The 72,089-nt window shown below is 37.9% G+C and overlaps 1 long non-coding RNA gene across 2 annotated transcripts; it reads left to right on the top strand.

The window, feature by feature from the left end:
• Positions 1-19,443: 19,443 nt before the first annotated feature.
• LOC109729867 (uncharacterized) lies at positions 19,444-57,288 on the top strand. Of its 2 annotated transcripts, XR_002222344.2 has the most exons (4): positions 19,444-19,602; positions 49,554-49,650; positions 56,927-57,084; positions 57,172-57,288. It is a non-coding gene; the product is annotated as an uncharacterized LOC109729867 (long non-coding RNA). The 2 variants fall into 2 exon arrangements; XR_012921337.1 differs by lacking the exon at positions 49,554-49,650.
• Positions 57,289-72,089: the final 14,801 nt, after the last annotated feature.

Raw genomic sequence — 72,089 nt, 5'->3', positions numbered from 1 at the left:
CATATATCCCCAACACTGGAGCATCCAATTATACAAGGGTTGTCTGGAAAGTATCCAATTATTAATATAATAAGAGCACTTACCTGGCTGGATACTTTCTGGACAGCCCTTATACAAAGCAAATATCATTAGAGCTAAAGGGAGAGATAGATACCAATACAATAAAAGTTGGGGACTTCAACAAGCCACTCTTGCCATTGGATAGATCATCTAGACAGAAAATTAACAAAGAAACATCAGACTTAAACTCTACTGTAGACTAAATAAACCTAACAGATATTTATAGAACATTTAGAACATACAGAATATTTATTTTATACATATATTTTATAGAACATATATATGATATTTATACATTATGCATATATATGATATATATACATTTATACAGATATTTATAGAACATATAGAACATACAGAATATTTATAGAATATCCTATCCACTAAACAAGGGACAAAAACTATATGATCAGCTCAATAGATGCAGCAGAAAAAGCATCTGATAAAATCCAACATGGCTTCATGATAAAAACTCTCAAAAAATTAGGTATAGAATGAATGTACCAGAACACAATAAAGGCCATATGTGATAAACCCACAATTAATATCACAGTTGATCAATGAAAAGTTGAAAGTTTTCCTCTAAGAACAGGAAAAAGACTAGGATACCCATTTTCACCACTCTTATTCCACATAGAACTTTAAGTCCTAGCCAGAGTGATTAGGCAAGAGAAAAAAAATAAGAGGCATCCACATTGGAAAAGAGGAAGTCAAATTATTCCTATTTGTTGATGATGTGATCATATATAAAGAAAAATCTAAAGGCCCCACCAAAAAATTGTTATAAGTCATAAGTGAATTCAGTAATGTTGCAGGATACAAAATCAACATACAAAAATCAATAGTGTTTCTATAACCTGATAACAAATTAGCTACAAAAGAAATCAAGAAAGCAATCCAATTTATAATTTCTACAAAAAAATACCTAGGATTAATTTAGTCAAAAAGGTGCAAGATCTCAAAATGAAAACTACAAAACACTGTTGAAATAAAGTGAAGATGACAAACAAAAATGTAGAAAGACATCCCATGAACATGGACTGGAAAAATTAGTTTTGCCAAATGACCATATTACCCAAAATGGTCTATAGATTCAATGAAATCTGTGTCAATATACCAATGACATTCTTCACAGAAATACAGAAAACAAAATTAAAATTTGTGTGGAACCACAAAAGACCACAGATAGCCAAGTCAATCATGAGCAAAAAGAACAAAGTTGTAGATATCACACTACCTATCTTTAAAATATATAATACTGTAAAGCTATAGTAATCAAAACACAGCATGGTACTGATATAAAAACAGATACATAGATGAATGGAACACAATTGAGAATCCAGAAATAAATCCACATATGTACAACCAACTGATTATAGACAAAGAAGTTAAGAACATACATTTCAAAAAGGTCAACCTCTTTAATAAATGGTTCTGGGAAAGATATATATCCATATGAAGAAGAATGAAACTAGACCTCCATCTCTCACCATACATAAAAATTAACTCAAAGTGGATTAAAGACTTAAATGTAAGACCCAAACTACAAAACTACTAGAAGAAAGCATGGGAGGTACTTCCGGATAATTGGTCCGGGCAAAGATTTTTAGATAAGACTTAAAAACACAAGCAACAAAAGCAAAATTAGACAAATGGGATTACATCAAACTCAACATTTTCTTCCAGCAAAGGAAACACTCAACAGAATGAAGAGACAACCCACAGAATGAGAGAAAATATTTGCAGACCATACATCTGATAAGTGGTTAATATCTAAAATATACAAGGAATTCAAACAACTCGACAGCAAAGGAAAACACAAATAATATGGTTAAAAACGGGTGAATGAGCTGAATACACACTTCTCAGAAGAAGACATACACATGGCCCACATGTATATGAAAAAAATACTCAGCATCATTCATCATCAGGGAAATGCAAATTAAAACCACAGTGAGACATTAATATCATCTCACCTTGGCTAGAATGACTTTTATTAAAAAGACAAAAAATAGCAAATGCTGGCAAGGAATCAGAGAAAAAGGAACTCTTATACACTGTCGGGGGGATGTAAAGTAATACAGCCATTATGGAAAAGAGTACGGAATTTCCTCCAAAAAGTAAAAAGCAGATGACCATATGTTTCAGCTATCCCACTGCTGGATTTATATCTAAAAGAAAGGAAATCAGTGTAGCAATGAGTTATCTGCACTCACATATTTATTGCAGCATTGTTCACAGTAGTCAAGATATGGAATCACCCTAAGTGCCACCAATGAATGAATAAAGAAAATGTAGTATATATACACAATGGAATAGTATTCAGTCATAGAAAAGAAGAAATTCTGTTACTTGTTGCAACATGAATGAGCCTAAATGACTGTATGTTAAGTGAAGTAAGTGAGGCACAGAAAGATAAATCACTCATGTACTCAATCACATGGGGGCACTTAAAAAAGTTCATCTCATAGAAATAGGGAGTAGAGTTATAGTTATCAGCAGATGATAAGGGTCGGGGAGGAAAAGGTTAGAAACAGATTGGTTAACGGATACAAAATTACATCTAGATTTGAAGAATAAGTTCTAGTGCTATATAGCACTGTATGGTGACTATAGTTAACAATAATCATTGTGTATTTTCAGGTAGCTAGAAGAGAATATTATGAATGTTTCCAACGTAAAGAAAATAAATGTTTGAGATGATTTGATCATTACACATTATATACATGTATCAAAATATCACTCTTTATTCTGTAAATATTTACAATTATCTATCAATTAAAAATAAAGACATTCTAAAAATCCATCAAATTAGTTTACTAATATACAAAATATATGCCTGATTTAGGGGGAAAAATTCATTTTTAAACTTATTGTTTTATGCATATTTGTTGTAACTAAATGACTAAATAACTATTGCTTTATACATATTTGCTATAACTAAATGACTAAATGATTAAGCTAATTAAGTAATAAAGAGTACTTCTTGGATCTCATGATATTTTTGGCATTCTCATGTGCTCTTTTATGGCATATATTCAGTTGCTGATTGAGTTTTGAGCATATTTTCTATTTTCAAATTTAAAGTGAGGGGAAAAAGAAGAATTAAAACATTTTGCTCTAGTATCTCTAATAAAATACTTTGGCATTAAGCACGAATATCTATAGTCTTTTTACTCATAACAGAAAAGATGAGTCTGAACAAGACAAGAGGCTTATAACATTTCATCAACAGTAATGAGAAAAGACTTTTAGAATTAAAAAAATTTCACTGAAATCACTTTACTGAAAAAAGTAATTAAAGTTCTTACAACGTCTTCAAGTGAGAATGTAGTGGATGCTTGTCCTTCATAATGAGAATTTACTATGTATTCTTAGTAATCTTTTTGTGTAAGAAAAGTAAAAACAAATTAGGAAAAGAGAACCTCAGAAACTTTAATACTCTGGGTACTGGTAAACTAAAGAAATGCAACTTGCTAGAAAGAATAGTCTATCTCTACAGGGTAAAGTCTTGGCAAATGTTTCCAAACATTCATGAGTTTCGTAAAAGTCATCTCTGTGGGACCACCTAACACCAAGAGAACTGAAGTATTAGGAAAATGCAAATGATGACTTAAAAGGAATTCCAAAATATTTTGCATCAAAGACATATAACGCCAATGGAAGGGTGGCCGGCATTGTGCTGGGCTGAATGAAACGCTGCCTTTATTAATACACATTGACACATTATGTCATTCAGCCTCCACACCGAGCCTGTGGGACAAGCAGCGCTGGGTGGCACATTTTCAGCGAGAGAGGGATTAGCAGTGACCTCCCACCCTCGGAAACTCTGCCTAGTGTCCTGGGAATGTTCTTGGCCTGCTTGGGGAAGGTGATCCGAGGCTGCTCTTAGGCCACAAGCATCGCAGTTAGCAGTAATTACCTGTAAACTCAGCAGCACGGTAGAGTTTAAAGAAGCCTCCCCAAATGACTAAGTCTTTCCTAGAGAATCTCTCAAGTACTGGAAAAAGGTAGCTTATGATATGTAAACATTGCTAAGGGTGTTTTTGTGTGAGGGTGAAGAGTGAAATGTTTCAGTGGTGGCGACATGAAGGGAACATTTAGGGACCTGCAAGACAAGACCCAAACAGGAGTGACATGATGAAAGAATGGCCAGCACTGGTGGGCCGACACAGTTAATTGAGAGGAGTCTGGGGACCCTTAAGCAAAGTCGCATAAATAGAACTCCTCAAAAAAAAAAAGTGTTAGGGAATAAAGAGCAAGGCGAGAGCCTCAGAGAAACATCCAGAAATTTCAGCAGGGAGTTAGGTTACAACCCAAAAATAGATGTCAGAAAGGTGGAGATGCCAGAAGGAGAAGGTCAGCTCTAAGGGGGGAAAAATCATTGCTTGATGGTGATGACCCCCCAAAGTCAAAAGACATTCTTTTCTGTAAACAGCTGCTGTCCAGATGTCCCAATGCACATGGCAAATGATCGCATGTCACTCTCCTTCTCCAGGCACTCCCCAGCCAAGGAGCCCAGTCAGAACTGACATTCTCTGTCTATAGAAGGCTCCTCAAACCTCAAGTTTCAGCTCCTCTGATCCTGCCAGTTTTTCACTGGGGAATTTGTTATTCGTTCTCAGTGAAGAGTTTCCTAAAAGATCAACAAACTCTATCCTCGTGAAGGTGACTCAGCCTGGGAATGGTGAGAGAGCCAGGTCCCCCCAGGGTGCATGTTATTTGGGGCTTCCAATGGTGGCCTTGGACTCTCTCCCAGGGTGGTGCCAGTGGGCAGCCTGCACACAACCTCCAGAGAGGAATTGGTTCTCAGCGGAGGCAGCAGCTCTTGCTAGGGACAGATTCCTGGGCATGTCTCATCACCAAGTCACAATGCTGATGGCTCTTGTTGACATGGCCTCCTGTTGGCAGAGGCAGCAGATTCTCCTGTCAGCGGCATTCCTAGGGGTCACACTATTTATCCGAGTCTCTTGCTGACAGGAGGGGACAGTTAAGCACCATCTTGGACTGCTGCCCACGGCACGGGTTCTCCTGAGAATTTTAGTAGGAATAACTTTACACCAGTCTGCAACTGAACTTATTTAACAGCCTTTATAGGTGCAATGAGGGACAACCCTAAATAACACTGCATACCTCATTTCCCTCATTTTAAGGCCATTTAAGCTCACAGCCACTGATTCTCTCTTGGTGGAGGATGAGTGCCTGCACTCACAAGGATGCGCCACAAGGAGATAGAGTCCCTCACTCCCTTAGACCAATATCCATACTTATTAAAGACTCTCACCAGATATGGAGGGAGCCATATGTGAATTTTAACCCAGCCTGCACAACTCATTAAATGTGTAACTTCTGGCCAGGCATGGTGGCTCACGCCTGTAATCCTAGCACTCTGGGAGGCTGAGGTGGGCGGATTGCTCAAGGTCAGGAGTTCAAAACCAGCCTGATCAAGAGTGAGATCCTGTCTCTACTATAAATAGAAAGAAATTAATTGGCCAACTAATATATATATATATATATATATATATATATATATATATATATATATAAATTAGCCGGGCATGGTGGCTCATGCCTGTAGTCCCAGCTACTTGGGAGGCTGGATCGCTTGAGCCCAGGAGTTTGAGGTTGCTATGAGCTAGGCTGACGCCATGACACTCACTCTAATCTGGGCAACAAAGCGAGACTCTGTCTCAAAATAAATAAATAAATAAGTAACTTCTTAGCTACCTAATGGATTAACCTACCTAGCTCATTCTCAGTTTCCTCACCTAAAAATATTTTATCTCACAAAGTGGCCGTCAGGATTAAATTAATGCCATAATTAATTTTATAGCATTTAGTCTCCGGTTATATATTCCTTTTCCTAATAGAAAGAAATGAATCCAGGCTGGGCGTGGTGGCTCATGCCTGTAATCCTAGCACTCTGGGAGGCCGAGGCAGGCGGATCATTTGAGCTTAGGAGTTCGAGACCAGCCTGAGCAAGAGCAAGACCCTGTCTCTACTAAAAATAGAAAGAAATTAGCTGGAAAACTAAAAATATATCGAAAAAATTAGCCGGGCATGGTGGTGCATGCCTGTAGTCCCAGCTACTTGTGAGGCTGAGGCAGGAGGATCACTTGAGCCCAGGAGTTTGAGGTTGCTGTGAGCTAGGCTGATGCCATGGCACTCTAGCCCAGGGGACAGAGTGAGACTCTGTCAAAAAAAAGGAAGAAAAGAAGAAAGGAAGGAAGGAAGGAAGGAAGGAAGGAAGGAAGGAAGGAAGGAAGGAAGGAAGGAAGGAAGGAAGGAAGGAAGGAAGGGGAAAAGGAAAAGGAGGAGAGAGGGAGGGGAGGGAAAGAAAGAAAGAAAGAAAGAAAGAAAGAAAGAAAGAAAGAAAGAAAGAAAGAAAGAAAGAAAGAAAGAAAGAAAGAAAGAAAGAAAGAAAGAAATCCAAACAGATAAGAATTCACTGGTATCTTAATTCACATATTCCATAAGACTAGAGATTTCTAGACAAAGGTGACACTGAGTGAGTTTTCCTGGGAGAAGTCCCATCTTCTTGGCATGGGGGCAGCTGCAGCTGTAATAAGGAGGCAGCTAAGACGCTGCAGGGACAGGGTTCCACTGAGGAGCAGGCAGCCTTGATAACTCCCATTTGACCACATCATCAGGAAGCCAGGGAAGCCGGGTCTAGGCTTTCCTTTCATATTTGACAGCCTAGGTGAAGTATCTCAGGAGAGGTTGAAGCCTCCTACAATGAGGCCAAGGAACTGCAGGTTATAAGGCCTGCAGGTGAGAGAGGAAGAGAATGCCTCATGTCACACAGGTATTCAGAAAGAGGAAAGACCACAGCTGTGCCTCCTAATTTTTAAAAGCATCAATCTTTTCAGAATCCATCCTCCTTGTTCACAAAATGGAGCCCCAGTGAAAGCCTAAGCTGTCTCCACTGAAGTGCTGAGCATGTTGGATGACAGGGTGGCCAGGCCTGCCAGAAATTGAATGAGGAGCTAAGGGGAGGAATTAATCATTCATTCAAAGAAATAAATATCTATTGAGCATGTATTATGTACTAGGTGCTATGGAAAGCCCCCATATACAGCTATGGAGACAAAGGGTTTAATACAGAAATAGAGAATCAGACCCGAGGAGGCTGGTCTAGTAGTGAAGACTTAGCAGAGGGCTGAGAGAGCTGTCAGTTGGTCACATGGATTGGACTTTGCTATGAGTTCCCAAGAGATATGGCAAGGAGGATCCTGAAAGGTCAGTGCCTTTCTTCCCACAGGCTGCACAAGTTATAGCATCCTTTAGCTCCAAAGCACTTCCAGGACCTCTGTGTTGGCTGCTGCCTGGTGGCCAAAGACATTTTCAGGGGAAGCCACAGCTGTGACTGCCTGAAAAACAGTGTCTTTGGATATAATAAAGGGGGTTGGAAATGGAAAAATTGTGGTAGGGACAAAAAGAGAGGGTATCAAGCGGTAGCTGACAGGGCTTACCTGTGAACACGTGTGAGCTATCCAAGATGGGGGGGCGGGGGGGACTTTGCCTTTGCAATGGGTTGGAGAACTACAAGAGATGTCTTTAGTCATCAGGGAATCTCACAAGGGGTGCTGTTCTATAGGGGGATCACTATAGGAGCATGAGCTAACTAACACCTGGGCTAGAGAACAGTTGGAGGTAGCAAGGACAGCCACAGCAAGGGGAAAGTGGAGCATTTCCTTCTCTGACCCCATCCCAGATAATGACCTCTTGCCTGTGTGTGGAGTGGAGAGGGAATAGAAACTTTGAGGAGTGGGCACTTTGGGTAGTTGGAGAAGCTGATACAACATATTCTCCAAGTCAAGGCAGAAGAGCACCCTTGCTGTGAAAGCAGAGGAAATCTTCTCCCACTCACACCTGTAGGGCACACAGCCCTAGTTATCCTCCTTCATTCTAGGTTGACCCATGTGTGCTCTGAATGACACCCATTTTGACAACCTTACCTTTATTATTTCATGCATAAAAAGTAGTACACATCATTTACTTCCTAGGATACTATTTTAGAGCATGCTTTCCATCAGCATTGACTGAACCAAGTGCTGGCTCAGCTAGCTGCAGGACCTTGGGCAACTTCCTTAAACCAGCTGCTCCCACAGTAAGAATCACCTGTTCTCTTCACGCTGCTGATGCTGATTCAGCCTGGGGAAAAGCCTATCATTCTTCATGTCTTACAGGCTCCCAAGTGATGCTGCTGCTGCTGCTTCTGTTCCTGGACCACATTTTGAATAGTGAGGACCTAAACTCTTTGGGGTTCAGTTTCTCCATCTGTGAAACAGAGATTAATCATGGTTAGGCTATTGTGAGGATTGAATGAGATGGTGCACTTAACACAGTGCCTAGCAACAACTGGGTGCTCTATAATAGCATCAAATATTTTAGTACTATATGTTAGTTGCATTTTATCAGAAAACCCACAAAGATACGCCATATATCTTTTACGTGAATTTATATGCGTGTTCTGGAACAAATACCCTATTGCAAATTTTCTATTTTCTATTTCCAAACATTGCAGTAATTCCCCTAAGTGGTTATTTTTGGTTCTTTACACAGTCTCTTCCAGTGCAATAAATAAATTTATTATTATTGGTAATAATAAAAATAATAATGTATTTACTTTTGACATAATTGTATATTAATCCTCTTTGTATTCTGACCTCTGGATGAGCTACAAAATAAATCAGACCTTTACTCTCCCCCGGTGGCCTTACCCCTATTCTGATTTTGTTTGCATGTTAAAATGTTTGTTCTGACTTACTTTCTAGAGTTACCTTTTAAGTATGGAATAACTTAATTATGGATCCCCCAGTACTAGTAACAAACTGCTATGCAATTTATGAGGTTTTTTTTTTTAGACCTAAACCAAAAACCATTATTGTGCAGATTTTTCCAAATAAGATTATATAGAAAACTTTTGACTTTCGTTTACCTCTAAATAACCTAGAACTTTCTTTTAGTGTCCATACTAAAGCTTTCCTAATTCATTTCCCTTTTATAGTTTTACAAATAAATGAATATCAAAATTTAAAAATTTTCTTTATCTGTAATTTATATGTAATAATTTTTTGTAGTCATTTTTAAGGGATTTTTCCCCTTCATATAAAATTTCATATTAAACTATAGTAGAGTATCTCTGAATCACAACTACTTAAAAATCTGCCTTTTAAAAAAGCTTTTGCTGGTTTTAAGAATATTGGTCTCTACTGTCTCCACAGAACCTATGAAACCACACTCAAGGGTCTTTGTAGCTGCAGAGGAAAGAAGGAAAGCCACAAGCACGTGACTCCCTTTCCTCTAGCACTGCAAACCAAGAGGGCAGGTGAGGATAAACTGATTATTTTTGTAGTCCATAGATTCTCATCTTCCCCATGGTGGCTTAAGAATTGTTACCATTTTATGTTTCCTGAGAAGAAGTTATTCATCATCACCCTAGAATGATGATTGCTAACATTCACTGAGTTCTCATCCTGTAGTTTTCAACACTGGTTGCACATTAGAATCACCTGGGGAGCTTTAAAAACCTAGTGTCCAGGCCCTACGCCAGACCGATAGAGTCAGAATCTCTGAGGCTCGCGCATTTATATGTCTTTTAAGTGTCCCAGGTGATTTTTGTGTACAATGAGGGTTGAAAAACACCTAACCTAATTAATAGACTCATAGCATTCAAAATTACACATTCTGGTTACATTAGTAGTAAGATGAGGCTTATTTTATTATATAATCCTTATAACAATTCTGTGAAATCGGTATATTGGGTCATACCTTAGATTTAAACTTGGGGAGACTAATTAACTCAATAAAGGTCACAGAGCCAGGACAAGTGATAGATTCATGAGTTGAATCTATCTATGTCTGTTTGCCTCTCAAGTCCATGCTAGTTCACCAAGCCATACTACAAGAAGACAAAAAAATGATAAAGGAATGAAAATGAAATGAAATGAAAACATAAATGATAAGGCTGGTTGGCATTGTAGCAATAATACACATTTCCTGATTTCTAGAGAGTTTTATTGCAATTTAGGTCCAAGGTGACCTAAAATGAGCAATATTTAGGAAGAAACAAACAAGACATCCAGAGAAGATGGTTTTATGCATGATAATAATCATGAATGATAGGTTACAAAAAGAGTGATAAAATATTAACAGCAATTTCTGATGTATAAGCAAATATAGTCAAGCCCATCTAGTGGTTTAATATCCCAAGGTTTCCCAAGACGACATGAAGATAGTGAGTGCTTAAAGGCAAACCCTAACCTAGGCTGTGAGGAATGTGATATATGAGGAATGTAAAGTCTGTACCGGAGGTAAAAATGTCAAGAAGATGAAATTAAATCATGCTTAGTACTATGTTGTGAAGTCAACAACACTAATCATATGTATTTCGGATTCCACGTTTCAAATCCATGAATTCCAAATTTTCCAATATTCAAAGAGCAGACCTAGCTATCTATGTTGGAAGCAAAATGTTTAAAGCTTCTGTTTAGTTGAATTCACTGTGGTCTAATTTCTGACTACCATTCTAGTCCAAAGAAGCCTCATTCAATAAGCCAAGGGTTGTATATGCAAAGAGTGACCAAGTCAAAAACATAAAAGTTTGTATATAACACCACTAGGATCAATCTAAGCATGGCCTTGACACTGAATTTGTCTCTACCCAGTTACCAGAAAACCAATTTAAGAGTGAGATTACACCCAGACAAACTTTAGCGAGAGAATTACTATGGAAATGACCTCACCAAGATAATGAAGGCATATGTTCTTTTTCAATCTTTCTCTCCAACATCAATTTTCCAGCTTAAAAAAAAATTCAAGCAAATAATTTGATGCATTATAGATACACATGACTAAAGCTGAATTAGGGGTAACTCTTGTTGGACAACTACCCATTCCATGTTCAATGTGCTGATGAGAAGAATGCACTTAGGTTGATTTCACATCTTCATGATTGTGAATTGTGCTTCAATAAACATTCTAGTGCAAGTGTCTTTTTGATAAAATGACTTTTCTTCCTTTGGGTAAATACCAAGTAGTGAGATTGCAGGATCAAATGGTAGATCTACTTTTAGTACTTTGAGGAATCTCCAGAGTATTTTCCATAGAGTTTGCACTAGTTTACAGTCCCAACAACAGTGTGTAAGTGTTCCTTTCTCTCTGCATCCATGCCAGCGTCTATTATTTTGGGATTTTTTGATAAAAGCCATTCTCATTAGGGTTTGGTGATATCACATTGTGGTTTTGGTTTGAATTTCTCTGATGATTAGTGACATTGAGCATCTTTTCATATGTTTATTGGGCATTAGTCTTTGAAAAAGCTTCCGTTCATGTCTTTTGCCCACTTTTTAATGGGGTTGATTTTCTTGAGTTCTTTGTAATACTGGTTATTAGCCCTTTATCATATATATAGCATATGAATATTTTCTCCCATTCTGTAGGGTGTCTATTTGCTCTGTTGATTGTATCCTTGGCTGTATAGAAGCTTTTTAATTTAATCAAGTCCCATTTGTTTATTTTTGTTGTTGCTGTGCTTGCCACCAGGATCTTCTTCATAAATGCACTACCTAAGCTGATATCTAGAAGAGTTTTCCAACATTTTCTTCTAAAATTCTTATGGTCTCATGTCTTAGATTTAAGTCTGTTAAATACCTTGAATTATTTTTTGTGAATGGTGAGGGTTATGCATCCTGTTTCAATCTACATGTGGCTATCCAATTTTCCCAGCACCATTTATTAAATAGGAATTATTTTCCCCAGTGTACATTGCTGTCTACTGGGTCAAAAGTCAGATGGCAAAATATGGATGGTTTTATATCTGGGTTCTCTGTTCTCTTCTATTGCCCCATGTCTCTATTTTTGTGCCAGTAAAATGCTGTTTTATATGCTATAGCCTTGCAGTATAGCTTAAAGTCTGACAACGTGATGCCTCCGGATTCATTCCTTCTCCTTTTCCTTAAAGTTGCTTTGGCTATTTGGGCCTGTTTTGGTTACAAAGTGCAGAATTATTTTTTCTAGGTCTGTGAAAAATGACTTGGTATTTTGATGAGGATTGCATTGAATCTGTGAAATGCTTTGAGTAGTATGGACATTTAATATGTTAATTCCATTGATCTGTGAGCATATTTTTTTCCATTCATTTACATCATCTGCAACTTCCTTCCTCAGTGATTTGTCATTCTGTTTGTAGAGATTTTTCACCTCCTTGGTTAAATATATTCCTAGATATTTTATTTTCTTTGTAGCTATTGTGAAAGGTATTGATTCTTTGATTCAATTTTCAGTTTTACTATTGTGGGTGTATAGGAATTCTATAGATTTATGTACATTGATTTTTGCAGCCTGAGCCTTTGCTGAATTTATTTATCAATTCCAGAAGTCTCTTGGTGGAACATTTGGGGTTTTCTAGATATCATATCATATCATATCATATCATATCATATCATATCATCAACAAAGAGAGATAGTTTGAAGTCCTCTTTCTCCATTTGGATACCCTGATTGCTATGGCTAGGACTTCCAGCACTATGTTTAATAGAAGTGGTGACACTGGGCACTGACAGAACTGGACAGATCCTCCAAGCAGAAAATAAATAAAGCAAATAGGCCTAACATTACAGAACACTCTACTGAACATGCATTCTTTTCATCAGTACATGGAACATTCTCTAAGTCTGATCACATCTTAGGCCAGAAAACATGTCTCAAAAATTTTAAAAAATAGAAATTATGCCATGTATCTCCTCAGACCATAGTGGAATAAAATTAGAAATCAACTCCAACAGAAACACTCAATTCTGCACAAAGTCATGGAAATTAAACAAGCTACTGTTGAATGATTATTGTGTCAAAGAGGAAATTAAGATAGAAATCAAAACATTCCTCAAACTAAATGACAAAGAGGAAACAAGGTATCAAAATCTGTGGGATTCAGCAAAAGCAGTTCTAAGGAGAAAATTCATACCCTTAAATGCCTACATCAAAAAGACAGGATGATTACATACCAACAATATAATGAATCATCTAAGGAACTAGAAAAGAGCAAACCAATTCCAAGCCCAGCAGAAGAAAAGAATAACTAATTTCAGAGAAGAATGAAATGAAATCAGAAAAAAAGAATAATACAAAAGATTAAAGAAACAAAAAGTTGATTCTTAGAAAAGACAAACAAAATAGGAAGAAATAGAAAGAAAGGACCCAAATAAACTCAATCAGAAATGAAAAAGGAGATATTACAACTGACACCACAGAAATGCAAATTATTATCTGTGAATATTATAAAAATCCTTATGCACATAAACTTGAAAACATTGAGGAATTTGTCCATTGACAAATTCCTGGAAACACACAACTTCCCAAAGCTCAATCAGGAAGATATAGAACTCCTGAACAGATCAATTATAAGCAACAAAATTGAAACAGCAATTTTTTTTGAAACCATCTGAACTGGGACATTTTTTGGTTTCAGAGCCAAATTTTATTAGACCTACAAGGAAATTGGTACCCACACTGCAGAATTTCATAACATCAAGAAGGAAGGAATCTTCCTCAACTAATTCTAGAAGCCAGTGTCACCTTGATACCAAAACCAGGAAAGGACACAACAAAAAAAGAAAACTATAGACCAATATCCCTTACAAATATAGATGCAAAAATCCTCAATAAAATTCTAGCAAACTGAATTCAGTATCACATCACAAAAACAATCCACCACAACCAAGTTGGCTTCTTCCTAGAGATACAAGGATGGTTCAACATATGAAAATCCATAAATGAGATTCACCATGTAAATTGAAGGAAAAACAAAGATCATATGATTATTTCAATAGATGTAGAAAAAGTATTCAACAAAATTCAGCAACCTTTTGTGATAAAAACTCTTAACAAAATAGGCATATATGGAACATACCTCATAATTATAAAAGAAATAGACAACAACCCACAGCTAACATTATACTGAATGGGGAAAAGTTGAAAGTGTTTCTACTCAGAACTGAAACGAGACAAGTCATATCTTTTAAAGAAGAATTTTTCAAGACATATTCCATTTTAATGATTCAGTAGTGCTTAGATAAAGGTTTAAGAAGAGAAATCTGAGACAAATTCGAGCACTTGTGTTTTTTCTAAATTAGAAATTACAGTCCTGGATGAACTACTAAAGTTTACTTTGAAACATCCCATCCCATGCCTCTACTTGGAATGATTGCATTATGGTAATGGAGGACTTTTTCTGCATCTCTGTTCTATACATTTTGAGGAGAGCATCCAAAATATTTCCCCTCTTACAGATCCCATCTGCATGGGCAGAGTGAGAATCTGACATTGTAGTCATGTGTGCACTCCTGCCATGCACACCTGTACCTGCAGAAACCCCACCTCATTTGTACTGGTGAATGAAACCCAGGGCAGCTTGTGTCTATTATTTAATTTTCATCAAGATTGGCATCATAACTTTAAAATTTTGGCACTCTCAAGTGTGAATAGATTCGTGTAATATTAGTCGTTCCCCTTTGTGTTTATAAATTATGATAGTATCTCTTTCTATCTCTTCCACTTGCATACTGCCAAAACTTATTAAACTGATATGAGTTAGTCATGCCTGGTACTAAATGAGTTGCAGTAACTTTAGGAAATTCACTGGGGTGTGATTTATTTTAGATAAACAAACTTGCCTATAAACATTCCAAAGTTAAAAGCTTGTTTTTAAAACTAAAATTTGATAATGATATGTTCTCTCATCTGTATTTAATATTTTCTCAGTAAATATGTCTCCATTGTGTTATATTTAAGAATATAAGAGTTTAAAATATTCATTCTCAGTTCCCCTTTTTTGTTACTTTTATAATTAGTTGGTTTCATAGAGAAAAGAGATTGAAGCATATCTGTTTCTAAAATTTTAGGTATCAGACAACTTATTTTTATTTTTATACTCATTTTTGCTATGTCCGCAGTCTTCAGTGTTAATAATTATTTGATAAATAACATCAAGGAGGTCTATACCTACTCTGCTGTCTTAAGGTATGTATGCAAAGTGATTCTACAAGCTATTAAGACCATGGGATATTGTTATATGGATTGGTAGTGGTTCTCATTTCTTAGAAAATTAAATTTTAGAACGATTTGGTTACCATGTTTTGATATATTCCTTAAGGTGTAAAGAGTTTTAGTAGAGTACCTTTCAGTATTTGGTTTGACATACAATCACAGTAAGTTCAAAGAATCTTAAATCAAGGTGCTGAGCCATGTTGTAATAAAAAAAGGTACCACACTCTGAACCTGAGATATATCTGAGAGGGAACATATTTTCCTTACCACACTGGCTGTAGCACATAATGGGGTTGCTTTAACCAACCAGCATAATTCTGATTCAGCCTCCACCTTCAGAAAATGGGAAGACTATCCCAACTCCATTTCTTCCCCACAGGTTCCAGAACTCCCTAAGCAGGGTTGCTTGTCCTCCTGATATTTTTCTCTTAATCACAAGATGGTATTCTTTGCTTTTTCCACTCTCAGAATGATGTTTTTATAGATTTCCACTCTCCAACCTTCATCTCTTCTCCCCTGGGCAGGTGGCTGTTTGGATACCCAGACCTTGCTCCCTAGCTGCCCCTCACCCCTCCTCCCTTCCCACTGTTGTTTTGCCATCATTCTCTTTGGCTGCTAACATTGGCTCTGTGGCCAATCACCCCTCAGCTCCACCTGAGATCATCAGGCATTAGATTCTCATAAGGAAAGCACAACCTACATCCCTTGCGTGTGCAGTTTACAGTAGGGTTTGCACACCTATAAGAATCTAATGCCACCACTGATTTGACACAAGGTGGAGTTTATGAGGTGATGTGAGTGATGGGGGCAGCTGTAAATACAGATGAAGCTTCACTCACTCACTAGCAACCTACCTCCTGCTGTGTGGCCCAGTTCCTAATAGGCCACACACTGGTACCAGTCTACAGTCCAGGGGTTAAGGACCTCAGCACTAAAGGATTTTGAAGAGTGGAATAATGGGGTCTTGGTGGAGATAGTTGTGGCTTCAAACCTTCTTTCACTTCTTGGGTGTAACCATCCATTCTACCATTATTTCTTCCAGCCCTGTTAGTGAAGGGATGGAAAAAACACTTTCTACTCATTTTGTTACAATTGTACATAAAGAGCATCACCTTAAACTCCATTGTTTTATAGTAATTTTAACCATACAGTCCTATCTGTAATAGGCCCCATTCCCTACATGAATGGCCCAAGTCCCCGGGTCACAATTTGCAAAGCTTTGGGAAAAAAAGAGTAACAGATAGTTTGCTGTTCTCAAAATTTTCCTTTTAATCTCGCCAATTGTTTATTGTGCTGGAATAATGTTTTCCGATAATTCTCCTTCTGTTCTTATGGTCAGATTTCTCCTCTCCCAAGCAGTTCCCTGGCATCCTTTGCAAAAAGACCTCAGATAGGTCCACCTTGCTTGCCTTCTGGATACAGGAGCTCATTCTCAGACTCTGGCATCTCTTCATAATACAACCCTTCTACTGTGGCCTTAGAGTAGTCTTTGCCTCTGGACGGGTGACTCATAGCATCAGTCCATTATGGCTCCTACGCAGTCTCTTGTATCCTCTACGGGACTCCCTCCAACCTTTCAAAAGTCCATGTCCTGAGACCTCCTGAACAATTAACCAAATTGCCAAATTTTTCTTCCTATGGATATTTTGACTTCTTTTTTACTACGTCTTCAAAGAAGATGAATGATTTTATTTAATATCTACTTTCCACCTTGCTATTGTTTGTTCATTTAAAAAATATATATTAAAGTGATTTTGTACTTTAAATCTGTTAAGAAATGAAATGCAAGTGTGAGCTAAGACTCTGTGATAAGAAGGTGCCCAGTGAACACATGGAGTCCTCAAAGTTTAATTGCACTACTGAGGATTTGTGTCCATCTGCAGTTTTTGTTATTGTTGTTGTTTTGCTTTTGGCAAAGAAAAACTTGTGGCTGATGGTTCAGCCAAATAAAACTTCTACCACTTCACAGAAATACAAAGAATAGAATGGTTTTTATTTTCGACCAGCAGCATTTTTAGATATAATTGATCGATTTGCCTGAAAAGCTAACATAGAAAGCAATGCTTTTGCTTTTATGAGAAGACTAGGATGTCATTCTACTACAGTGTTCAAATGCTCAGTAAGAATGTTTCTAGTTTTCCAAGGAAAAGTTTTCTGCTAAATGGAGCCCTGATTTAGCTCTACTCTACTAGAGTTTTAAATTTTATAGCCGTCTACTCATCCTACCTTGATGGTGTTTGTCATTTTACACAAATCTTTGGTATGTATGTCCCATTATCAATAGCCTTTTCTTTAAGAAGTTAGTTTGTTCTTCAGTTTTTATATTATTACAGAGTTTCCCTCTTTGACATCTCTCTTGTTTAAAATCTAAAGTATCATATCCAAACAAATCTTCATTTTTCTTCTCCATGAGTCTGTCCTCTGCTATTGTGGGCACTCAATTCTGCTTCTGCACAAAGACACTATGTTCCTGCCTCTCTCCTCATTAAAGGAGTGGATGCTTTGACCAAGGATACTGGCCACCACTTACTTATTTAATTTTAAAACACAAGAAGTACTTGGAAAATATAAATTCTCCAAACTTACTTGAAATGGTACAACCAACTTACATTTTCTTTAAATGTCAGGCCTTGGCATTACAGAGAGTGAGACATTGGAGAGAGATGCTTGCCTGCCCCTGCTCTGGCAGTGTAGGGAAGATGCTCTGCTATAGACAGTTCCTTGCTGCTGCCTTCAACCGACAACACTTAGAGGCCAAGATCCTAAAAACACTTTTTTTTTTTTTACATCTTTGGACCGATTTCATTCTGAAACCTCTTATTGCAGTGTTTTAAAAAAAATATTTTTGAAATTGTCCTTGTGAATGCTTTGAAGTTGCTCCTTTCTGGTCCCCCTTCCTCTGCTTTCATCACTTGCTCTTGGTTTTAGGGACATTTACATTTAAGATATTTATTTAATTCCCTTTTCACATTGGGTTTCTGAGTGCTGCATTTTTACTCCATTGTTATGTTTTGTTTTGCTTTAACCTGTTGCCAGATGTGTCCCCATGGGACTGGAACACACCGTCTGCCAGACACAATCCTGAATTCATTAACTTGTCATTTTCTTTGCTGTTGACGAGACCCGACAGACAGGCACCTCCACGAAAGGAGTATTTACCCAACACCGACATCTGCCAAGAAAAACAGAGGGGAAAACAGAGAGGCAAAGAAGGTGGAATGGGTGGGGGTACACACGTGTTTAGAGATTGGAAGAGCTTTCTTAAAAAGTTATCGTTTAACAGTCTGGGAACATGATTCCTGCTGTTGCCAAAAGCATCTCATCAGCGACATAAGACCTAACATCTGAGTTAAAGGGGAAAACCTTGAAGTCCTCACTTCCAAGACAACATGAATTAGAGTCAGGACAGACTTCTGACAGGGAATGAACACGGTGATCTCAGCGTGAGTCCCTGTAGGGTGGTAGCCCACTGGATTACAAAATGATCTCTGGTAATTAAACACATTTGGCCTCTTTAGTGTGTGGGAGAAGTCACGGATGAGAAAATAAGAGGATTTGATTTTATGCAGGAAGGAGGGTGGTCTTGCTAAGGCAGGGTCAGCTGTCGGGCAAGGAGGCAGGGGCAGAGGCATGTAGTTTGGCTGGCTGACATAACCCCGGGGTTGTCAGAAAACTGAAATCATGCCTTGTCTTTCTTATAATCTCACATTTCCAGAACAAGCAAAAAAGAGAGGAATGGAGATGCCGTCGTGAGCCCAGGCTTATGTGAAGCAGCAGCCAGCCTTGTTTCTCTAGACTCACTGTGCTTACCCCAGTGGCTCCTCCTCCCACAAAGCCAACAAACTACAACCTATTTTTCTCTTTCTCCTTATCTCTGGCACTGTGATTTTAAAAAACAAAAGGACTTTCAGAGAGTGGGGGGAAGCACAGAAAATAAGACTGATATCTTTCCTCCATTTCATTCCAGAGAATCGACATACCACGTTGACTATACCTTTCTGAATGATCCACAGGCAGCCATGGGAATGAGAAGCATGTTCCATGAGTCACGGCTTCTAGAAACATTGTGTTTCACAGCTAATTATTGTCTTCTGTCATGAAGAACCATCTGGAGGTCTCCACTCAGGGAGATACCAGTTTGGGCCAGGAGTCACTGCAGTTCCTCTACTGTCTTTCCAGAATCCCTTGTCCTCTACACAAGGACTAGGGACTAGGAGAGCCAGCGAGAGGGAATACAGGGTTGCTGGAGATTCTGAGCTCCATGGAATGGAACACATAGAATGGCTCATCATAGCAGCCTGAGTCTCTCTTTCTTCTTCCACATGATTTAGACTCCTACACACGATGGTGTTCCAAGTTCCACAATGTTGAGGGCCTCTCCCCTGGATCTCAGACCTGGATTCACAGGACCCTAAGGCTCCCCTCTCCATGCTATACAACAGCAGTTCCCTGGAATGTTAAGTGGTATCTCATGAACAAGTGTTTCATGGTCAAGTAAGTTCTTCTTTTCCTCCTCCTCCTCCTCCTCTTCCTCCTCTTCTTCTCCTTTCCTCCTCCTCCTCCTCCTCCTCCTTCTTCTTCTTTTTCCTCTTCCTCTTCTTCCTCTTCTTCTTCTTCTTCTTTCTCTTCTTCTTCTTCTTCCTCCTCTTCTTCTATTTTTTTAGGGACAAAATCTTGCTTTGTCACCCAGGATAGAGGCAGTGGTGCCACCACAGCTCACTGCAGCCCCAAATTCCTGGGTTCAAGCAATCCTTCTGCCTCAGCCACCTGAGTAGCCAGGACCACAGGTGTGGGCCACCATGCTTAACTAATTTTTAAATTAATTAATTTTTTTAGTCAATGTCTTGCTATGTTGTCCCTGCTGTTCTCAAACTCCTGGCCTCAAGCGATCCTCCTCCCTAGGCTTCCCAAAGTGCTGGGATTACAGGCATGTGCCACCATGCCCAGACCTCTAAACCTTTATGATGATGATATACAACATGAGGCTGTAACAGTTCCACAGGTGGTAGCTTTTCCAGAATATATTTGGCCATGAAAAGCCATGTTGTCATTTTAATCAAAAATCTTCCAGGAGTAGAGATATGAGAAACATATATAAGAGAACAATTATAAGAGGTCCCGTCTGTTCTTTAAAAACACACGTTTTTGTTTCAGAAGTATAGCCTTAAAGTTATAGCCCTTCTGGATTTGAAGAACTATAATGAATGTGAAATGTCAGAGACATATTTTCAGAATTTAAATGATTTTTCACTGGATCCCCTGCCTATATATGATTCCACAATTATATACTCTCTTGGCTTGGCTGAAGAATATAGTTTGCTATATAGATCTACTTAGAGTATATACTTGAAGTATGTGAACTATTAAATTAATGTCCAATTGGAGAGATCTCCATAGTGACTTTCACTGGGTCTCTGTCCTTGATATTATTCTTTTCAATTTTTTAATTAATGGGTTTATTGGAGTCACAGAATGCATGCTTACCATATATACTGAACCCAAAACTGAGGCAGATGACAAATTGTTGGATGACAGAGTGTGATCTCAACAGACAGACAGACAAGACCAAATCTAGCAAGCTAAAATACAAGAAGGGGAAATTTAAAGTCCTGTCCTGAAGCTTCCAGATCATAAATTGAGGATGAAGGTGATGTGAACAAGTAGCCTGTGTGGAAATTATTTAGTGTCTTCAACTGACTATAGGTTAAATATGAGATACTGATGAAGTAAGGGTTGAAGCCACATGAAGGTTAGAGAAAGTGCGTAAAGTACACAGTTTGAGGCAGATTGAAGGCCATTTGCGTAATGTTTGCAAATCTCAAGAAGGAGCACAGCCTTGAGCGAGGTTATGTCCATAAACACCCCAACCCCTGTGAGGGAACAGGCGGGTATGTGCAAGAATGTGATGGGCGTCACACCCTACACTCCCGGTGCAATAAGAGCAGCATGACTCACTGGAATTGTAATTCAGGAATTGTTACATGCTTAAAAAATACTCATAACATTCTCTCTCAGATTCTTATAATTCAAAATAATTCTGGTTCATGGAGAAGTCCCAACACTTTCCTTGGCTAATAATGCCTCTCTAGCTGGTCCTTACCACTCAGTTTCTAGGGGCAAGAGCTTTACTTCAGGTCTCACAGCTGCACTTTTGTGATTGTCACCTCTTCCTAGCTTGTGTGTACATTAAAGTTGGTGTTGTATTGGAATTTATGGTTAGATGATACAACTTAAAAACAAATTAGTCTTTTCTCTTATCATCATTCCTTGTTGGAAAACCAAAATACTAATAATGATAAAAATGAACATTTATGGAGTGCTTTCCATGTGCTAAGCATTGCTGTAATTGTTTAACATAGATTCTCTCATTTAATTTTCACAATAGTATGAGATAGCTATTTGTACTCTGTCTCTCTTTTGCTGTTGAACAAACTGAGAGGTTAAGAGTCTCACCCACGGTTGCATACCTGCAGTAAATGATAGCACATCAGGATTTAAGTGCAGGTATTTGACTCCAGAGCCTGTGTTCTTATAACCACTATGCTACAGTTTTTCCCCATGCCCAGTTAATTCTCTTTTTGAGATTTCCCAGGTGCTTCCTCCTGGCTGAACCTATTTAATCCTCTTCTGATTCCTAAATCCACCATATTTGCTCATTGGCTGAAATATAAAATCTTAATTTTGGTATCCTAAACGTGATTAAGATACTCTGTTATTGTATACTGCACTGGTTAACTATATAACTATAGTTACCCCTCAGTCAGTCTTGCTTACATATACAACCGAGCCAGGAAGATTATTCTCCATATCCAATCTCTTACTAAAGCATTAACATATGCTTAAAACAGACTGATCATTCCTACTAAAAGCACTTAAAAACTCATCTCCCTGAGGACATCCTCTTTGAATGATTTAGATCCACTTAAGCTATACTATACTTGGCATCCTAACATCTGACTTTTATGTATAATGATGAAATATATGTAGTTAATTCATTTTCATTGTATCTGTTTTGTGTATATTCTTTTTGATAGATTGTGAATTTCTGATGACGGAGAGCTTCCGCACCAAATTTATGAATTTCAAGTAACATATATTGAAGATAATGTGAATAGCACAGACATTGACATAACCTACAGGAAACAGCTGGCATATAGAAAATGCTCAGTAAAAACAGCTATAATATTTTTAGGATTTTGTCTATTTGCAAGGATACCCTACTTTCTTTCCCATTTGCAACACAATCATAATATTATGTTAAAATTCCTAAAAAAGTTTACTAATTACTAAGTTTTGTGTGTGTGTGTACATGTGTGTAGAAAGCAATCATTTTTTATGGGATGTTTTAAGGACTTTTTTGAAGTTTTAAGGACTTTTTTGAAGTTTTTTTTCAAGGGACTCATAAATATAATTTTTTCACCTTAAGCTTTCTCATAAGCCACAAATGTTCAACATTGTACTTAAATGACCTAGTAAATTATCTTGAGTCTGTCAAAAGACTCCATGAAGCCACAAATTTTGAGCAGTCTGCTTTTATAGCAGACTACTTTTATATACATTCTCATCAGCAATATAGCTTGCTATGAAGACTATATCTTAATATATAAAAGTACTTATAACTGTGCCTGACATATAGTAAGATCTATGTAGGTATATCTTCATACATACACATCAGATGTATGTGTTATATATAATAATAATTATTTCTCCACTAACTACTAATTATCTTTGTCATATTCCATTTCCTATATATACAGGAATCTGTATCCCAACCTCTCTGCTCTTTTATTTCTGCAAAACTATAATATTTTAATTAATATATAAATCACTCTTTATAAATGTCTTTTTATCTGATAAGGCAAATTCTCCTTATCCATTTCCTTCAAAATTGCCTTGATTTTTCTTGTTTCTCGACTCTTCCTTATGAATTTTAGGACAAGGTTCCTTTAGGGTATACTCCCTAGAGTGAAATTGTTAGGTAATGGGATGTGCATATCTTTAAATGTGTAAGATGGTATCAAATAATTTTCAATCATGGTTGTAAAAATGAATTTCCAAGAACAGTGTATGAGAGTTCCCACTGATCTACATCCTCCTTCACTGATTTTATCAAAGCTTTTAACATCAAGTTGAGACATAATTTATAAACAATGAAATGTACCCAATTTAAGTGTGCAGTCCAGTGAAGTTGACAAAATCATACATCCTTGTAAAGATCAGTAAAATCAATTTTATAAAATACTTCCATAACTTCCAGAAGGTTACTTTGTGCTCTCTTCCTAGTAAATATCACCCCAACACTGGCTACAGGCAACCACTGATCTCTCTATTACTATGTATTAGGTTTATCTTTCTGAAAGTCTCACATAAATGGAAAACAATAGTAAGTACTCTGTAGCCTTCTTTTACTCAGCATAATATTTCTGTGGCTCAAACATGCTGTTGTATGTATTAATAGTTTATTCATTCATATTGCTGAGTAGTATTCCATTGTACAGATATATCACAATTTGTTTATCCATTCACCTGCCATTGAATATTTACATTGTTTCCATTTGGGGGCTCTTATGAACAAAGTTACTGTGAACATTCATGAACAAGTCCCTCTGTAGAGATGTTTTCATTTCTCTTGGTTATATAACCAGGCTTACTGGGGATCATATAGAAAGTATATATTTAACTTTATAGGACACTGCAAACTGTTTTCCAAAGTGGTTGTGCCATTTTACATTCTCATCAGCAATTTATGAGACATTCACTTTCTCCACATTCTTGCCAAAGTTGATATTGTCAGTTGATTTAATTTTACCACTCTATCAGATGTGCTGTTGTATTTGATTGTGGATTTAATTGGCATTTCACAGATAATTATGGATATCGAGTATCTTTTCATGTGATTATTGGCCCTTTACATAGTTATTTTCTGATATGTCTCTTCACATATTTTTCACATTTAAAAATTGGGTTGCTTGCCTTCTTATTAATGAATTATAAGTTCTATATAAATTCTAGATACAATTCTTTTAATCTATTGTGATAGAAAGCATTCTTTTTAAAGAACCTTTTTAAATTTTTAAATGGTGTTTTCAAAGAACAAAAATTTGGAATTTTGATGACATCCCTATTATTATTTCTTTTCTTTTATGGTTCATGCTTTCTGTGTTCTACCTAAAAAAAAATCTTACTGACCAAATTTTGCCAAGATTTTCTTCTATGTTTTGTTATAAAATTGCTTGCATTTTGTTAATTTTCTTACATATACTTTATGTTTTATATCAAATGTTTCATATTTTACATGAAATATTTTATATTTTAATGATACTATAAATATATTGATTTTCTAATTTCAAATTCCAATTGTTTATTACTGACATAATAAAATATAATTGGCTTTGTTTCCTTTAAACTTAATAAAGTCATTTTTAGTTCTAATAGCTTTTTTAAAGATTTCTTAATTTTTTTTTACATAAAGGGTATGTCAACTATAAGTAAGGGCAACTTCTTCTTTTCCAATCTCTACGCCTTTAGTTCTTTTTGCTTGCCACCTTATTCTGTCTAGGATCTTCAACGTAACATTGAATAGCAGCGTTGAGAATTAATAGGTTTGCCTTGTTTCTGAACTTAAGGGGGAAAATTTCACATCTTTATATTAATTATAAAGGTAGCTTTTGATTTTCATTCATTCCCTTTATTAGGTTGAGAAGGTCACCCATTCCTCTTTTGCTGAAAGCCTTTTTTTTAAATTGTAATTTAGAGGAGACTTTTTTAAATAACATTTTTACATCTATTTTAGTGATATTATGACTTTTATTCTTTCTTCTGCTAACATGATAAGATTCATTGATGGATTTTCAAATGTTAAACCAACCTCACAATCTTGGAATAAGAGTAATAAGGGAGTAATAAATTATTACCCCCTTTTATGTATGCTAGATTCAACATGCTAAAATTATTTGTTCTGTTATTCATTTTAGTTAGTTTCTATGGTTATGTCTTCTTTTACAGGTGTAATCTGTTTAATCCAATCCAGTGAATTTTTGCATTTCAGACACTGTGTTTTTCACATCTTGTAATTTCAGTTGGTTCTTCTCATGTTTCCTTTTCTCTCGTTTTTCACATTTTCCTTTATATGCAGTTGTATCACTTAACGACGGGGATATGTTCTCAGAAATGCATCATTAGGCAATTTCATCATTGTGCAAATATCAAGAGCATGCCTGCACATTCCCCTATTACACACTTAGTCTATATGGTACAGCCCAGTCTGGGTGGGGAACCTATGGCCTCCTAGGTCCTTAAGTGCGACCTTTTGAGTGAATCCAAATTTTACAGAACAAATCCTTCTACTTTTATTAGTACATTGGTTTGTCTTTTATGCTTTTATTTTAATTTTAAATGAATCTATTTAAATACCAAAGAATAAAATAAGTTTCAACAAAGTAATTCCTCTGAGATTGACCGGCACAATTATAACATTAGGAAGCCATAATGGCTAAATTGACAGCTACTACCCTAATGATTTAGTTCTAACTTCCCCTACCTGACTGGTGCCACTACTGCATGTGGCTGGCTGGTGGGAGTTTATGGGAGTCAAGCACACCAGTCTGTTATCAGCTTTTGACCACAATGCACTGTGTTTCTGTTTGAAGTGGAATTTGTGCATAGTTGCACAACTCAACAGTATTGTTTACTTCTGTCTGCTTAACAGCCCATCATGTCAAAGAAGACCAAGAGAACGCTGAAGGAAGAAAACAGATCTTTTAATGAAGATTGGGAATTGCAATATTATCTTGTTTCTGCTAAAGATAAGATGATTTTGCTTGTTTTGTGATACTGCAATACCAACATTAAAGAGATTCAATGCTCATCAACATCATAACACTCATAAGGACCACAAATATTTAAATTAGAGGGAGAGGCACAAAAAGTTGTATTGCAAAAATTAAAAGATGAAAAGCAAAAGCAAAGGCAGTTCTTTCAAGCAGCTGTAAGACCCAGAAATAATGCCACTAAAGTAGCTTATATACTTGGGGATAAAAAGGGAAGCCACTCAGTGATGTAGGAATAGTGAAAGAATGCATTGTCAAAGTTGTAGGATGCTTAGACCCTGATAATGTTTCAAAGTACCAATAACTACCTTGTTCAAGGAGAACCATGATTGATTGGCAACATGAATTAGCCTTCAACCTCTTTTCATTGCCTCTCGTATCAGCAAAATCTCTGTGATAAAGCTACTATTTTAAGTGACACTTTGCAACAAGTTATCATAAGTATTGTTAACTATATTAGTGCAAATGCAACATAGCATCATCAGTTTTATAACATGGAAGATAACTGGAGCAACCCTAGGCTAAACTTCATTATTTCCCTTCTCTCAAGCATCACAGTCTAGGCTGTCTTTTTCCAATGTCTGAAAACAGTGCTTCGTTTATCTTGTTAAATTTACTATTTGCTTACAGTGGGATGATAAATCTGGTCCCTGTTACTCTATCAAAGCTGGAAACAGAAGTACGCAGGGCAGAATTCAGGGAGAAATTCTTTGAAGAAGTAGAAAAAAAATGTGACCCACAATAAAGAGAAAAATCAGTCAGTAGAAACAGACCAAAATGATGGGAACAGATGGAAATGATGGAATTAGCAGCAAAAAAACTCCAGAAATTTGCATAGAGGTAGCCTTGAGTCTTTCCTAATACTAAGACATATATCACCCTGTTTAGCAAACTCTACATCAGATAATGAGCTCATTCTCCTGGTTTTCAGATTCTTCTTTTTCATGTATATGGATTTCTTTTCATTTATTACAAACTTAGCTATGCATTTAAAATAATAGGTATGGTATCTGAGCAAGCATTTTGGGGTGTTTGTAGTAAGTTGGTATTCACGTTTTCTGATCCATAATATTGCCAGAACCAGAAAATTCTCTCTTGCATCATCATGGTCCGGAGTGCTAAAAGAAATGAAGGAGAGGGGTTGGATTGTGAGAAATTGGAAGAGACACCTTAAAGTAGTAAGATGACAACTACTGATGTTCTAGTGTCCTTCCTTCATAAAATGCTTATTAATTTCTCCTTGACATTACTGAATATTTAATATCTCTGACAGAGCATTTTCCATAGTTGCTGTATGTATATCTTTGTTGGCCTATCCATGAAATATCTAGCCCAAAGCTTGGAAAAGAGAATTATTACATACCTAACAAGAGGAAAAAGAAAAAGAAAAAAGAAAACAGGCTACAGTTGAATGTCTCTTCTAAATGGCAAACTTCAAAACCCAACCAGGAAATGCTGCAAATGCATTCTTTAATTCAGCAGTCCCCAACCTTTTTGGCACCAGGGACAGGGAGCTCAGAAAGTAATGCAAGCAATAGGCAGTGCCTGTAAATACGTACAAATGAAGTTTCTATCCCTCCTTCGCGGCTCAGCTCCTGCTGTGCAGCCCAGTTCCTAAGTTTCATGGAAAACAATTTTTCCACAGAGGAGTGGAGAATGCAGGGACGGGGCAGGGGGAGGCAGAGTTCAGGCAGTGATGTGCAGTTGGGTTCTTAACAAGCCACAGACCGGTACTGGCCACAAGCCAGGAATTGGGGACCACAGCTTTAAGTCATTAGCTTATTCCTCTAATAGTAAAATAGCTAACTGATTTCAACTTCTTAAAAAAATTGTCTTTGCATCATAGATATGTGTGTTGCCATTCTACTGAGCCAACTCCTCATTGCTCCATAGGAGCTCTTGCTGTATACTGTATACCTCTGTATTCAGCCGACTCCCCACCTTGGGGAATCTGTCTCTCATCTGAGGACATTGTAACTTTTAAAGTGATTGAAGCTTACTGTGCCTGGACCCTCTGCCCCAGGGTCGCATTTTCCCCCCTATTCATCCTATTCTTTTTTTTTTATTTCGGCATATTATGGGGGTACAGATTTTAAGGTTTCAATAAATGCCCTTTCCCCCTTCCCCCACAAGTCTGATTCTCCAGCATGACCATCCCTCAGATGGTGCACGTCTCACTCATTATGTATGTATATGCCCGTCCCCTTCTCCCCTCCCCCCTCCCCAATACCCTATTACTGTAGTACCTATGTGTCCACTTAGGTGCTACTCAGCTAATACCAGTTTGCTGGTGAGTATATGTGGTACTTGTTTTTCCATTCTTGGGATACTTCACTTAGTAGTATGGGTTCCAGCTCTAACCAGGAAAATATAAGATGTGCTATATCACCGTTGTTTCTTAGAGCTGAATAGTACTCCATGATATACATATACCACATTTTATTGATCCATTCTTGGATTGATGGACACTTGGGCTGTTTCCACAGCCTTGCAATTATGAATTGTACTGCTATAAACATTCGAGTGCAGGTGTCTTTTTTGTAGAGTGTCATTGGATCTTTTGGGTAGATGCCTAGCAATGGGATTGCTGGATCAAATGATAGATTCACTTGTATTGCTTTAAGGTATCTCCATATTGCTTTCCACAGAGGTTGGACTAGTTTGCAGTCCCACCAGCAGTGTAGGAGTGTTCCTCTCTCTCCACATCCACGCCAGCATTTGTTATTTGGAGACTTTTTGATAAAGGCCATTCTCACTGGAGTTAAGTGATATCTCATTGTAGTTTTGATTTGCATTTCCCTGATGATTTCTTAAGAGAAGAGGAGAAAGTATTCAAGGAAAATACTGTCCCCCTCACTTGTGCCCTCAACCCCTAAAGGAGAGGAATCAGCATTCATTGTTCAACCCTTTTCCATTCTGTCCTTTGACCCTTTGCACTCGGATGTCGAATGTGGATAATGTCTAGAGGATAATGAGAAAAAAGCAAGCGAGTACAAAGGGTTAATATAACATCTGCCAGCCAAAAGAAAGCACACATTTTGCTCTGCTCTTCAGACCAAGGTACCTAGTTCTTGATCTTGATCCACACTGACTGCAAAAAGACTCATCTGAAAACCTGTGCCTCTTTTCCACTTTCAGTTCCTGGGGATTGCAAGGAATAGATACGTAGCTCTGCAGACTAAAATTGTCACTTGGATCAGTCAATCCAAGGTCTTGACTTGAAATTGGACGAAAAAGAAATGAGAAAACCCATCCATGGCTGCAAGCATCTAATTTAACTTTCTTAGCAGAAAAAAAAAAAAAAAGCTGATATTTTGTCCTCTAGTTGTCTGACTCATAAGCCTTATTTCTCAATCAAGGCAGAAGATTTAAGATTATTAGCCTTAAATTATAAGCCCTGCTTCTACCCTCCCCTCCATCCTTCTTTCACCAAACTTCAACCAATAATCTATTGGAAATATAACACCTTCCTTAAAGCATTTCAGTTGCTTTATGTATCAATGTTTAATCCTTAGTATATCACACCAGCTTTTCTCTGAAGCCTCATTTCTCATCACTTTCCCAATCATACTCTCCATCCCTCAGACATAAATGTTCTGTAGAACCTAATCCCTTCCTAATTCTCCACTTTCACACAGCTATGGTAGGTTATTATTCTTAAGCCACAGAAAACTTTGAAAATCCCTTTTGAATAATCTAAGCAATAGTCGATGATTTTTGGCATAGCCTAAAAATGCATTTTTTGTATGCCAAATATTTAACAATTTATTATTTGAACACAAGATATGTGATAGCTATTTAAAATATTTTTATTATAAACAATATGTCTGTTGTAAAATTTCAAGCAGTTCAAAATCATGAAAAATAATAAGAGAAAAAAAAATCTCTTCTCCCTTCTACCATCCCCTAAATTCTACTCCCTGAAGGAAATATGTATCTCTTCAGATGTCTTCTATGCCTATATAAACACTTAAAATATATATATTGTATTCAATTTTTTAATGAATGAAGCCATGATTTCATACTATTTTGCAACTTGCTTAAATGAGATACATAGATATACATATATAAAGAGAGAGAGAGAGAGATAGATATATGCACATGTACCTTTTCAAAAAATATATTGGTTGTGTGTACATATACTGTATATGAATTCTTAACATCTGCATATTTCATAGTAAGGATTCGACATTATTTATTTGTCAGAAACCATACTGAGGCTTAAATATTTTCCAATACCTTTGTGTTTTGGTTTTGGATTCAAGCTAAAATCTGTTTTTAAAGTTTATTCCATTTACAATTATTGTAGATACATTTCGCCACTTTATGTGTGATTTTATTTTATATTCTATCATTTCATTTTATCTTAGAGTTTCCTCCTCACCACTATTCCTTTTCTTTATTTATTTAAATTTTAAATACTTAACATTTTTTATATTCATTTGTATATATATGTATATATTTCTTTTATTCTCCTAATAAGTAGTTCTATTACCGCCTAGATCTATAATTTTAAACAATATACTTAAACCTCCTTTTTATTTCTCAATTTTAAGAAGTAACTATTGATTCATTTTTAGAAATGAGAAACAAATTTAAAAATATATTTGTTTAATACAAGTAGGAGATAATCACAACACCAAACCATGTATTTTCAGGAATTGGCAAAATTTGCGAAAATTGGGATCACATTGAGGGAGTACAAGTGAGAAAGTATATGTTATCCTACATGTTACTTTCTGTTAGATACAACAGATAACTGTTGTTTATGATATAAACTAGGATTTTGAGTGGGCCAGAGGAAAAGCTTGAAACAACCCAATGGAGATTTGACTCCAAAATATCGAGTGGCAGGAAAACATCTGAATGAGGTATGACACAGTCACCTCATCTTTATTTTTCTTGATTAGACTACTAACCCCAAACCAAGCATAAGAGAGAGAGGGAAAATGCGAAACAACTAAGTTTGCATCTGCTACAAGAGTGAAAATAACAACTAAGTCACAGAACAGCGGGACTCAGCACTCCTGGGCGTCAGGGAGAGCCCTTCTGGCCTCCTGCTGAGCGGGCTGCTCCCTCCAACGTGTGTTTAAGAGGGGTGTGGAAGGAATTCCAGGAAGGTGAACAGAGACATTTCCGAGAGAAAGACACAGCAAATATGCTGACAAAGTGTTCTGAGATGACAGACTCCACTGCTGGCCAGAATCCCCCCTCTCTACCTCTCCCTACCTTATTTAGTCTGGAGCCAATAGCAGAGCTGGATAAGACATTACCTGTCAAAAAATAAGCAGTGGGCAGAACGGATTCCATGTGGGGGCCTTGGTACATATTCAACAACATGAGAGTACAACACAGTCTCTTCTATGCAAGGTGAATCTACTTAAGAAGAATTACCTGGTCTATGAGAGAATATTCCAGACAAATCACATTTTCTAGATTTTCAAAGAAGTTAATAAGACAATGAACTGGAATAAATATAAAATATCAACCATACCAGCCCTATCGTTGCCAAGCCTCCCCTCCCCCACTCCCTCAGCCACAGACCTACTGGCAATTCGTGACTTTTGGGGTGTCCCTTCACAGTGCATTGCCTTTCAAATTCCACCACATCTTCTGGACTCTGATCACTGCCCCCTCAGCCCAGAGGAACCACAGTGTCTGCTTGGATTCCACCTCTCTATGTTGCACCCAGGAAATTATATGCAGGCACAAGCATGGGGCAATCCTGGGTCTCACCTCAGGGGTTTCCTTTCTTTCATGCTTATTGTCTTTCACTGCCTGTTGGTCAAGGCCTGAACACATTTGCCTGGTTTTCAGGGGTCAAGTGTCCATTCTATGGCTATTTATAAGAGGAAGGTTAGTGAGGCACCAGTGACTTCATCATCACCAAAAGCAGAAGAGATAACTTTGTTCATGCCAAAATTAAATTTCTCTTCCAACTAGTACTTTGAAACTACCATTGCTTTTGTATTTATTGGATATAACGGAGTTAGTATTATTTTACAGATAAGAAACTGAAAAGAAAGGTTAAGTGATTTGCCAAGATCACACGGCTAGTTAGTGCAGAGCTGGAAGTTAAAAGCCAAACAGCCTGACCCCAAGGCCCGAGCACTTCACCGCTCTGCTTTCTTGCCTCTCAGTATACTGAAGTGCTTACTAAGTGCTGCAGATTCCTGGAGAGCTAGGAATTTCTGCCCTCCCAAGAACTTTCCATAATATTCAGCTTGTGTTGTAGGTAAAAATATACTTTCCCCTCTGCCATGGCTATCACTTTTCAATGGACACCACCTACTTCCTTTTCCCTTCAATGAACATCTGTTTCACAGCATCTAGGTGACCTGGTTAGAATATTGCAACTGGAGAGAGGTGGGTGGTGTTACAACGAATTCAAGCCAAGGCAAACCTTAAAACCCAGCGGCCCCAATGCTCTCCTACACAGTGCACAATTTTGTTTGGTGGACCAGTTTTGATTCAGCCATCCAAGTAACTTGTCACTGCCTGGTTTACATAAGAGAGTGTACTGTGTGTGAGCGTGCATGTGCATAAAACTAAGTTTATTTCCACCTTTACATCCCAGGCCAAATGACTCCAGGGATATAACTTAAAATCATTGTATGTGGAAACAATTCTATTTACTTTCCTAGCATACATTTTCTATGTAGAAAGGGATTCTTTTCTATTTTAAACATGCTAGAAGACAGCATTATTTTTATTTTATATAATTAAGACAACTTATTACCCTTCAACTTTGAATCAGTTAACTGATGCCAATTGATTTTCAAAATCACAAAGTGATTTTGAGTTGTAAGTGGGGTCGAAATTCAAGGTAACTACAAAAACTCTGCCCTCTCTGTTAGAAATAATCTTTACCTTCATTCCTGCTCATGGATACATGAGCCTCTGTGTACTATCTGTGAAATTCGTAATAATGAATGTTTTTGTTTTAATTTTCATTCATTTATTTTTGTTCATTATTCATTCATGTAGTCAAACAATGTTCTGAGGGTCTACCCTAAGATACTGTGCCAGGTGCTGGAATACAATTATGACAACACTCTGAAGAACTTTCTAGTCTAACAGCTGAAACATACATGTAGACAAATATCTCCTACGTGGGGTAGAGCTATACACAAAGTCCTTGAATTGTTGCAGGATAATTGAAGAGGGGTGGGCAACTAAATGGGCACAGAAGGGGAAGGAAGTGAGCACAGAATGCCTCACAGAGAAGATGACAATTGAAATGTTTCAAAGATAAATAGACATGTACCACATGGAGAAGGGTGGGAAGGTGTCCAAATCAGGGGATACAGCATGTGTAAATAAAAGGATGAAATGATGTACCAGGGCCCGTTCTCAAAGGTGGTATGGCTGAAGTGAATCTAACATTGGGTGGTGTTAGGAGGTAAGGTAAGAAAAAAAAAAAAAAAAAACAGTCTAAGGCTAGACTGCAATGAACTTTTCATTCTCTGACAAAGAGTTGGGATTTTATTCTGTGAGTTCTGAGAACTTTTACATATGAAAAAGAAAGAATGAGAAGAAGAGAGAAACCAGAGATTGAGTAAGCAATTGAATGGGAAAAGGTAGATGGTGCTTACTTTCTAATAGAAAACTAAAAGAAAAATTGGAAAATACAATAATCAGCAGAAATCATTATTTTTTCCTTTCAACTGGAACTTATTTATTTTTTAATTAAGAAGCTCCTGCATAGTACGTCTTTTAATTTCTAAAGACATATTTGCTCTGGACTCTAGAAGAGGGAGCTGAGAGGCTTCCTCTGACTCTAATTATAATAATGTTGTTATTATTTCTTTGTTTGGCATATTCTGTCCCAATGTCCAAAAAAACTCAACAGGGCAAAACGGCTTCTTTATAAGGCTAATGCATAACTAAATCTCTCTGCTCTGAGGCATGGCAGCTAAATGACATCAACAAAATGCCTTTCTAGATTCCTTAGGTAATGCATTTAGCATTTCTTGCTTGGGAGTATAGGAAGACAGTGTCCAAAGTCAAATACAGGGCATGTATTCATACATGCGACAAAAGGATTGAGTACAAGCAGAATGAGAAATCAGGAACAAGATGACAAAAAAAAAAAAAAAACACAGGAATTCTGGGGGAAAAGAACTAAGAATTATTTTCTAATTTTTAAAATTTGTTTATTGTGGTAAAATATACATAACATAAAATTTACAGTCTGAACCATTTTTAGGAGTTCTGCGGCATTAAGAACATTCGCATTATTTTGTGGCCAGTATTACCACCATCTATCTCCAGCATTTGTCCGCCTTCCCCTACTGAAACTGTGCGCCCATGAATACTATAATAACTTCCCATTTCTCTCTTCCTCACCCACTGACAACCGCCATGCTACTTTCTTGTGTCTATGAATTTGACTACTCTAGGAACCTCACATAAATAGAATCATACAATTTTTGGTTTTTTGTGACTGGTTTATTTCACTTAGAATAATGTCTTCAAGATTCATCCACGTGATAGCATATGTCAAAATTTCCCTCCTTTTTAAAGCAGAATAATATCGATGGTATGTATACACCACATTGCATTTCTCCATTCATCTGTTGATAGACACATGGGTTGCTTCCACATTTTGATTATTGTGAATAATGCTGTTATGAACATGAGTACACAAATATCAGTTCTAGTCTAAGAAAGTATTTATCAGCACTGAAAGGAGAAAGTTGAAATAACATGCTGGTTAAAGAAAATACGGGCAACAGACAAAGTGTATGATGTTATTATATCAACATTAGACAAAGTGTATGATGCTACTATAATCCTTGAAACATCTTACTTGATTTTTATGAAAAGGGAAAATAAGACCATGTTGGTTAATAGGGGCCAATATCATTTGGCCAAATATAAAGATAGAAACAAATATGAATACACTATAGTGAATTAGAGGGAGAAATTAATTACAAGTAGAGAAATTAGGAAATGCTTCACCAACGTGGTGGCTTTTCAAGGCATAAGGTCCTTTCTCTGATAAAACTGCCTCTTAGGAATGTCCTTGGTGTAGTGGCTTTTGAAGAGTCAGAAGGAGAAGCTTCCCAGTGTTCTTTAAACTTTGCTTTGATTTGTAAAATTCAACCTCCAGAGAGCACCAGTTTTCCATTATGTGGCTTTGGTGCCTCAGAGAACTGATTTCTGTTTTCTCCAGCCTGTTCTCTCATCTGTCCTGATTTCACTTAGAATACATGATTTCATAAAACGTTTCCTTCTAGGGAATATCAGCCATATTAGTGGGTACGTATGAATGGATTCATATGAGGGAGCTGCTTACCCCAACATTTTATATACACTTTCTAGCAAAATAAATTTAAGATGAAACTTTGCCTCCATTTAAAGATAGTAAATGAGAACTGACAAACGCCTATAAAGGGCACAAGGGACTTTTTAGTAATTAAAAAGTTCTAAATGGCTCCAATTTAAATAGGATCCAAACAGAAATAGAACCTTCCAGTGGTGTTTGAAATGGCAACTCTCTAATGCAATAGCAGCAGGCAGTAACGGAAAATCCTGCTTTGGCAGAAAAGAAGAAATAGGTTTCACCGTTAAAGGTGTGGCAAAAAGGTTTTGTAAATTAACACATAAATCAGTCAACTTTTATTTTAATTAACTTAGCCAAAAGAACTTTTATGAAAAAAAAAAAAAACGTTGTTGGAGTTTAGAATGGACTATAAATCACTCACTGATTTAATGATGTATAATACACAAGCAGAAAAGTGCAGAAATAATAAATATACAGCTCGGTGGATATTCAGAGGTGAACACTCCCTTGCAACCTCTACCCAAATCCAGAAAGAAAATTACCAGCATTGCAGAAGGCCCTACTTTGCTCCAGCCCCATTCCAGTCTGCTCCATCCCCAGAAGGAACCGTGTGTGTGTGTGTGTGTGTGTGTGTGTGTGTGTGTGTGTGTGTGAGTGTGTGTGTCCATTTCGCCTACTATTATCTCTTGAAAAAAAATTCCTTTCTCCATAACACTTCATTGTTATCCTTCCTGTTAATCTAATGAATGCATCCTTTTCTGGATTCTCTACTTCTCTAGTCAGTATATTTATCCTTATGCAAATATCGCACCGTCATAATAACGATGGCTCTATAATTAATCAGTCTAGCTATCTAGTAGTGTAATTCCTCCACATTTGTTCTTTTTCTTCTACAAGATTATCACAGCTGTTCCTGGTTGTTTGCACTTCCATACTAACTAACTAACTAACTAACTAACTAACTAACTAACTAACTAATCAAGTTACCAATTTTCATTACCAAGTATGCTCTTGTTATAATTCAGATATTTTTAAATTTATGGATTACTATGGGAAGTATTAATACCTCTGAAACATTGATTCTTGCAATTCGTGAACATTGTATAGCTGTCCATTTATTTTGGCCTTATTTACTTATTTTTATTTCAGAATATTATGGGGGCACACATAGTTTCATTACATAATTTGCTTTTGTACAGTTTGAGTCAAAGTTATAAGTGTGCCATTCACCCAGATAGTGTGTATTGTACCATTATGTAGGTATGTATCCACCTCCCTCCCCTCCCACCTACTTGATTTCTATTGCATCTTACTTCCATATATGTGCACGTGTGTGTTGATCGATTAGTTTCAATATAGTATTGAATAAATGTGGTGTTTGTTTTTCTATTCTTGTGATACCTCACTTAGAAGAACGGTCTCCAAGTCCATCAACATTGTTACAAAAGATTACACAATTTTTTATGGATGAGTAGTACTCCATGGTATACATATACCACATTTTATTAATCCACTCATGTATTGGTGGGCACTTGGATTGTTTCCACAACTTTGCAATTGCAAATTGTGCTACAAAAAACATTCAAGTACAAGTGTCTTTTTAATAAAAATGTCTGTTTTCCTTTGGGTAAATACACAGTAGTGGGATTGCTGGATCAAAAGGTAGGTCTATTTTTAGTTCATTGAGGTTTCTCCATACTACTTTCCATAAAGGTTACACTGGTTTGCAGTCCCACTAACAGCATATAAGTGTTCCTTTCTTCCACATCCGCACCAGCATCTGCTGTTTTAGAACTTTTTGATTAAAGCCATTCTCACTAGTGTTAGGTGATATCACATTGTGGTTTTGATTTGCATTTCCCTGATGATTAGAGACGCTGAGCATTTTTTTTCATGTGTTTCTTGGCCATTAGTCTATCTTCATTTAAAAAGTTTCTTATCATGTCTTTTGCCCACTTTTTAATGGGGTGTTTGATTTTTTTCTTGCTAATTTGCTTGAGTTCTTTATTGATTCTTGTTATCATCCCTTTATCAGGCATACAGCATACAAATATTTTCTCCCATTCTGTAGAGTGTCTATTTGCTCTATTCATTGTGTCCTTGGCTGTGCAGAAGCTTTTTAATTTGATCAGCTCACATTTATTTATTTTTATTGCTGCTATGATTGCTTTTGAGTTCTTCTTCATAAATTCTTTGCCTAGGCCAATATTTATAAGGATTTTCCAACATTTTCTTAGAGAATTCTTGCAGTTTCATGCCTTAGGTTTAATTCTATTATCCATCATGAATTAATTTTTGTGAATGATGAGGGGTGTGGATACTATTTCAGTCTTCCACATGTGGCTATACAATTTTCTCAGCACCATTTATTGAATAGGGATTTTTTGCCCCAGTGTATGGTTTTTGTCTGCATCATCAAAGATCAAACGGCAATATGAGGGTGATTTTATATGTGTGTTCTCTGCTCTGGTCCATAGATCTATGTCTCTGTTTTTGCACCAGTAACATGCTGTTTTGTTGTTTGGGTTTTTTTTAGCTTTATCCTTGTAATATAGGTTGAAGTCTGGTGAAGTGATACCTCCTGATTTGTTCTTATTATATGTAAGGACTCATTGGCTATTCAGGGTCTTTTCTGGTTTCATAAAAAGTGCAGAGTTATTTTTTCTAGATCTGCAAAAAAAAAAGTCATTGGTATTTTAATGGGGATTGCATTGAATCTGTAAATCACTTTAGGTGGTATAGACATTTTAACAATGTTGATTATGCTGATACATTAGGATGTTTTTCCATCTGTTTACATCCTCTGTGATTTCTTTCCTCAGTGTTTTGTAGTTCTCCCTATGGAGATCTTTAACCTCCTCTGTCAAATATATTCCTTGGTATTTTATTTACTTTGTTGCTATTGTAAAAGACATTGTGCCTTTAATTTGATGCTCAGCTTACTGGCTTTTCTCCCTTCTCCCTACCTCCAGGGGTTGAGCCTACCATGTGCTAATGGGAGGGGTGATGTCCGAGTCTGCCCAGTCCCCCAGTGCCTGTGCATCCTGCAGGTGTTAGCCTCCCATGACTGGGGAAGTACTCAAAATTCACACATCAAAACACCCGGCTAGTTGACAATAGGTTACAGGAGGGCAGAGCCTTTTGTCAAAGTCCGGGGGGGGGGGCTGGAGGAAGGGTGTTTCCCAAAACCATAGCACGCCACAGCATTTCGGTTGCAGACCCTAAAAATGCGGAAAGATGAGGTCCAAATATTGAGGTCCAAAAGAGGTCTCCCACTTGCAGAGCACTAGTGGGGGGGCGACTATTCGGGGGTTGGTGGATGTCAGATTGGGGAGCTGAGTCAATGGGAGGCCCCATTGTCTCTTGTGTGTCACCCTCCCACAATCTCGCACCTGTCCAGCAGGAGGTCTTGCACTTTCTGACCCACCCTGAGCTGGCCTAATCACCTGCAGCAGTTTCCAGACTAGAGTCCTTTTTTCAGTGTTCACCTCCATTGTTCTGGTCCCACTGACCACTAGAGGCGAGGTGCCTGTCTCCTAACTCCCTGAAGCAGTAGGTTAGACCAGTCCCTCCCCTGCCCAGTGCAGTCCTAGCACAGAGCTCCGGAGGGTTCAAGATGTTTCCTGCTATTGTCTCCTCTCCACAGAGCCCAATGTCTCCTGCTGCAATTTTGCACTGACTCCAGGCAGGTCCCTGTCTGAGTAGGTGTGGAGGTCGGTGGGGAAGCAGGACATTCTTCTGTAGGTCAGATGCCACTGCACTCGCTGGCCATGCAGGTGCGGCTGTCCCATGCTCTGTTCTCTATTATTTATCTTGCACTCTCCAGACTTTGTGATCCTACCTCCATTCACCTTTTCTTTTTCCTGTCTTGTGTGTCCCATGCTGTTTCTCCGCAGTTTCACAATGCTGTTCTTGCATGGGAGTGATCCACTCATGTGTAGCAGACCAAGTTCTTCACCTCTTTCTCTGAGAGCAGGAAGCCAGGAAGTCCCCTTTACTTAACTATTTTCCCCTCCTGTTGTTGGCATATATGAAAGCTACTGATATATGTACATTTATTTTGTAACCTGAGACTTTGCTGAATTTATTTATCAATTCCAAGAGTCTATTGGTGGAATCTTTGGGATTTTTTAGATATAAAAGCATATCATCAGCAAAGAGCAATATTTGGACCTTTTCTTTCTCCATTTAGATACATTTGATTTCCTTCTCCTGTCTGATTGCTCTGGCTAGGACTTCCAGCACTATGTTCAATAGAAGTGATGATAGTGGGCAACCTTTTCTGGTTCCAGTTCTAAGCAGGAATGCTTTCAATTTTTCCCTGCTCAGTATGCTGTGGCCTGTGGTTTTGTCATATATGGCTTTTATAATATTGAGGTATGTTTCATCTATGCCTATTTTCTTAAGAGCTCTTATTATAAAAGGGTGCTGAATTTTGTCAAATGCTTTTTCTGCTTCTTTTGTGAGGATCATCTGGTCTTTGTTTTTGCCTCTATTGATGTGTTGAATTACATTTATAGATTTGTGTATGTTAAACCATTCTTGCATTCCAGCAGTGAAGCAAATACTTGTTCATGATGAATTCTTTTTTCCTGATGTGCAGAGGAATTTGGTTTGCTAAGATTTTACTGAGTATTTTTGCATCTATATTCATAAGGGATATTGGCCTGTAGCTTTCTTTTTTTGTCATATCCTTCCCTGGCTTTGGTATCAAGGTGATACTGGCTTCATAGAATGAGTTGGAAAGGATTCCTTTCTTCTCAATGTTATGGAATAATTTCTGCAGTATAGGTGTCAATTCTTCTTTGTAGGTTTGGTAAAATTTGTATGTGAAACTGTCTGGCCTAGGACTTTGTTTTGTTGGAAGAGGTTTTATTTCTACTTCCATTCAGTGCTTGATATTGGACTCTTGAGGAGTTCTATCTCCTCCTGACTGAGCCAAGGGAAGTTGTGTATTTCCAAGAATTTTTCCATTTCCTGCATGTTTTCAAGATTATGAGCAGAGATATTGTCATAGTATTCAGAAATGATGTTTTGTGTTTCCATATTAGTTGTGATTTCTCTTTTTCATTTCTTATTGAGCTTATTGGTATCCTTTCTTTACTATTTCTGGTTATTATAGCAAGAGACCTGTGAATTTTGTTAAAGAACCAATTTTTTGTTCCATTAATCTTCTATAAAATTTTTCTTTCTCGATTTTATTTGGTTCTGCTCTAATCGTGATTATTTTCTTTTCTACTGCTGGGTTTGGGATTGATTTGCTAACTCTTTTTCAATTCCTTCAGAAAATTCATTATATTATTGATTTATGATCTTTCTGTCTTTTGGATGTGGGCATTTAAGGCTATGGGTTTTCCTCTCAGGACTGCTTTTGCTGAATCCCACAGATTTTGATAACTTGTGTCACCATTATCATTTAGTTCAAAGCATCTTTTGATTTCCATCTTTATTTCCTCCTTGACCCAACTATCATTCAGCAATAGGTTGTTTAGTTTCCATGACTTTGTGTAGAGGTGAGTGTTTCTGTTGGAATTGGTTTCTAATTTTATTCTGCTGTGGTCTGAGAAGATACATGGTTTAATTTTTTATTTAAAAAAAATGTACTGAGATTTTTTTTTTAATTCTAGGACATGATCAATCTTACAGAATATTTCATGAGCCTATGATAAAGATGTATATTCAGTAGTTTTGGGGTAAAATGTTCTGTAAGTGTCTGTTAGGCTCATTTATTCTAGAGTTCTGCTTAAGTACATATTTTCTTTGCTTATTTTTTGTTTGGAGGATCTGTTCCATTCAGTCAGTGAGGTATTGAAGTCCCTGGCTACTATAGTGCTGCTCTTTATCATTTTGTTTAGATTAAGTAGGATTTCCTTTATGAATCTGGGCACTCCTCTGTTAGGTGTACAAATATTTAGGATTATTAACTCTTCTTGTTGAATTGTTCCTTTCACCATTATATAGTGACCATCTTTGTCTTTCTTTACTTTTGTTGATGTAAAATTTATGTTATCTGATATGAGAATGGTTACATCAACTTTCTTTTGGTTTCCATTTGCATGGAATATTGTTTTCTATCCTTTTACTTTGAGTCTAAATGGGTTCTTGCGTGTTGGAGGTGTTTCCTGGAGACAACAGATACTTGGGTTGTATCTTTTTACCCATTCAGCCAGCCTATATGTCTCTTGAGTGACAAATTCAAGCCAGTCCCATTTATTGAAAGAATTCCTATGTGGGGTGGATTTCTCTTCTTAATCTTGAGTAGACCCTTATTGCTTTGTCTTACCTCTTGAGCCATTGTGGTAACTAGGCTCTGAACTTCCGCTTTTGGATGATTTTAAACTGGTGGGTGTCTATTGTGCTGATCAGTGTAAAATGCATGTCTGAGTACTTTCTGCAGGGCAAGTCTGGTCTTTGTAAATTCCCTTGGCAATTGCTTTGCTCAGAAAGGCTTTATTTCTACCTCATATAGGAAGCTTAGTTTTGCAGGATACAACATTCTAGGCTGGCCATTATTCTGTTGTAGAAGACTGAGGATGGGTCCCCAGTCCCTTCTGGCTTATAGGTTTCAGTTGAGAAGTCTGCAGTTAGTGTGATAGGTTTTCCTTTTTAAGTTACCTGCTGTTTACACTTTACTGCTCACAGAAGTGCCTCCTTCATGTTTACTTTGACCAGCCTAATGAGTATGTGTCATGGTGATTGCTTCTTTACAATGAATCTCCCAAGAATCTTGTGTGTTTCTTGTACCTGGATATCAAGATTTAGAGCAAGGCCAGGGAAATTTTCCTCAATTATTCCCTCAAATAAATTATCCAACCCTTGTGTATTTTCTTCTTTGTCCTCAAGGGTGCCTGTGATTCTTATGTTTGTCCTCTTTACATAATCCCACTTTTTGTGGGCTTTTTTCATTCTTCTTATTTCTCTGTTCTTATTCTTTGACTGATTTGTTTAGTTCATAATGGAAAAGACTGCAGTACTCAGACTAAATTAGCTTAGCCTATGGCTCCCATGGCAACTGAATGCACAGGCAGAACAGGAGCAGTGGCTCCTTCCTCCATTCACTACAATAGGGAGAGCAGGTTGATCCAAGAGACTTGTGAGCCGCTGCTTCTCCCCCAGCAGAAGCATGCCACTGGTAGAGACCTTTGTGGATGGAGAGGCCTACCTCCTTCACCTTGGGTGGAATGAGGGTGAACAATTGGAGATTCTCTTATCTACCACATCACATGGAGATATATACCAGTGGGTCAGACACATCAACTGTGGGGTAGCTCAAAAGCCAGTCTTGGACAGAGAGGGAATGAACACTGATCAGATGGGAGAGTGTGTGGAGTTCCAGGGAGAAAATAGAGAGGGCACATGCCTCACCCCACAGAGAAACCAGACTAGTGAACAGGGACAGAAAAAGGCTGGCTCAGGCCTTATCTTAGTACATGATTAGGCCACTCCCCTTGGGAGAAGCTATCTGGGCTTGGAGAGATAGCTCTGAACTCCATATGAGTGCTCCCTCTAGCATCCAGATAAGCAAACTCTGAATCCCATTGAGGCTTAGCCAAGCTCATCAGGATTTCTCATTCCAGCCATGATCTATTTTGCTTCTACCCCATCTCAGGGGAAGAAGGGACCAAGAAACACCCTGGGTGCTCCAGAGTTCCTCCTAAAGCATGGGACATGACAACTGGCTCCTCCAAACAAACTACAATCAATAATGGAGGAACAACCTCGTAGCTAAACTTAGTGCCTTCCAACTCAAGCAATTAGGGAGAGTGGATTTGTACCCAGAAGTACAATCCACCAGTTTAGAGATTAAGCTGAAGGAAAAAACTCACTACATGCCAATGGGAAGAGGTGAAGACAATAGGTAATCCAAGAAGTTCATCAAACCTGTTAAAACAACCCAAAGGCAACTCAGTCCCAGCACTCCTTTCCCTGGCATGGCCAGGGATTGATCTTTGGGGACTCAGAGATCCCTATAAGACAGCCCTAGCACTCCAAGTTCTAAATTAAAAGGTCAGATGTGAAGGAATCAATGGGACAACTCTGGAAACATGAAAAATCAGAGCAAAAGGACACCCCCAAAAGAAATTAATAACTCCTTACCAATGGATACCAACCTAAACAAAATGGTTAAAATGACAGATGAAGAATTTTGAGGTGAAAGACCTCTACAGCAAGAACTATGAAACACTGAGGAGAGTGATAGCAGAGGACAGAAACAGATGGAAAAACAAACCATATTCATGGATCAGCCGAATCAACATTATTAAAATGTCTATGCTACACAAAATGATTTACAGATTCAATGCAATCCCTATTAAAATACCAACATCATTTTTACATATCTAAAAAAATAGTTCTATGCTTTATATGGAACTACAGAAGACCCTGTATAGCCAAAGCAACTTTTAGCAAAAAGAACAAATTGGGAGGCATCAATTTACAGACCTCAAGCTATACTATATGGCTATAGAAACCAAAACAGCATGGCCCTGTCACAAGAAGAGAGACGTAGACCAATAGACCAAAACAGAGAACCCAGATATAAAACTATCCTTGTATTGCCTTCTGATCTTTGACAAAGCAGACAAAAACATACACTGGTATAAAGAACCCCTATTCTATAAATGGTACTGGGAAAATTGGATAGCCACATATAGAAGACTGATACAGGATCCACGCCTCTCACCACTCACAAAAATCAACTCACCATGGATAACAGACTTAAATCTAAGGCATAAAACTATAAATATTCTGGAAGAAAATGTTGGGAAAACTCTTATAGACATCAGCCTAGGCAAAGAATTTATGAAGAAAACCCCAAAAGCAATCACAGCAACAATAAAAATAAAGAAATGGGACCTGATCAGTGTACAAAGCTTCTGTATAGCCAAGGAAACAATTATTAGAGCAAACACAACCTACAGAATGGGAGAAAATATTTGCATGCTACACATCCAATAACTAGATTCGATAAACAACTCAAGCAAATCAGCAAGAAAAAAATCAAATAACCCCATTACAAAATTGGCAAAAGACATGCTAAGAACCTTTGCAAAAGAAAACAGACTAATGGCCAACAAAAACATAAAAAAATGTTCACCATTTCTAATCATTAGGGAAATGCAAATCAAAGATATGAGATATCACCATGAGATATCACCTAATACCAGTTAGAATGGCTTTTATCAAAAAGTCCCAAAACAACAAATGCTGTCACGGATGCAGAGAGATAGGAACACTCATACACTGACAATGGGACTGCAAACTAGTACAACCTTTGTGGAAAGTAATATGAAGAGACCTCAAAGAACTAAAAATAGAACTACCATTTAATCTAGCAATCCCACTAGTGGGTATTTACCCAGAGAAAAAAAGACATTGTTAAACAAGACACCTGCACTGGAATGTTTATTGCAGCACAATTCACAATCACAAAGATGTAGAAACAACCCAAGTGCCCACCAATACATAAATGGATTCATAAAATGTGTTATATATATACCATAGAATACAACTTAGCCATAAAAAGAAATGGTGAAGTAATACCTCTCGTATTAGTCTGGATGGAACTGGAGACCATTCTTCTAAGTGAAGTACCACAAGAATGGAAAAACAAACACTCCATGTGCTCACCATTAAATTGGAACTAGTTGATCGACGCTTGTGTGCACATATGGAAATAACATTCATCAGAAATCAAGCAGGTGGGAAGGAGAGGAGGAGATGGGTAAATTCACACTTAATGGGTACAATGCACACTATCTGGTTTATAAGCACACTTATAATTTTGAAATGATACAAAAGCAATTTGTGTAACCAAAATGTTTGTATCCCCATAATATCCTGAAATTAAAAAAATAAATAAAATTCAAAGAATAAATAAATACTTTTAAAAAGAGAAAAAAATAAAGGTACATGTACTTAAATCAAAAAAAAAATTCAAATATGGATTGTAAGAAAGTTCCATGAAATGCAAGAGAAAATAGAAACCCATCATAAAGAAGCCACAAAAACAATGCTGGAAATGAGTGAAAATTTCTCTAAAGAAATTGATGTATTAAAGAAAAGCCAAACAGTAAATGTGGAAATGAGAAATTTATTCGATGAATTATAAAACAGTGGAAAGCCTTAAGAATATGCTATTTTTAAGTGTCTCTCAATAATGTTTACAGTTTCAGTGTAAAGATCCTACATTAGTTTTCTACTTATTTGTTACTGACATATAGAAGTCCAATTGATTTTTTGCAAATTTACCTTGCGTCCAGCAAGTTTGCAAGACTCTTCTGTAGTTTCTCTACAGATGTCCTTGGATTTTTTATTCACACAATTATGAATAATTCCTATTACACTCTTTTTTATGCATTCAATATTTTGCTGTTGCTTACTAAACTGCTTAGGAATTTATTCAGTACAATGCTGAATAGATGTGATACTAGTGGGCATCCATGTTTCATTCCCAATCTCAAAGCCAAATTGTCAACATTTCACCACTAAATATATGTGTCTTTGCTATATAAATTTTGTAATTTCCCTCAATCATATTAAGAAGCTCCCATCTATTCCTAGTTTCCTTAGAAAACTTTGAACTGCCATTGAATTTTAGTAAATGTGCTTTCTGCACTCTTGAGATGATTACATGATTTTCCCCCGTTGCTCTCTTAATGCAATAAAATATATTGATTGATTATCAATATTAAACAGCTTTGCATTCTCAGAATAAGCCCAATCAGGTTATGATGTATTATCATTTTTATATTTCATTGATCATAATTTGTTTATAATATTTGCATCTATATTCTTGAGAGATTGACCTCAATTTTTTCTTTCTTCTAAGGTCTTTGTCATGTGTTGGGATTAAGTTTATGTTGCTCTCATAAAATAAAATAAAAAATATTCTCACTTTTTGAAATGTCTGGAAGCACTTGTGTAAGATTGGTATTAATTTCTTCTTAAATACTGGGTAATATTCACTGGTGAAGCCATCTGAGTGAGCATGAAATTACTTTTAAGAAAGGGTTTGATTTTTGTTCTCAATGTAATAGTTACATAGCTATTCAGATTTTCTTACTTTTTTAAAAATAGAGCTTTGCTAATTTGTCCCCATTTACTCTACCTTTTCAAATTCATTAGCATAAAATCGGTAGTAATGTCTTATTATTGTCTTTGTAACATCTATAGAATTTGCTTTGGTGACATCTTTTTCCTTCCTGACACTATTAATTTAGTCTCTTTTTCTCTCTCTCTCTGTGTCTCTCTCTCTCTCTCGTCTCTTCCCACACTGTCCTCTCTTTTAACAGTATTGATGCAGATTTATCAATTTTACTGGTCTTTTTAAAGAATCTTGTTGGCTTTGTGGATTTTCTCTATTTCATATTAATTAATTAATTAAATTATATTTATATTATATTTATTTATTTATGTTTATGGACTTCCTTCTGCATTATTGTATTTAATTACTTCTTCTTGAGGTGGAAACATTGATTTTCAGCCTTCCTTCTTTTCTAATATGCAGTATACACTTAGAACTATAAATTTCCTTGTAATCACTGCCTACCCCACAAGATTTGATTTGTTAGATTTTTATTATCATTAGAATATAATATTTTCTAATTTCCAGTGTTAGTTCTTCTTTAACCATAGATTATTTATATCTTCTTATTTTCCAAACACTTGGAAATTTTCTTATCTTCTCTCATTCATTTTTAGCTTACTTGTACTGGCTAAGACTTCTAGTATGATACTGAAAATATTGGTACCTGATCTCATCTCCAATATTGTATGTGACCTTTCAACATTTCTCCATCTAAGTAAGATGTTTGCTACAGGATTTTGGAAGTATACACTACCGTGTTAAAGAAGTAGAACCTGCAACCTTAAGTACTTTGCTCTACTTCCACTCATTAAGCAACATTCAGAATATTTTCCCTTATTTCATGTATCTCCTAAACTCAGCCAGTGCTAAGAAATGTCTACATGGTCACCTAGGCCTGCCAGTCTCTTCATGGAGGTTAGAGCTTATCTGAGTCATTTCAGATCTCAGGCATCATGGTTAATCCGGGGAGGATTCTTAGAGAATTGTCTTTGTGCATCTCTTTTTCCCTCTTATCAGGCATCTAGTTCCTTGAACCCCACTCTGCTCCTCTCTCTCTTCCACTCACACACAACTCCACCAACAAAGAAAGAGGATCTGCTGTCAACCATCTCCTCCCTACCTTGAATACAAGTCATATTTTTTCCTTATTCCAAGGTATTTGCATTGCAACTTCTGTACTTGTGGGCTGACAAGATTAAATCATTCCCTCCCACTTCCTGAAATGGTTTTCAGTTCTCAGCAACCAGTGGACAAAATATTTACGTGAGTAACACCTTTTCCGGGTTCTCCTGGAACCATGGCATTTAGTCTGGGGCTAGTAGACAGACAGCATTTGTGCTTCTCCATGGCCCCTGGCACCCTGGCAGACATTGTTAACTTTCCAATAGAATGAAGTCCTGCTATACTTCCCAACATTGCACTCCAGGCTCTCAAAGACCACATCTTCTAACAGATACCTATTCTCCTCTGTGAAGATCTGGCTTCGTTGTGGGCCCCCAAGTTGGAAGGCCCTTTGGTGGGAGATGTGCTCTCTAGGTTGCTTCTCATAAGCGACTATGGTTTCTCTTTTCAGCCACCCTCCAAAGAATTGAGGAGAACATCGCCCACAGTATAGCATGGAAAGATTTCATTTTTAATAAGTGGATTTCAGTTTTTATATATTGAGAAAAAATCAGTGGCCTAGGAAATGAAACTAGCTGCCAAAACAAAGAGTCATTTTTCATGGGGCAAGGGTTGAAACTTACTTGTATCCTGATATTTTTAATTGAAGGGGAAAAAAAAGCAAAGCCAGATGAGTCACTATATTGTGATTGATTTTCATTTCACTTTTTCTTTAGTTTCCAATATTCATCTGTCCTCTCTACTCTCATAACTGGGAAGTTTTTACAATTATCTCCTTTTCCATCTCTTTTCTTTATGCCTTAGGCTCCCAGGGCTCCTCTTATTAGATGAGTAAGTGATAAACATTTTTATGACTAGTACAGCTAAGCAGAGATTCTTTTTTTCCCTAGAACAGAACAGAGCAAAGGCCAGATCAGGCCTGGTTATTCCAGAAGAAGGAAAGGGCACTAGCTTCAACTTGGCTTCATCTTATGCCAATTTGCTTAATTTGGACTTTCTCTTAAAGAAGCAGCTTCCTGGGCTACATTGTTCTGCTCTTTGAGGAATTATTGATAGCTTCTTTCAATTGTAAAATGCCTTAAATATATGAAGAGTGAGTTAAGAGTGATTTGTTAAGTATGCAATCATGCATGCTATACCGACGTGAATAAGAATTTCTTTTTACAAATGTGAGTGAAAAAGCAAATCCTCTTCTTCTTTTTGATCATTAGTGAAAGGCAATGTCCACACAAATGAAGGTCCATATTAGTGTTCCAAAGTTATTTTTCAGGTGAAAACAGAACACATTTGTATTGTAGAATAACAACTATTTTTGCATGGAACAAAGTGCCACATTTCTATCTTTCTGACCTTCCATGACCTTGAAAATTGACCACTGAGTTGTGATGGGAGGAAGAGGTCATAGTCACCGAGATGACTGCAGTTGTTTTGCTCATGTCTGGATTTACAAGTAACCTCTGGGTCCTTCCACCTCCTCTTTCTTCTCTCTTGCCATTTCTCTTTACTGGCATTCAAGGGCAAGCGTATAAGAAACTTACCTATGAAAGCCCCCCTGTATTGAAGAAAACACGAAGGGTTTGGGAGGGAGTGGGAAGGCCAGTGGGAAAGAGCCAGCTTCTATTTACTTTATGTGTATTTCTCAAGAGAAAGATGTTCCCTTTCAAGAGACTGAGACCACCCAGGACAGTGAAACAGCCTTGAGACAGATGGTCTCCTCAGATGGGCCTCTTTGGGCACAAGTTGTCTTACTCCTCTAGAGACTGGCTGGGAAATTTGGTCACATTGCACAACAGGTCCTGGAGATTCAAACTTTAACACAGACAAATTTCAGGAGAGAGGGAGGGTGGATTTCCAGCCATCCCTCTTATATCTTCCTTTCCAAGCCCTTTCTGTTCTGCCTGAACCCCCTCTTCTTATTTACTCCTTGACTCCCCCAGCAAGTCCCTGTGCATTGACCTCCTTGAAAGTCAGCTTACAGATGTGAGAATCCCAGTCCTTTCCAAGTCCCTGTGGTTGCCACATTCATTACTCATGAAAGAGACAGGGAGCCCCAACTCCCCACAGAGCCTCTGGTCTTTACTTTACTTTATTTATTTGTTTATTGATTTTGCCGCAGCTCCTGCTGGAACCCAGGGAGTCTCAGTCTCCTTGACCCAGTCCGTGAGCACTCAGGCTTTGCTAGAAAGAGCCGTCAGGTCTAGCATCTCAATCAGGTGAGAGTTGCAGTATTTTAATTTTTTTTTTTTTTGAGATGAGCTCAGCCAAAAATGTATGCTTATACATTTTCATGGATGTTCATACATGTGTGAATTTAAAAACATGATTATGAATGGAGGCAAAGGAAAAAAGCCTTCCTGCATGTGCAATACTTAAAAATAACAATACTGAATGTAAATAAAGGGGAAGGCACTTCCTGTAAGTTTGTGAAGAGTTCCGAAAATAGCTTCAGGCCTAAGCCAAAGTTAACACAGTGACACAGCCGGAATTTCCATGAAAGCATTGGTACGTAGGGTGTTTGTGCTAGTAAAATTGTGCAAATACCTACAGCTTAGATGCTCTGTTCACCATAGCTTGACTGTCTTGCACTCAATGACTCGAGATTCCTTGGTTCTTATGCCCATTTTTAACTCCCAATTTAAAAGGCCTCAGTCATGTACCTTCTGGTGTTCAAAAACTTTCAAACCTGTCCTGTATTTTGTAAAACAGCATGAAACCCTGCCTTGTCATTAAATCAACACACCAAAATCATTATTCAGTCAGTGTGTGCGATATGTGTGTGTGTACACACTCATGCATGCGGGGTCAGGCCAGGGAGACTTTCCTCTTATCCACCCCACTGCCATTTACCATAGTTCTCTACATCATAAAAAAAGAAAGGAAAACTATTTTTCTATGTTGATAAAAAAGACTTAGGTTCAAATGATGATTTTTCAAAACTGTTTTCACTGAAATTATCACATTGAATCTTTGCAAAAATCCAGGACTGTTGGGAAGCCAAAGATTCAGAAAAGTTGTAAAATTCAGTGATCCCTGGATTTTCAATTTCTTAGACTGGTAAAAATTTAAAAATTATTTAGGAGGCCATTTTGGGATAGCAAAATCGGTATTTTGCCAAAACAGAACATTTTAAAAATGTGCATCCGTAGTGATGAGGACACTCAATGCCACACACACTATGCCGTGCACTTCTCCATGGGCTCTCCAGTCAGGTTTCCTTGGTGATACTACCTGTCAGTACAGTGCACGCTATCCCATCATAAGGTTAGTGTACATCATACTGACACTGAAAGCTCTGACTTCAGCATGATACAACTCATCCACGTAACAAAAAACACATATACCCCATATAAAAGTTTACATTTGAAAAAAAGAATGAGCACTATAGCCAATGTTAAATAAACAAATAATCTCATTTAATCCTCACAACAACCCTGAAAAGGTAGACGGCAAGGTCAGCCAAGTTGCCAAGAGCCGTACAGCTAACAGGTGGCAAAGAGGATGCTCTGACCAAGAAAATATGAGTCTGGTGGTTGTATACTTAAAAGCCATGCAAAATTTTCTTTTCAATGTTATTTTTTATGAAAGAGTGTATGCATTTTTGCCTCAAACATTATAAATCATTTGGACATAGCGTTAGAATAAAGAATAGCCCTTCCCAAGAAAAGACAACTCAAAATTATACAAAGGCATATATGTATATTTTATTTACTTAATATACATGTAGACATATACATGTATGTTTATATACACATTTACATATGCCCCGCATTGTACTTCACTTTAAATTGTTATTATGTAACAGCAAAACCTTGGCAGTGGGTGGCCCTATCCCATGGCACATGTTGGAACTATTGATTTGGAGATTCTTGGACAAATTCTCTCGTATAGATCTGAAATCTATCCCATTGCCACCCAGAAAGCAAGGTACAGCAGCATTTGTGGTGTCTCCCAGGAAGAAAAACTCTACATCTTGTAACAAATAAAAACTGAACTGCTTCTTCCATTCTTTTAATGTGGATAATAGAGAAGAGAGAGAACTGACCCCTGGAACCTTCCTCAAATGAGTGATAGAATCATGAGTAGATGTTCCCATCTCCCCCCATTCCTTTCCAAGGAGATATTATCAAAGCATTCAGAGCATGCCCAAACTCCTACTGCCTCTTTGAAGAGGTCATCCAGTTATCTCGGTTTGACCTCCAACCACCAGGAGAAAAGAAGAGTGAAAAGTCTAGAACTGCACAAGCTTTAGATGAAAGAAATCTTAACAGTAAAAGGATGAAACCTCTTTAGATAATATCTGAGTTTGGTTTCATAATGTTTTGGGTAGAGAATGAAAGGTCAAAGGTAAACCTTTAACTGGTCTCTTGGTGCCCTGAAACTTCCATCTCACTGTTTATTATAAAGTGTTTCCTGATTTGAGTAAGGCTCTGAACAATTCCCCAAGCTTCAATGGCTAATAATGTCAGGAAAACTGCCCAACCCTGGAATCCTCATCCAAAGGGATTTTCATCCCACTCTGCTAGGTCTTGGTGGTGACGACTGTCAAGACTCAGACACGTAGTCTGGTGTTCTGGTAAATTTTTTCTTGAAGGTCTTTCTTCTCTCTTATCAGACATAGAAGTTACCATCTTCTCTGTGGATGTCAGAAAAGCCCTGGTTCTGGAAGCTTTGTATCCAGTCATACTAAAATCCTTTTAAGGCTCAAGGAAAATATCTTATTTTGCTTAAAATATCTGATAGTAATCAAAATAAAAATGGCAAACTAACTTTTTAAGTGATTTAATTTTCTTTGATGACTACATTCATCACCCCTACACAGATGATTCTAAGATCTATTATATGTTTTTCACTTTGACTTCTTATCTGGATTGCTTTTTAATGTAATTATTGCTTGCAACATGCATCTATTTGGATGGTCCCTTGTCACCTCAAATCAGCAGTTCCTAAAGGGACTCATCATCCTCTGCTCAGCCCTTCTCTTATATCTACCAAGATATAAGAATAAAGTATTGGGATGATTGTTTTAAAAGTTTTCTGTCATTACTGCCTTCTAAGCACACACTTAATTTACTCTTTCCTCTTTACTCTTTTTCCTTTTCCTCTTTTCCTCTTTCCTACTCTTTCCTCTTTTTTCTGATTGTACTATTAAACTGCCTACGCCTCTGCCCGAGACTTATCCAGGCTGACTTTGACAGATAGTTAGACTTGTTCACAATTCTTCCTCCTTTCTGTGTCCTTACCATGACTTCTCTCTGGGTAGAGTATATTTCCCTTCTCCACCTCACTGATACCAGGCTTGAATATGTCACTTGGTTCTGTCACATGTAGTGAATTAAAATGAAAAGTCATGGCAAGATTTTGCCAGCCCTCTGAGCATATGACATCTCCCGCTAGCAAGCATGCCCTAGCTAGGCATAGATCTTGCAATCTGGGTCTTAGAATGAGAAAACATCCTCTGTAGCCCAGAGCCAAATCCAGCTGAAGCCGGGAAAGCTTAGTCAAAACCCAGCAGAGGCATACCTAACGTGCAGACTCATGATCAAGAAATAAATGCTTGTTGGTATAGGCCGTTAAGATCTGGGATGTGTTTGAAACACAGCAACACTGCAGCAAAACTGACTTATACACTAAACTGCGAACTGTTCTTCACCTTGAATTATATCTTCCATTCTACGCTGTTTACATATACCAACTTTTCCCTGCCTCGCTTATTCTTCCTGTTCCCTTTCTCCTCTCTACTTTTACAAATCCCTGTTCTAGCTCCCCTTCATATATAAGGCTTTCTCTGACCCTTTATAATCTCTGACTACTCCCTCAGGCTTAATATAGACTGAAATAAATACCTTGTATTTTATTTCCAAATTATTTTATTTTTGATTATATAACTGACTCGTATTCCCTTAATGGATTATGACACCTTGTTGAGAAAGCTGTTTATCGATGTAGTATAAAGAACCTTGGCATTGAGTCAAAAGCCAATAGTTCAAATCTTGCTTCTGCCACTTGCCTTATAAACTTGAGCGAGCTATATAACCTCTCTGACCATCGGTTTCATTATCTTTAAAATGGTGGTTTTAATACAGGACTCAGAGGAAAGATTAAATAAAATAAAACAGACTATAAGCTCTATAGCTTGTCCTCACTCACGTTCACTCACCCACACCCTACTCTAGCCACTTTATTTTATTCCTTTTGCTATGATGCAACAAAACCAGTTTACGCAGATGTTTGAAATGATTGGAAGGTTTTGCATGAATCTTTCTCAAATAGGCAAAGTCAAATCAGTCATCTTCTAATATTTACACAACATCAAATTTAACCTAGAACTACAAAGATCCATTAAAGCACAGTAGAAATTTAAGACATGGTGTCTTGCTTTGACAACTCAATAGTATAGCCTATAAATCAAAAGTAATGAACACCCTTGAAAATAATTAAAAAACAGCTAAGGGATGAATTGTGCAGCCAGATTTTTTGAAGTTCAATTAAAAAAAATACGTAATCTAAGTAGTCTAAAAAGTGAAGAAGCTTTCAAGAAGGAAATTGGGCTGAATGTTTAAATAGATAGGCAGAAGGTTGAAGAAAGGGTATTCCAGGGAGGATGTGAGTAATGTCAATGTAGTCCAATGGAAGAAGAATGACATGACTTATGCAAAGACAATGGACAGATCAACCTGTAAGAACAAATTTACGCACCAGGCAGAAGACAAAATGAGATTGGTTTGATATAGTGAGGCCAGAGTAGGAAGAACCTGGAAAAATTGGTTGGATTTTATATTGTTGCCAAGAATAAACTATTATTATATGTCCTTGGGCAGGATAGTAGCCTGAAGAATAGACAGATGATATATGCAATTTATTATTCCCCCAGCTCCCAATAAATAATTAATTACACAAAAGCATTTTGCATTTGTTCTTACCTTTTCTGCTTTCTATTATTCTTCCTGGATCCTGTAATATATTTCCTCCAGTCATAAACCTAACATATGTATAACCTTTTACTAAACCTTTCTGAGATCTATAATAAGTAATAATAACTTTTGGAAATAACTGTTTTTAAAAATGAAATCTTTAAAAATTAGAGTTTATTGGTCCTGATTTCTTTTCCCCATCACCTGTACACAGAAGGAGAGCAGGACAGATGGGGAAAATTACACAAATCTATCTCACAGTGAAATATTACAATATTCAATAATTTAAAACTTGCATGATGATTTTTCTCATTTGGGACAAAATAATATTCACAAGTTTATCATGTGTGTATTTTCTATGTTTGAAATTTAGATTTCATGCACCCCCTTTTTTTGCAAAATTCTCTTAAGTTAGAGACTTTTTTAAGAATAATTCTGAGTGATAAAAAGAGCTGAGTTGAACAAAATTTCTCATAATACTGATAGAGGGATTGAGCTTTGAACTTGCCTTGGAATTGTACTCCATCTCTCCAAAATTGTTTAGCAAAAGGATCAGAAATCCTTGAACTGTGGCTTACTCTCCTCTTTATCAGTAGTCATAAGGAAGGAAACCAGTAATTTTTTTTAAAACTTCTTGGCTTTTCTAACATATTGTTCCTCTGACAACAAAAGAAGGGAAAAGTGTGCTTAATTACTTTGTGAAAGTAAGAGTCTGATATTAGCATGTATTAGATGGAAGACAGATTATATGGTAACGATAAAGAAAAACTGATTAGTGGCCCAAAAGAGAGATGACAGATACTGTTTTGTTTCATTGTCTTTTTGATTTGCTAAAACTTCTTTTCTTTCTTCCTAGACTTGAGTCACAGTGGCATTAAGACTTCCCGTTTGACTGCCAAATCCTTTAAATGAACCCATTCATGCCATCTGAATGCCGCGTGGTAGCGAGCACGTTCCGTCTGGTGTTTCCAGACTCTGAAGTCGGATTCTGTCACTTCCCTTTTCCTGCTGTACAGCACACGGGCCACAGATCCAAACACTTGATGGAAATTTTTCTTTCTATCTTAAATCTTCCAAAACTAGTTACCTCTGAGGCCAATGAACTCAACATCCAGAGAGAGAACAAGAGAGTGATCACAGAATAATGGAAATGTTTTTAGTAGATGTTTGTATACTCGGTGAACTGCCACAGGGGACCCTATCTGAACAAAAGCAGCCAAAATAACACACATATGGGGAGGGCTAAAGAAAAGAATAAGATGTTCTATGCCCAATCTATAAAATCTGAGCCTGTGATGTATTAGAAATAAATGCACGATGACTAATTTTGAATTTGGATAGTTTCCTCTCCTACAGCTTTGAAGCATATAGATTTTGAGTTTACCTTAAACCTCTCCCAAGAAGACCATAGGACCGCCACTATTTCTGGTGTCAAATCCTTTATAGTGATTTGCTATACAGCCCTGTCTTCTCAGCTCATTCCAGCCCAAGCTCTTCAGCTCACCTCAGAGTCTGCCTGTCCAGGACTCACCCCTCCTGGCCAGCTCTGTCTTTTTCTTTATTGTGAGAGCTACACTTCCAAATCATGGGATTTTTCATATTCTTTGGCAATTTTTCCATTATAAACCCTCTGGTGTAAATTACCAGATTGTACTCTCTTCCTTTTATTTTGAAGGCATTTTCTGTGATGGCTAATACAATGCTATGCACTTACTAGATATGCATTATTTCCTAAAAGACCACTGGGATGATTTGCAAAGTGCCAGAATAAATCGAGCTCTTCAAAGGACAACAAAGTTCTGTAGCAATAATTCCATGTAAACACATTGATAATACATTTAAACAGTAGGCATGCAAGACCAGTCCATACACTGCTTATTTCCATAACAGAAACCTAGACATAGCCAGCATAATAGTTTATGGAGGGGAGGAGAGCAAAGGGTTGGGAGAAAATTGTGTCTGGAGGAGTCGGAATCCCAGGATGAGCTGAATAAAAGGTTAAGCTGAATCCTTGATTTCTCAGTGGCTCACATGGCTCAGCAAGTAAACATTACACTGGGAGGATTTAATAAAAGCAGCCTACTCTGTTCTTCTTAGTGGTGTTAGGATGACCACACTGTTGAGTACAATCGAGCACTGCACTTGTTGTCCAGAAACCTGGGAATTCTTTATAGCTCAATCCAGAACCAATTTCTGTCACATTCGATTCTCATCTGAAAACCGAGTGTGAAGGATGGCACTTTTCTTACCTGCCACACAGTGTGGTTTTAAAGATCAAATGATGCGATTCAGAGCTTAACAAAGAATAGGCACCAAAACACATTTGGCAAGTGACTAATGAATGTTGACAATTTAACCTGACCACACATGGGTGTGTACTATATGAACTATTATTAACAAATACAATCCTCACTAAATCAGGAAAGCCAACTGAGGTATTTTCTGAGACTTTTCACATCTTCCTTTTGTTTCATGTTCTATTGTTTCTTGTAGTTGCATGCATATCATGATTGTATATATGTGATTTAAAAAACAAAGGCAAATTCTAAGTAATTTATATTGATGCTATCTCTTCAAGGAGATGCAGCACAACACCCTACCTCTGTAGTGTGAGCTTTGCAAAGTGATGTCTTCCAAAGGGAACATTATAGAAAGGCGTGAAGAGAAGAACTTCACAGTGGGAGAAATCTGACCAGCACTACCTCAGCCAGATGATCAAGGTTAACATCGGCAGTGGTAAGACACGTAGATAGCATGTGCCCTTGATATCATGTGATCAGAACGACACCTGAGCTCTGTGATCTTCCTCCCCAAAACCTGTAGCCCCAGTCTAATCATGAGAAAAACATCAGACATCTCAAACTGAAAGACATCCTACAAGACACCTGACCAGTAGACCTCAAAACTGTCAATCAAACTGATATTGTGTGTATGTGTGTTCTTACCATTTTGTTTTTATTTTGTAAATAAAGGAATTCAAAAAAAAAAAACCTGTCAATGTCAAAAATAAGGAAAGTTGGAGAATCTGTCACATTGTAGAGGACATTAAGAAGAGATGACCAGTAATTGTAATGTGTAATCTGGGATAGAAAAAGAACAATAGGTGAAAACAAAAGAAATCTGAATGAAGTGTAGTGACTTAAGTTAAAAATAATGTATGAATATTGGTTCATTAGTTGTAACAAGTTTATTATATTAATGTAAGACCTTAAAAACAGGGCAGACTGGATGCTCAGTAAATGGAAACTGTCTGTACTATATTTGCTAACTTTCTGTAAATCAAAACCTATTTTTTTTTTTTTTTTGAGACAGAGTCTCACTTTGTTGCCCAGGCTAGAGTGAGTGCCATGGTGTCAGCCTAGCTCACAGCAACCTCAGACTCCTGGCTCAAGCAATCCTCCTGCCTCAGCCTCCCGAGTAGCTGGGACTACAGGCATTCGCCACCATGCCCGGCTAATTTTTTGTATATATATTAGTTGGCCAATTAATTTCTTTCTATTTTTTTATAGTAGAGACGGGGTCTCGCTCTTGCTCAGGCTGGTTTCGAACTCCTGACCTCGAGCAATCCGCCCGCCTCGGCCTCCCAGAGAGCTAGGATTACAGGCGTGAGCCACCGCGCCCGGCCCAAAACCTATTTTAAAATAAAAAATTCATTTAAAAAGCTTTGATCTGGCAAAATGGAATTTTTTTTTAATGGATTTTGTTTAACTGAATACTGAGTTCTGATTCCTGAAACTCTGGTTTCTGTCGGGTGCAGTGAGGGGAGAGGTTTATGTGTGTGTGTTAACCTTGTCTTATATAGAGAGTATTTACTGAGCTTCATATATAATAACCAAAACAAGGCTGTTTGTCAGATGCCAGTTTAGGCATAGAGCATGTAGCTACCTTCTTCCTATTAGTGAATATTACTGAGAACAGTAAGATATGACATTCTGGCAAGGATTCTAACATGATAGCTCTAGCACCCAGAATGCTATTGGAAAGCATTTTAGACATAGAATCATAGTAAATGAAGTTAAGAACAAAGCCCTGTATTAGGAATCTGAAAAATTAGACCTTATTCCTCTCTGTGTGGCTAAATTGCTGTGTGATTTGGACAAATCTGACCACATGCCTGAGCTTTAAATGTTTAATCGTAAAATAATAACATTGGAATTCTAATAATTCACCTGGGAACTGATGCTCATTGATATTCGCCATTCACCCCAATTATCTTTAGTGCCACTTGAGAAGGATTCCCGGAGTGTATATTTTCTCATGACCCTTTGCTACAAAAATAGAAAGTGGGGTGTTTAGATGGAGGCAGAAATTATGCTCCCAAAACCAGAGCTATAAGCATAGTCAACTAACCCCTCACTAGTACCAGATAGGGAAAAAAAAAATCTCACCACTACCCACGCTGCCTGAGAAAAGTGACCTGATCCACAAATGCTCTTTTCCATTCCTAGTGACTTGTTGAAAAGTTTGAGGTGCTAGACACCACGATCTGCTATTAGTCTTTGCTTAAAGAAAACAAGAGCAAAGAAATCCTATTCTGTTTTCCTAAACCAGTCTAAGTATGGACGTTGCGTATATGTGCAGACACATATACCTAAGTCCTCAGATTTTTCTCTTTAGTAATAAAACCTTACAGTGGATTCTTTATGAATGAGACATCAGGAGCAGACAGAGGTACTATTTGGCTGACCTTTAATTATCCTAGTGGAGAACCCAGAGCTTGGTGCCCTCATTGATTTTTCTTAGAACTGGGGGCATGTCTTCCTTTTTAATGTAACAACGCCACCAAAGAAACTGTACTCTGGGAATAGCTGTTTAACATGAGTTGAAACAGAATTTTATTTAACAAAAATCAAAGAAGTAATTCACAAATGATTCCCATAACTCTTTGGAGAAGCCTGGGCAGCCACAATAAGTTTATCATGTTGTTGATACAGACAACAATCCGAACCACCCAGGGGTCTGTGGGAAGTCAAACCCCAAGGGTTGGAATAGACAGCAGCTTTCTGGGAGAAATTCCCAGGCAGCTTGTGAGTGTGGTTCTAAATGAGACTGGTGGGAATTTCCAAAGTAGACAGCACTTTGGGGGACCACAGCGGGACAGAGGAATAGGAAATCTTTTTCTTTTGGGGTAGGGCTGGGAAGGTTTCTCATGAGCAAAAACTAAGGATCCACAAGTTGGACTGGCTGCTTAGAGCCAAGTTACGAATGATTAATTCTATCAAGGAAAAGAAACAGTGCCTCCTTGCTAAGCTTTGTAATGGGGTTCATATAAATTTGCGTAAAATATTATGTGGGATTAGCGTAGCCAGCCAGGAATCAAGCTACAGGAGCCAAGAGGAGAATGGGAGCTCAGCCAACAGGAAAAGTGGGAGATGAAGTGGATCAAGCTTGCCAAGCCAAGGAGGCCAGCCAAACCAGAGTACAGTAGCGTGGAAACAAGAAGCGAGAGCCCCGCTCATCTGAGGGGTGTTATCATTATTATTATTGCTGTTGTTGTTAAAGTAAATTTCTTTGCCTCTTCTCCCCAAATGATATTCTCACTACATGATTATGAAGATGTCAATAAGGAGGTTCACTTGCTTTTTAGGTTCAGTTTTGCCCAGCAAGAGAAAGCAGAGATCCAGTGGGTTGGGAGGTGGAGAAGTGGGGAACACGGGTGGTCCCCCGTCCCCACAACCGTGGAAGACAGCAGAGGGAGCTGAACGTAGAACACAGGTCCACATCACCCGTCTCAGAATCCCGTATTACAACCAGGTCTAGGGGTCTCCCTGAGAGCACCCAATTCCTCACTTTGGCTTACTGTCTTCGTGACTTCTTCCATGGACCACTTTTCCAAGAGTTAGGAATGGAAGCTATGAACAGATATACCAGTATAAGCCCTATTATGTCTCCTCAGCTCCACTGTCCATAAAAGGGTTGCTGAGCCATATTCTTAGTGGGTATAAAAGTACCAGGAATTGGTCAGAACTAACAGATATGGGCCCTAACCCAATGTCACACACAGAGGTCTGCTGTTGTGACCTGACTCAGTCAGAACCTGACTGAGTTACACCAATGCCCGACCCCAAACCCCACCCCAGCACAATGGTCCTCAGCTGGGGGCAAAGTCTGCAAGCGTCAGGCGTGACCTCCACCAAGGCGGTGTGACCCTCCTCACACTGAAGCCGGCCTTCTTTTCCCCTCCCCAGTGTTCCCTGCACATTCTCAGCATGGACGTCTGAACTGAAAGGACACCAGCAATCTGTCAACAGCAGCTCCTCCAGGACAGAAGGAGGGGGAGCTGCCCCCTGGCCCAGCCAGTAGGAACGGCCATGCTCTGTCTCCAGAGGGAATTATTTCTGGCTCATCTTCCAACCCCTTGTGCACAACATACACAGTGTGCAAGTGCGTAAAGCAAATCCCAGCTCTGAGGCTGTTCTTCCAATACGTCTCCTGCCTCACACCCCCAAATACAAACACACTCACACATACACACACAGACACTGAGAAAAACACCCCCTCCACACCCTCAGCAAATTCTGTGGGCTCCACTCGGCTGAGAAGAGGGTGACATTCTTTTCACCTCCAGCTGGAGTGAAACCCACAATCTTCTCGTAAACACAAACTGAGAGATTCTTGTTTTCTGGAAGGAGACAGGGTGAAGTCTGGACTTTTGCCCGACGCCATCATGGAGGGAGTTCCCCTCTTGGAAAAGGGAGTCTTGCCAGCCATGGCTGGCATCGCAAATGCCTAGAAATGGATATTTCCAACCAAAGTTCCTTTGTCTGAGTTTTTTTTTTTTTTTTTTTTCATCTAATTCTGCTTCGGGAAGCCTATCTCTGATTTGCCAGAGTCAATGGGAACACATTTTCCTGGTTGTGGGTGCTCTCTGGTCATCTATGGCCCAAGAGACATGTGAGCTTGCTGTGAAGTGTCTCTCTGGCCCTGACACACGCCCATCTGACATCTGAATTACTGTGTATTGGCTGAGGGGTGTGTTTGTGTGTGTGTGTGTGTGTGTGTGTGTGGCGGGGCAGGGGTGGGGTATAGACAAAGATATATTGAGAACTGGGACATTTTTCTTTTCTTTTTTTTTCTTTTAATTCTCATGACACCTTCATGAGGTAAAAATCGTATTTTCCTTTTACGGAAGCCATGACATGATTCAGGTGCGTAACTTCCCTGATGACAGCTGGCCTGGTAAGTTCTCATTCAAGGATTCAAACCCAGGTCTGCCTGGCTCCAAAGCCCAAGTTCTCGCCTCTGGGCCACCTGGCCCGCAAAGCCCTGGAATTCTGTGTCCTGGAAGGTGAGATTTTCACCTGACTGCTCTGTATGTGTCCCCCTCAAATGGGACACTGAGGATACTCGAAGGGACCTTGGAGGCCATCTGTGCCTGCACCAGCAGGGCCACCTTGCTTGCCTCATGTAACAAATGAGGAAACTGACGCCCCACAGAAGTGACTAAGTGCCTAAGGACACACAGCTGCTGAACCATGGGCACCTGTACTCCAGTGTAAGATGTTTATTCATTTTCTCTTCTCCTACTGCCATTTGAGGGTGAAACAAAATTAGTAGGAAGGAAATAAATGCAGTCTTCTCCTGTAATTGTGAAATAAAGAAAAAGCCTAAGGGTGCAGGTGCACGGACTTGTTTTCAGTCCCAGGACATGACTGGAATTTATACTCCTGCTTGTGATTTCCCTTCTTGTCCCATCTTAGATAGTAAGAGCTTCCAGAAATGGAAGGAAACATTTCCTAATGATTTAGAAGGATAAAAAAATGATCTTAACTAAGACTTCAAACAGGCAGAAAAGCTTCTATATGCGCTTTTTAATTAAGTTTCATGCAATTAAATAATCACATCAAGAGAAATCTTCTATACCTGCTTTATTATTAAACTTCATAGCAGCTAAATAAGCACCTAAACTCGAATTGTTTTTTCACTAGGTGGTCCTGTGCTGAAACCGTTATGTTCCGGTCATCCTCTGCTCAGTAAACAGAACCATTTTCCAGAGGTTGGAGATTCAAGAGAGTAAGATAATCCATCACTATTTGTTGATATTAACTGATATTTGATCTCTGTGTATAAGCATCCTTCTTCTATATCATAAACTTCTTACAGGCAGGATTTTTTTTCTTATTAATCTACAAGCTTTCACAATAGTTCTCCAAGATGCCAGGATCCTTAACTGAAAAACTGGTTGGGAAAGAAGTGAGATTCTTTCCTTAAATTCATTGCTAAATGAATCCTTCAACCACTTATTTATTCTATTCATTTGTTCAAGCACCCATCCTCTCTCCCTGCCATGTACCAGGCCCTGGACAGGATGCTCTTAGCAGCTTACATTCCACCAAAGGAGGTGGATTAGCAAACATGGACAAGGGAAATGACAGAGCAGAGAAACACAAGGCCTCCCAGCTCCCAGGCCCCAGAACTGCATTAATTTAAGAGGGAGAAAAATAACTGGGATGCTTGAAATTGACAAGACACCAAAATAGGGCACTTTGGCATACGGAGTATTTTAAACTGAAGCAAATTGAGAAAACTGCGGAGGCAGAAAGGTCTCTCTGACCTTCCCTGGCCACTTCTCTTTTGAAGACCCTCATGTGACAGGTGTCCTGCCCTATACCCCAAGGGAACGGATGTTATACAGAGAAGCCAAGAAGAATCAGAACAAACAGGTCTTGCTCTGTTCCCCTCAGTTGATTACCATTGGGTTATACCCCTTTCTATTCAATTATACTTTTCCATGTTGCCCATTCTTCTTCAAACCTAAGCAAAAAAATACACAGTTTTCTCTGGGGCTTTGGGATTTCATTTCCAAAGCTACAATGTCACGTAAAACTTTGTTTAAATAAATCTGTTATGCTTTTCTTTTAATATGTCTTTTGTTATAGAGGTGTCAGCCATAAATCTTGCAGTGGGTGAGGATAATGTATTACTTTTTCTCCCCTACAGTTGCTAAACACTTTGTTTTTCTTGAAAGGCTGCTTTTTGTTAGGTGAATCGACCCTATCTTTAAAAGGTGGTGCTCTTTAGCACATGCTGCCTTCCATTCAGACCCTTTCTAGGAATCTCCCCTCCTTTTCCTCAAAAAGATAACTCAAAAGGAGCATGTACTTCATTCATCCCTTTGTACTTAAATATGAGCACTGGCTCTGAGCCAGCCCTGGGCTGAGGGTTGGCATCACACCCATCCCTGGTGGTGCTGGCAGTCGGTGGGACTCAGAGTCCATGGGGAGAGACATAGGGGAGAAGCACCTAAGGCAGACGAAGAGTTAGAACAGGCATCCTGGGGAAAACGCACGTCTAAGCCAAGACTTGGAGAAGAAATTTAGTTAGTCTGATAAAAGCATGAGAAGAAAGGAATGCCAGAAGCACCAGAGGGAACAGCCCTTAGATTTGAGACATGCTTGGAAGGTCTTAAAAATAGGCTCATGTCAAACAGACTCAATTATTAATATACAGTAAGACCTGGTAAGCCACTGCCATCTAGATTCATGAAGCTGGAGCCAATTTCAGAAAAAATTAAAGAGTTTCTAGAGCTTCATCCAACACCTCTGTTGTTCCTAAGATCCTATAATTCCAGAAAAGTTTATAACGAAATTTGACACCATTTTCAACCTAAAACATATCTGAAGTAGGAAATTTACAGAAGTTCATGGAAGTGACAGGCTGAATTGTTCAGTGCGCATCTTGCCTCTGGTACAGTGCAGGTGTGTGAGCAATGTCAGTTGAGGCAATGTGGTGAAGGAGAAAGTACAAGGCAGGAGAAGGAAGTGCCATTTTATCAAGATATGGGTATAGCAATTATTGTTCCTTAGCATTGGTTCATGTGTGCACGAAGGTGTACACATGGGTATGTACACTATGTCCCTAGATTTGGGATTACTCATTCTATAAAAGAACACAAAAATATAGGAACACAGAAGATTGGAATGGGAAATATCATTTTTTACACTTATTTTCTTGAAAAATATATTTTAACCTGAAAGGTTGATGTAGATTAACTTTTTATATCCCTGGCACGCAGGGAGTTGTCCATTGTGTGTTGTAATCACTTCTTGGATATTTTCCCTACGTTGACATTAAATTCAAAGAGCTGAAGGACTGTATATCTTACTTAGCGTGGTTATCCTATGTCCTAGCATGATACTGAGTTCATGGTAACTCCTTGATAACTGTTAAACAAATAAATAGGAGAGCTACCTGCTTTAATCAGGAAAAAAAGCCACCAAGAAGGTAGAGTTTCGACCTGGCAGATACACCAGGGAAAGTTGTTACAAGTTTAGGAAAGCATGCCAGGCAAAGACTTTACATTTAGGACCCGGGGCTTTCGACCTTGAACAATAAGTAGATTTTCATGGCTAAGTGGTCAGTCATGCACAGAGAATGGGAGAAAACTGGATGGAGGGGTTTGCTTGTTTTCATTAAAGTGATTGAGGACAACACAGCTTGTAGTGAGATTTTAGGACCAGTGGCGATGATGTGGAGTTTATGGATGAAAAGCTGACTCTATAATGAGATTTGTTCAATTAGGCAGGCAAAGCCATCGAAAAGCATGAACTCTTTGCGACAATCTCGTAAGGAGAGCATTTTTAAGGAATATGGCTTCCTCATCAGATTGCCTGGGCTCACATCTCAGCTCTGTCATTTGCCAGCTGTGTCTCCTGGGGCAACATATGCAATCTCTCTTGTCTGTACGCAATCTCTCTTGACGCCATGTCTCTTGTCTATAAAACGGTGATAATCGTATTTACCTGTTACAGTAAAGATGAAATGAGTTAACATACATCAAAATCCCAGGTTAATTTTTACATATATGAAGTCCTTAATAAATGTTAATTTGTTATTTTATTGCACGGCTTAAGGAAGTTTAAATGGCCCTACCAACCCAGAAATCTGCTATGAATTACTGTTAGCTCCTACCTAGCCTGAAATTCTCACCACAGGGAATTTAAATCTAGAAGAGATAGAATTCTAAGGAAAGAATTTCCAGAAAGCTACTCTTACAATGTATGTAAATTATGTGAAAAGGGAAAAAAAATCAGTAAATTACTAAATGGTAGGCTAAGAAAAATCAGTGAGCATCTTATCCAGTCCCATCATTCTACTAATGAGGAAAGTGGGGCCTAGAGAAGGAAAGTAACCTCTCAAAGTTTAGTGGGAACCCAAGATTATCATTTCATGTTTCTACCTCCTAATCCTTTTTAACTGCTTTACTTCTACATCAAACCTTCTCCCATGAATAGAATTGCTAAGCTGGTAGCACACTGATTGGCTGGGAAATCAAAGGCCTTCGAAGAAGACCCTAGACAACTGAAGGAAAAATAGAGAGCACCCTACCTAGCATCCAAAAAAGCAGCAAACAGATTTTTAAACAAAGAGTGCCTCAGACAATAAAGAGGAGGCTAGGATGGAGGAGGAGGAGGAAGGCACAGTTTAGCTAACTCGGAACTTTTCTTCCCACATGTGGAAAAATACAAGGTGCTAGATGGAGAGGATTATTGCATTCCTTCAGGGTTTGGGTGAATAGATAAAAAGGGAAAAAGAACGAATTTTAAAAGGTTAGGATGACCAAGTCTGGCTTTCTTTGAGGATTTCCAGACCATCTATTCTAGATCTTCACAGTTGGAGGAGAGCAAATGCCCAAACCCAACAGGTGTTCTAAAAGAAAGCATACCTAGAAAAAGCATCTAAATGTCAGCTATCACCTTGAAGGAAATTGGAGCTCAGTGAAACATTTTTTTTTTCTTAGCCAGGTTGAATGTCATAAAAGAAATTTCAAACTATGTGCATCTTTGTTCTGAGAAACCCGAGGATCTTCAAGTTTTCATTGTGACAGTTAGTGATAATTGTGATGTGATTCCACAACAAGGTAACTGTGAGTAATGGTCTAGGATATCCAAATGTTTTGACTTGATGTGTTTAGCTTTCTTGCAATATGCAAGCAATGTGTTTTATTGGTAGATTGGATTTTAATTTATGTTTATGCTTTGTCACTGACATATTTTTAAGACTAGTAGTTTTTATAATTGGAGAGATTCAGGACACCAGATTTTTGCTATATAATTTTTTATATATACTCGAATGCCTTTAGACAAAACAAGAACCTAATTTAGCCACCCACCAGCCACAAAATTATCTGGGGCACATAATATTTTTCCATGGGGCCTGGATGACTGCTTTTTGTGCTTGTTTATTTGATCTGGGAAAACACAGATGACAGACAGCATCTGGAGTTCAGAGGTTCCTATATTTGCCCCCAAATTCTTCCTTTCAGTCAATGGTATCCAAATGACTCATCTGCAAGGTCAGAGAGTTGAGTTGCTCGGCAGAGACTAAAACACAAGATTCTCTGGCTCGTTCCCTGTAACCACCAAACCCCACAATCTCTGGATGTGTAGCATGGGAACCTGCATAAGGTTTTGCCAAGACCACCAGGTAACTGGGAAAGAGACCAGATCTGTGTTGCCAAAAGTGGGCAACACAGTCTTGACAAGGGTAAGAGTGACCCTGGAGAGGTTTTAGAACTTGTTTGTTTTATTTAAAGAGGTCCCTGTAAGAGGAGAGGCTGGGATTGGGTTGGGGGAGAGAAACTTTTTTTTTTTTTTTTCATCAAAAGGTGTGACTGAGAACTTGCAATTTTTGATGACATGTCTCTCCCTGAGAGATCTTCACTGTTGGCAGATGCATTTGAGACACTGATGAAAAGCTGTGGGGGCATAGCTTTCTGAGGTCTCCAAGAGAAACCCAACAGTTTTAACTTCATCCAGTTTCGGTAGGGTGAGTAGCTTGGAGCAAATGGGGGAATAAATAAGTGATGCGACTTGAACATTAGAACCAGAGTGAAACAGGGTTAGGCCGTGACAGTGTCAGCTTGACCTGTAGCTTCTGATCAGCCTGAGAATTATGGCTTCCATGGCTTTTGCCTAGTTTATCCATTTCTTTTATTTTGCAAACTTCTGGAAAATGGTCCACCAGCCTATGCCACTGTGATCTTTAGCAACACCAAATTGAATTCTATGGCTGATTTATTGTACTGCTATTGCATCATCAAGACATGTCTCAGCATAGAAAAGGGGGTCAAGGAACATGGAGACTTCTGTCATTTTAATAAATGCATAATAAGGTTAGAAAAAGTGAAGAAGTATCTACTCATTTCTTAACCAAGATTATTAGCTGGTGACCTCAGTTAACATTTAACTCTGGGCTTCTCTTAACATTTTTAATCTTCTTTCTTTTCTTTTTTTTAATTTGTGAGATAAGGAAGAAGACACCAATTATTCTGCACTTTGCAAAATTCAGCTCTATGCCTATAGAACAATCTGCTAATAATTGAAAAGTATTATTTTCAAAAGAATATGCAGAATAAAGGTTAATACTCATATAGCAGTAATTATATGATGACATATTCTCAACGCAAACAAACAAAACTCATTTAATCCTTAGGATTTTCCCTTCATCATATAAGTGGGAAAACCTAATTTAAATGTCACTAACTTCCTACACAGGAAGTAAATACATAAACCCTGGACATCTTCTTCCATAGGCATAGACTGTATGAAATTCCCTTGCTCTACTCAATTTTTCTTTTTTCTCTCTCTGACTTTTTTCCTCTATAGTTTCCTCCCTCCATCTCTTCTCCTTCCTTCCCTCCTCCTGTAAATTCACACCTTTTAGCTCTAGGGCATCATTTTATTGGCTTCTTTTGTTCTACCCTCAATAACAATACTTCTTTTATCTCCATGTAACATTATATTATTTGACATGAAGAGCTTTCTTTGTAACCTTAAAATGAATGCACTATTCCAGGCGAGAAGTATGTTTGACTTATGTTTTCTACAGTTTTGAAGAAATGTGCATAGCATCCAGAAACCTAGCTAGAATTCCTCTCAAATTTCCCCAGTGTTTTTATGGTGAAACCCCATCCATCCTAAACCCAGGTACCTTTTGTAACAGCCATGATCCAGCCCCGAATGATAATACAGGCAAGGAAAAATTAGAGGTGAATGTACCCGGTTTAGTCTGTAAAGTAATTTCATACCATGATGTTTCCTTCCCCACATGTTCGTAAATTCTCATGGTTAAGGGAGGCAGTGTTGAGGGATGGAGCAATCATAGCTTTTAGAATAGACAAACCTGGCTTCAAACATTGGCGCTGCTACTTACCAGCTCTGTAATCATGGTTAAGATAATCTTTCTTTCCCTCAGTTTTCTTATGATGCCTACTCCACAATATGGTGGTGAAGGTCAATGAGAAATTGCACATGTGATATTAATACAATGTCTGTCATGCAGAAGATGCCTAATGTAGCTTTAATATGATGCGAAAATGTTTTTCATTGATGGTAAAGAGCAATATGAAAACAGTCATTTCACGTAGGTCACATTAACTTAAGTGGCAGAAGAGAAAGGAGTAATTTCTAAAGGTTGACTTCAACCTAGTCCCTTGATTTGAGTCTTAGCTGAATTATTTTGATTATAGACCCTGGCTTTGGGAAGTCTGGTACTTTACTCATTCTGTGTGAAAAGTATTTTCTAAATAAAGTCTGCTCCTTACGATGGTCACTACCTGTGAATGGTTAATGCACAATAGTCATCATAATGCACTAAGCACATTGGCATTACAACAGTGACCAACAGTTGGCTGTATTCCATTATTTCTGCAACTTCCCATGAAAATCTGTAACTCAGAAATCAGCATTATTCTTGTTTTCTAGGTGTCATGGATGCATTTAAGGACCACCATTAAAGCTATTCATAATGTGACATGCATCACTTTCTTCATCAGCTCCAGATGTTTCATGGATTGTATTTTTGAAGCCCATACAGTCCACAAAAGCACAGGTGCTGATTACAACTAATGCTTGTTGGTCACCAAGGCCTTCATGAAAGTAGTTAGTGCCACTACCCAACCTTGGATGTAATCACCACCACAGTGATTTGTTTTCATGCCATGGAGCATTAAAGACTCCAAAATGGTGCCGTGTTTCCATGTTGAGACAGAGTGAACACCTCTTGCCCCTTCTGGATTAAATTATGTAATGGATTCCAAAACAATTCCAATCTTGTATCCCAATCTTGTGCAGATATTTCAATGAAAACAGTGCTTGCTGGTTTTTCTTAATGAGCCTTATTGTGTTGGACTCAAACAGGAGCCCAGTAGAGGCTCAGATTGATTAGGAGAAGGAAGTGGCAACCCAAGTGAAGAGAAAAGAGACCACCACTGCTACTACCACCCTCACCACTAAAGCACTGTTATCCTAGCTGACACTCTGCCACCAAAGCTGTCTCCCAGGAGTGTCTTCATTCATAACTGCAGTATAGTCTTGGCAACTGACATCTGTAATGCAGTTATGCGTCTGCTAAATGTGACTGGATATGTCTGAGTCCCAGCAAGAAACTTGGTTGAGACTCAAGGTTGGACATTTATATTAGTAGTTTCTTTGAAGAAAATGATTAAAGAAAAATATTTCAGGCAAAGTTGATAATTTATGATATTCATTCATTCATACTTGGAAAAATTATATAAATGCTTCCATTAATAGAGTGTTAGAAAATTCAGATAAATCCTTCCACTGGAGACAACTGGAAAAGTTGGACAAAAAAAATTTTTAAAAAGTCTGCTTCAAGGTATCAAAGTGATACAGTTACGAGTACTACTAGTGAGTCATGCCAAGGCTCATGCTACAACCTGCGAAATGCATGAAGCCACAAGGCTGCAATGGTGGGGTCTGTGAGAAAAGGAGGAAATTAGAGAAATGAGAATTTTTTGTGAAAAAACAACTGTATGGTCCTAGCACAAAGTCTATAGACAAAAAAACTAAATTCTAATGCTATAATGGCTTTGTCATTTATTGAAAAGAGTAAAATCTATACCTATATGATTCTTTTATTGTTAGGTAATGCTTTTTATTTTCCAATAAATACATTTAAATGTTTAAAAAGCATATTTCATAAAAATTAACATTGTGGAAACAACCCAAGTGCCCATAAATATGTGAGTGAATTAATAAAATGTGGTATATGTATACCATGGAGTTCTACTCAGGCACAAAAAACAATGGTGATCTAGCACCTCTTGTATTATCCTGGATAGAGCTGGCGCCCATTCTACTAAGGGAAGTATTCCAAGAATGGAAAAACAAGCATCACATGTCCTCCCCATCAAATTGGTATTAACTGATCAACACGTATGCACATATAGTAGTAACATTCATTGGGTGTCGGGCAGGAGGGAGTGGGTAGGAGGAGATGGGTATATTCACACCTAATGGATGTAGTGCACACCGTCTGGGGGATGGACATGCTTGAAGCTCTGACTTGGGTGGGGCAAAGGCAATATATGTAACCTAAACATTTGTACATCGTAATATGCTGAAATTAAAAAAAAGAACTGGATTTCAGTTTCTCAATAATGTTCATGTTACACATATAACTTACACAAAATATTTGTTCATTGGTCATCATGGGAGTCACAATGTTATCCCTGACCACATATACAAAAAAAGAGAAGATGCAAATCTGTTGAAGAAGTATCACCATTGCACTTCAAAGTTAGGTGTTATTGTCAGAAGACTAATCCTGACGACAAAAATTAGCACAAGCAGCTGCAGGTGTATTTATATATCACTCTATGAAGCATGACTTTTTGCTCCAAATCAAATAACTGTTCTAAATTAATTTCACTCATAGGCTACTATAAATTTTCCTGTGTACATATAAAAAGTAAAGTTACAGCTATGAATATATTGGATCCATTGCCTTAATAAATTCCTAAACATGTAAACACTGGTTTCATCAGATGCTTCAAATAGAAAATCCGTTAAGTCAATAATGTTTCAGGCTGGGCGCGGTGGCTCATGCCTGTAATCCTAGCACTCTGGGAGGCCGAGGCGGGCGGATTGCTCAAGGTCAGGAGTTCGAAACCAGCCTGAGCAAGAGCGAGACCCCGTCTCTACTATAAATAGAAAGAAATTAATTGGCCAACTAATATATATATAGAAAAAACTAGCCGGGCATGGTGGCGCATGCCTGTAGTCCCAGCTACTCGGGAGGCTGAGGCAGTAGGATCACTTGAACCCAGGAGTTTGAGGTTGCTGTGAGCTAGGCTGATGCCATGGCACTCATTCTAGCCTGGGCAAAGTGAGACACTGTCTCAAAAAAAAAAAAATAATAATAATGTTTCAATGGTTTACATCCAATCCCTTTATGCAGAACCAAATGCTTAGGATTCATTCTGTTTAAAGTCAAAATAGGACATTTTTGTGCATGCTATTATAAATTTAGTTTGAAAGTTCAACTTGGAAGACAAAATTATTTTGTAGTAAAAATACAAATTTTGATGATACATACAACCAATATAAGGCAATATCCTTACTAAATTTGAAACTTGTGTCTTAATCGCTGGTTAAGACACATAATTCATAACTATATCCACAGAAGTTGCTGTATTTTATTAATTTAAATAAAAGGTCCCATTTATTTATTTTTATTGTTGCTGTGGTTGCTATTGGGGTCTTCATAAATTCTTTGCCTAGGTTGACAGGCAATATTTTCCAGCATTTTCTTCTAGAATTCTTATAGTTACATGCCTTAGGTTTAAGTCCATTATACATCATGAATTAATTTTTGTGAGTGGAGAGAGGTGCAGATCCTGTTTCAGTCTCCTACGTGTGGCTATCCAATATTTCCAGCACCATTTATTGAATAGGGATTCTTTACCCCATTGTATGTTTTTGTCTGCTTTTACAAAG

This window comes from Microcebus murinus, chromosome 10 (assembly GCF_040939455.1).
Source record: "Microcebus murinus isolate Inina chromosome 10, M.murinus_Inina_mat1.0, whole genome shotgun sequence".
Classification (NCBI taxonomy): Eukaryota; Metazoa; Chordata; class Mammalia; order Primates; family Cheirogaleidae; genus Microcebus; species Microcebus murinus.
This window is presented reverse-complemented; position numbering and strand designations above follow the sequence as displayed.